This window comes from Ranitomeya variabilis, chromosome 4 (assembly GCF_051348905.1).
Source record: "Ranitomeya variabilis isolate aRanVar5 chromosome 4, aRanVar5.hap1, whole genome shotgun sequence".
Lineage (NCBI taxonomy): Eukaryota > Metazoa > Chordata > Amphibia > Anura > Dendrobatidae > Ranitomeya > Ranitomeya variabilis.
In genome coordinates, this window is record NC_135235.1 from 73,986,859 (window position 1) to 74,047,806 (window position 60,948).

Here is a 60,948-nt window from a genome sequence, read left to right on the forward strand (position 1 = left end):
GCAAGTAAAAATTGTTATTTCGTTCTTACGGGGCGACCCTCAGGATTGGGCTTTTTCGCTGGCGCCAGGAGATCCGGCATTGGCTGATCTTGATGCGTTTTTTCTGGCGCTCGGTTTACTTTATGAGGAACCCAATCTTGAGATTCAGGCAGAAAAGGCCTTGCTGTCTATGTCTCAGGGGCAGGACGAGGCTGAAGTGTATTGCCAAAAATTTCGGAAATGGTCCGTGCTGACACATTGGAACGAGTGTGCACTGGCCGCTAATTTTAGAAATGGCCTTTCTGAAGCCATTAAGAATGTTATGGTGGGTTTTCCCATTCCCACAGGTCTGAATGATACTATGGCACTGGCTATTCAAATTGACCGGCGGTTGCGGGAGCGCAAAACCGCAAATTCCCTCATGGTGTTGTCTGAACAGACACCTAATTCGGTGCAATGTGATAGAAAAACCGCAAATTCCCTCATGGTGTTGTCTGAACAGACACCTGATTTAATGCAATGTGATAGAATCCTGACTAGAAATGAGCGGAAAATTCATAGACGCCGGAATGGCTTGTGCTACTACTGTGGTGATTCTACACATGTTATCTCAGCATGCTCTAAACGTATAGCTAAGGTTGTTAGTCCTGTCACCGTTGGTAATTTGCAACCTAAATTTATTCTGTCTGTAACTTTGATTTGCTCACTGTCATCTTATCCTGTCATGGCGTTTGTAGATTCAGGTGCTGCCCTGAGTCTCATGGATCTCTCATTTGCTAAGCGCTGTGGATTTACTCTTGAACCATTAGAAAATCCTATTCCTCTTAGGGGTATTGATGCTACACCATTGGCAGCAAATAAACCGCAGTATTGGACTCAGGTTACCATGTGCATGACTCCTGAACACCGCGAGGTGATACGTTTCCTGGTTTTACATAAAATGCATGATTTGGTCGTTTTAGGGCTGCCATGGTTACAGACCCATAATCCAGTCCTGGACTGGAAGGCTATGTCAGTCTCAAGTTGGGGCTGTCGTGGTATTCATGAGGATTCCCTGCCTGTGTCTATTGCTTCTTCTACGCCTTCGGAAGTTCCGGAGTATTTGTCTGATTATCAGGATGTCTTCAGTGAGTCTGAGTCCAGTGCACTGCCTCCTCATAGGGACTGTGACTGTGCTATAGATTTGATCCCAGGCAGTAAATTTCCTAAGGGAAGACTGTTTAATCTGTCGGTACCTGAACATACCGCTATGCGTTCATATATCAAGGAGTCTCTGGAAAAAGGACATATTCGTCCGTCTTCTTCCCCTCTTGGTGCGGGATTCTTTTTTGTGGCAAAAAAGGACGGATCTTTGAGACCTTGTATTGATTATCGGCTTTTAAATAAGATCACTGTCAAATTTCAGTATCCTTTACCGCTGTTGTCTGACTTGTTTGCCCGGATTAAGGGTGCCAAGTGGTTCACCAAGATAGACCTTCGTGGTGCGTACAACCTTGTGCGCATTAAGCAAGGTGATGAATGGAAAACCGCATTCAATACGCCCGAAGGTCATTTTGAGTACTTGGTGATGCCTTTTGGGCTCTCCAATGCGCCTTCAGTTTTTCAGTCCTTTATGCATGACATTTTCCGGAAGTATCTGGATAAATTTTTGATTGTTTATCTGGATGATATTTTGGTTTTTTCTGATAATTGGGATTCGCATGTGGAGCAGGTCAGGTTGGTCTTTAAAATTTTGCGTGAAAATTCTTTGTTTGTCAAGGGCTCAAAGTGTCTCTTTGGTGTACAGAAGGTTCCCTTTTTGGGGTTCATTTTTTCCCCTTCTGCTGTGGAGATGGACCCAGTCAAGGTCCGAGCTATTCTTGATTGGACTCAGCCCTCGTCAGTTAAGAGTCTTCAGAAGTTCTTGGGCTTCGCTAACTTCTACCGTCGTTTTATCGCTAATTTTTCTAGCATTGTGAAACCTTTGACGGATATGACCAAGAAGGGCTCCGATGTAGCTAACTGGGCTCCTGCTGCCGTGGAGGCTTTCCAGGAGTTGAAACGCCGGTTTACTTCGGCGCCTGTTTTGTGCCAGCCTGACGTCTCACTTCCCTTTCAGGTTGAGGTGGATGCTTCGGAAATTGGGGCAGGGGCCGTTTTGTCGCAGAGAGGCCCTGGTTGCTCTGTTATGAAACCTTGTGCCTTTTTCTCTAGGAAGTTTTCGCCTGCCGAGCGAAATTATGATGTGGGCAATCGGGAGTTGTTGGCCATGAAATGGGCATTTGAGGAGTGGCGTCATTGGCTCGAGGGTGCTAAGCATCGTGTGGTGGTCTTGACTGATCACAAAAATCTGATGTATCTCGAGTCTGCTAAACGCCTTAATCCGAGACAGGCCCGCTGGTCATTGTTTTTCTCCCGCTTTGATTTTGTTGTCTCGTATTTACCAGGTTCAAAGAATGTGAAGGCCGATGCTCTTTCTAGGAGCTTTGTGCCTGATGCTCCTGGAGTCGCTGATCCTGTTGGTATTCTTAAAGATGGAGTTATCTTGTCAGCCTTTTCTCCGGATCTGCGACGTGTGTTGCAGAGATTTCAGGCTGATAGGCCTGAGTCTTGTCCACCTGACAGACTGTTTGTCCCGGATAAGTGGACCAGCAGAGTCATTTCCGAGGTTCATTCCTCGGTGTTGGCAGGTCACCCGGGAATTTTTGGCACCAGAGATCTGGTGGCCAGGTCCTTTTGGTGGCCTTCCTTGTCAAGGGATGTGCGGTCATTTGTGCAGTCCTGTGGGACTTGTGCTCGAGCTAAGCCTTGCTGTTCTCGTGCCAGCGGTTTGCTCTTGCCCTTGCCTGTCCCGAAGAGACCTTGGACACATATCTCCATGGATTTCATTTCTGATCTTCCGCTATCTCAGGGCATGTCCGTTATCTGGGTGATATGTGATCGCTTCTCCAAGATGGTCCATTTGGTTCCTTTGCCTAAGCTGCCTTCCTCTTCCGATCTGGTTCCTGTGTTTTTCCAGAACGTGGTTCGTTTGCACGGCATCCCTGAGAATATTGTGTCAGACAGAGGATCCCAGTTCGTTTCCAGGTTCTGGCGATCCTTTTGTAGTAGGATGGGCATTGATTTGTCGTTTTCGTCTGCTTTCCATCCTCAGACTAATGGACAGACGGAGCGAACCAATCAGACTTTGGAGGCTTATTTGAGGTGTTTTGTCTCTGCTGATCAGGACGATTGGGTGACATTCTTGCCGTTGGCTGAGTTTGCCCTTAATAATCGGGCTAGTTCCGCCACCTTGGTTTCGCCTTTTTTCTGCAACTCTGGTTTCCATCCTCGCTTTTCTTCGGGTCATGTGGAGCCTTCTGACTGTCCTGGGGTGGATTCTGTGGTGGATAGGTTGCAGCAGATCTGGAATCATGTGGTGGACAACTTGAAGTTGTCACAGGAGAAGGCTCAGCGCTTTGCCAACCGCCGCCGCGGTGTGGGTCCCCGACTACGCGTTGGGGATTTGGTGTGGCTTTCTTCCCGCTTTGTTCCTATGAAGGTCTCCTCTCCCAAATTTAAACCTCGTTTTATTGGGCCTTACAAGATATTGGAAATCCTTAATCCTGTATCTTTTCGTCTGGATCTTCCTGTGTCGTTTGCTATTCACAATGTATTTCATAGGTCCTTGTTGCGGCGGTACATTGTGCCTGTAGTTCCTTCTGCTGAGCCTCCTGCTCCGGTGTTGGTTGAGGGCGAGTTGGAGTACGTGGTGGAGAAGATCTTGGATTCTCGCCTCTCCAGGCGGAGGCTTCAGTACCTGGTCAAGTGGAAGGGCTATGGTCAGGAGGATAATTCCTGGGTGGTCGCCTCGGATGTTCATGCGGCCGATTTAGTTCGTGCCTTTCATGCCGCTCATCCTGATCGCCCTGGTGGTCGTGGTGAGGGTTCGGTGACCCCTCACTAAGGGGGGGGTACTGTTGTGAATTTGCTTTTTGCTCCCTCTAGTGGTTACTAGTTTTTTGACTCTGGTTTTTCTGTCATTCCTTTTATCCGCACCTGGGTCGTTAGTTAGGGGTGTTGCTATATAAGCTCCCTGGACCTTCAGTTCAATGCCTGGCAACGTAGTTATCAGAGCTAGTCTGCTGTGCTCTTGTCTACTGATCCTGGTTCCAGTTATATCAGCTAAGTCTGCCTTTTGCTTTTTGCTATTTGTTTTGGTTTTGTATTTTTGTCCAGCTTGTTGCAAATCTTTATCCTGACCTTTGCTGGAAGCTCTAGGGGGCTGGTGTTCTCCCCCCGGACCGTTAGACGGTTCGGGGGTTCTTGAATTTCCAGTGTGGATTTTGATAGGGTTTTTGTTGACCATATAAGTTACCTTTCTTTATTCTGCTATTAGTAAGCGGGCCTCTCTGTGCTAAACCTTGTTCATTTCTGTGTTTGTCATTTCCTCTTACCTCACCGTCATTATTTGTGGGGGGCTTCTATCCAGCTTTGGGGTCTCCTTCTCTGGAGGCAAGAAAGGTCTTTGTTTTCCTCTACTAGGGGTAGCTAGATTCTCCGGCTGGCGCGTGTCATCTAGAATCAACGTAGGAATGATCCCCGGCTACTTCTAGTGTTGGCGTTAGGAGTAGATATATGGTCAACCCAGTTACCACTGCCCTATGAGCTGGATTTTTGTATTCTGCAGACTTCCACGTTCCTCTGAGACCCTCGCCATTGGGGTCATAACAGTCTATGGGGCCATAAAGAACTGCATGGAGCATTATATGGGGCATTTATGGGGCCATAAAGAACTGCATGGAGCATTATATGGGGCATCTATGGGGCCATAAAGAACTGCATGGAGCATTATATGGAACATCTATGGGGCCATAAAGAACTGCATGGAGCATTATATGGGGCATTTATGGGGCCATAAAGAACTGCATGGAGCATTAATATGGGGCATCTATGGGGCCATAAAGAACTGAATAGAACATTATATGGGGCATCTTATGGGGCCATAAAGAACTGCATGGAGCAATATATGGGGCCTGTTGTGAATTCCGCTCGGGCTCCCTCCGGTGGTTTTGAGTGGAACTGCTGCTCCTTGGATTTAGCAGTCAGCAGCTGCTTCCACTGATCGTCTTTCTGGCTCGGCTATTTATCCTGGCTCTATCCTTCAGCCTGGGCCAGTTGTCAATGGTTCCTGGTTGGATTCACATCTCTGCTTGGATTTCCCTGATATTCTGACCAGTTCAGCAAAGATAAGTCCTTGCTTGTTCTTTTGCTGTCCACATATTGTGGACTTAATCGTTCAGCTCTTTCTATGTTTTTCCTTGTCCAGCTTGTCAATATGGATTTATTCAGTTAAGCTGGAAGCTCTGGGAAGCAGATTTACCCTCCACACCTTTAGTCAGGTGTGGAGATTTTTGTAAACTTTGTGGTGGATTTTTCTAGTTTTTTTTATACTGACCGCACAGTATTCTGTCCTGTTCTATCTATCTAGCTAGACTGGCCTCCTTTGCTACATTCTGATTTCATTCTGCGTATGTCATTTCCCTCTCACAGTCAATATTTGTGGGGGGCTGCCTTTCCTTTGGGGATTTTCTCTGAGGCAAGATAGCTTTCCTGTTTCCATCATTAGGGGTAGTTAGTCCTCCGGCTGTGACGAGGTGTCTAGGGAGTGACAGGAACATCCCACGGCTACTTCTAGTGTTGTGATAAGCTCAGGAACTGCGGTTAGTACAGGTACCATCTCCAGAGCTCGTCCCATGTTGCTCCTAAACCACCAGTTCATAACGGGCCATAACGAACTGCATGGAGCATTATATGGGGCATATTTGTATATGGAGCATCTTATGGGGCCATAATGAACTGTATGGAGCATTATATGAGGCCTATTTTGTATGGAGCATCTTATGGGGCCATCATAAACTTTATGGAGCATTATATGGGGCTCCTGATTCAATATGGATATTCAAAAACACTTAACCTACTGATGTCTCAATTAATTTTACTTTTATTGGTATCTATTTTTATTTTTGACATTTACCCATAGCTGCTGCATTTTCCACCCTAAGCTTATAGTCGAGTCAATAAGTTTTCCCAGCTTTTTCTTGCAAAAATAGGGGGGTCGGCTTATACTCGAGTATATACGGGTATATAGCTAGTACAGCATGGGATTGCAAATAATTCTTTCTTTGAGGTAAAACATTTTGTAAAGCAGGGAAATGCCTTATCTCACAAAAAGAGTCAGCTGGGATCTTGTGCTGTAATGTCTGTATACTCTTTTGCTTCCTCTCCTGCCCAGGAGCTGTGGTATGAAAAGACCATATCCTTGCATTGTCAGACACAGCCATTACACAGTACACAGCAGGTGCACATTTATGAGATTATCTCAGCACAGGAACATTTTTTTATACACATCCAGTTGTATAAGTTATTATTATTTCAAGATGTATTGATTAAAATCAATTTTAAAATTAATTTTGTTGTGGGAAAATCCCTTTAAGGACCAAATTCTCACCACCTGTTGTCAGCTGTAGTGTCAGCTGTAGAGTGCACAATCTGCAGGTTAAGGCTGTGTGCACACGATGCGGATTTACTGCGGATCCGCAGTGTTTTTTTTTTCCCGCGCAGAAACGCTGCAGATCTACGAATTGATTTACAGTGCAATGTAAATCAATAGGAAAAAAAAATGCTGTGCTAATGGTGCGGAAAATTGCGCATGAAAAACGCTGCGGAACAAAAGAAGTAGCATGTCACTTCTTTTGTGCGCATCTGCAGTATTTCTGCACCCTTCCATTATAGAAATCCGCAGTGATTTAAAACGCATGAAATCCGCACAAAATCCACGACAAAAACGCACAAAATCCGTATAAAAAACGCGTCAAATCTGCACCTGCATTTTCTGCCTGGAGATGCGGATTTTGTGCAGAAAATTCTGCACCCCAATCCACAACATGTGCACATAGCCTCAGCTTCAAACCCTGAATTGCCTGTGATTTATAGGTGAGAGACAGGTACATCAGTCCAATATAGCTTCTCCCCGCTAGGGCATGGTATGGACAGTTGATTGCCTCTATAACTAAGCAGAAGGTTCTGGATCTGCCCATAAGGGTGCGTGTCCACTGTCCGGATTACATCCGGATTAGCTGCGGATTGAATGCTGCGTACAACCGCAGCGTTCAATCCACAGCGTCCAGATGTTACAGCATAGTGGAGGGGATTTTATGAAATCCCGTCTCCACTATGCGTGTGTGCGAACACGCACCTGGCGGCCCTGTGATTCCAGACATGCGGCGCGTCTTTTTAGAATGCAGCATGTCTGTTTACCTTGCGGCGATGCTGCGGCGCCGCAGGGTAAATCACAGGGCCATATTAATGGGTTGTGGAGATTCCGGATGTGTGCAATTAACACATCTGGAATCACCGTGCATATAGAAGGGGGCGGCTCTTTGGGCGGAGCGAGTTTCCCGCCCCGTCCAAAGCGCCGGCAATCCAGAACGTGGAACCTTACCCTAAGGAGTGAAGAAAGAAGCCGTCCTGTTGAGAAAAAACTTCTCTGTGGTCAGAGTTGGAAATATGTAGAGGTGTGCCATGATATCTGGGTGATAGGGACAGAGCTATGGGGGCGGGCGAGGTGAACCAGACACCAGAGAGTAAGTGAGGTGTTGTTGCCAAGAATGTGATGCATGACTTCTGCTTTAAAAGCCAAAGAGCAGCTGAGCCAAATCCCCACCCAGGAGGAACGCATTACACGTGTCAAAGTGTGCCACCTCAGGAGACGACGTCCTTGGAGAATAAGGATGTCTTCTGCAATGAGTGGGAACCTAAAATAAGCTGTGACCAAATGAGAAAGTCTGTTGTCTGAAGCAAGGTGGTGAGTAGGTGAGAAGATCGAGAGGAGGTGCTGTGTCAAAAGTGAAGTTAGAAATGCCTGAGCAGCTTTAATGAGACTTCCCTCTAGAATTGTAGAATACTTATTGCAATGTTAAAGTGACTGTGTCTTGTGGATTTAAAAAAAAGGCAAATAATTTTGTCATCAGTTTTGACCATTCTTTAGCACTGTTAAACTACATGTTGCAGAGATCTTCCACAGTGGACAACATCCTTCAAGGGGTATTCCCATGAGCAAAGTACATTTTAATCTGTAGATCTTGGAATAAAAATTAGTTCTACAATTGGATGTGTTTGAAAATATGTTCCTGTGCTGAGATAATCTTGTAAATGTGTCCCTGCTGTGCACTGTGTAATGGCCGTGCAGGAACATGGTCTGCAGATACAACAGCTCATGGGCAAAGGAGGAAGCAAAAAGCATACAGGCAGGACAGCCAGGGATTGCAATTAGCAAACTATTCTTTCTTTCATGTGTTGCTTAAAAACGGGCAAGGAAATGTTTTACTCACAAAAAGAATCAGCTGTAATCCCCTGCTGTGCTGTCTGTATACTCTTTTCCTTCCGTCCCAGCCCAAGAGATGTGGTATGATCAGACCATGTTCCTGCACGGTCAGATAGGAGGAGAACTGACTTGTCTGGGGACGCTAACATACCATCTAGTATTGCGCTCATTAGCATAGCAAACGGGGACATTATAAATGCTTTTTTTAAACCTTGTTTTCACTCAATAACATTATACAGGGCTGGTTAGGTAGCGGATTTGCTCATACATAGGTGAATACTGCTGGGTTGAGGGGTAAGGGGGACCTGGCAGGGTCCCTTTAACATTATTGCTCATATTCTTTATTTGGTGCTAGGAAGGATAATACTTCCACCTAGTGTTTGACACTTGTAACACATGTGCAAATTTGTTTTTCTACAGTAAGTAACTATGGATGAGGAGACCTTTTTAAGTTCGGGTTTGGCCGAATTGTAGTTCAAAGTTCGGTCTGGTATACGAACATGAACCCAAACCCAATAGAAGTCAATGGGGACATGAAGTTTGGTGCTTTAAAATGGCTGTAAAATGGTCATAGTAAAGGCTAGGGTGCTGCAAAAACAAGCTAAATGGGGGTAAGAGCAGAATGATTGTCCTGCAAACAAATGTGGTTAGGTACAGGTGCTTCTCACAAAATTAGAATATCATCAAAAAGTTAATTTATTTCAGTTCTTTAATACAAAAAGTGAAACTCTTATATTATACTAGCTGTTTCCAGCCAGCTAACGCTCGGCACGCTCATTGCTATCTAATTAACGCTGCTAGTGATTAAACTAAAGCAAATAATGACAACATTCAATAGCGCTTACGCAGGTGGTACATTAACTTAAAATGAAGTTAATAACAATAATAATAATTAAAAATCAGAATAATACTAATACATTTTATTCACAGTGTAAAATCAAAAGCAAACTGGATTTGTATGGTAATGTGTGGGGACGCAGCCTCATGTGGTAATGTGTGAGGACGGAGCCTCGTGTAGTAATGTGTGGGGATGGAGCCTCGTGTGGTAATGTGGAGGGACGGAGCCTCGTATGGTAATGTGTGGGGACAGAGCCTCATGTGGTAATGTGTGGGGACGGAGCCTCGTGTGGTAATGTGTGGGGACGGAGCCTCGTGTGGTAATGTGTGGGGACGGAGCCTCGTGTGGTAATGTGGGGGGACGGAGCCTCGTGTGGTAATGTGTGGGGACGGAGCCTCGTGTGGTAATGTGGGGGGGGGCGGAATTATGTGTGGTAATGTGGGGAGGCGGGATTATGTGTGGCAATGTGGTGGGGGGCAGGACTATGTGTGGCAATGTGGTGGGGGGCGGGATTGTGTGGTAATGTGGTGGGGGGGCGGGATTCTGTGTGGTAATGTGGTGGGGGCGGTATTGTGTGGTAATGTGGTGGGGGGCAGGATTATGTGTGGCAATGTGGTGGGGGGCAGGATTATGTGTGGCAATGTGGTGGGGGGCGGGATTATGTGTGGCAATGTGGTGGGGGGCGGGATTATGTGTGGCAATGTGGTGGGGGGCGGGATTATGTGTGGCAATGTGGTGGGGGGCGGGATTATGTGTGGCAATGTGGTGGGGGGGCGGGATTATGTGTGGCAATGTGGTTGGGGGGCGGGATTATGTGTGGTAATGGGGAGGGGGGGCGATATTATGTGTGGCAATGTGGTGGGGGGCGGGATTATGTGTGGTAATGTGGTGGGGGGCGGGATTGTGTGTGGTAATGTGGTGGGGGGCGGGATTATGTGTGGTAATGTGGTGGGGGGGCGGGATTATGTGTGGTAATGTGAGGGGGTGGGATTGTGTGTGGTAATGTGGGGGGCGGGATTGTTTGTGGTAATGTGGTGGGGGGCGGGATTGTGTGTGGTAATGTGGTGGGGGGCGGGATTGTGTGTGGTAATGTGGTGGGGGGCGGGATTGTGTGTGGTAATGTGGTGGGGGGCGGGATTATGTGTGGCAATGTGGTGGGGGGGCGGGATTATGTGTGGCAATGTGGTTGGGGGGCGGGATTATGTGTGGTAATGGGGAGGGGGGGGCGATATTATGTGTGGTATTGGGGTGGGGGGCGGGATTGTGTGTGGTAATGTGGTGGGGGGCGGGATTGTGTGTGGTAATGTGGTGGGGGGCGGGATTGTGTGGTAATTTGGTGGGGGGCGGGATTGTGTGTGGTAATGTGGTGGGGGGCGGGATTGTGTGGTGATGTGAGGGGGTGGGATTGTGTGTGGTAATGTGGGGGGGGCGGGATTGTTTGTGGTAATGTGGTGGGGGGCGGGATTGTGTGTGGTAATGTGGTGAGGGGGCAGGATTATGTGTAGTAATGTGGTGGGGGGGCAGGATTGTGTGTGGTAATGTGGGGGCGGAATTGTGTGTGGTAATGTGGTGGGGGCGGGATTGTGTGTGGTAATGTGTGGGGGCGGAGCTACTGTGCAGGGGGCGGGATTAGCGAGTAATCACAATTCCTCTTATATATATAGATATAGTCATTACAAACAGTCATCTATTTCAAGTGTTTATTTCTGTTAATGATGATTATGGTTTACAGCCAATGAAAACCCAAAAGTCATGTACTGTGACACCACAATTCAATGCTTCTACAGAACCCCCACTCTCACCAATTATGAACTCCCTACAGTACCTCCACACACACAATATAGTGCCCCCTTCCAACCTAGAATGATGCCCCTCTACTAGACTGGTGAAAAAAAAAATACTTGTCTAACCCCTTTCCCCTTCTGAGTGGCCAGATCTCCACTCTCTGCCTCAAATGGCACAGATGGTCCTAAAATCATAGATACAGTTGAAAGCGAGACATGCCACTGACCTCCCGGGACAGCGGGACTGCTCCCCAAATCTGGAGCTGTTCAGCTGGATCTGGGTTTAGAGACATGTACTTGTAATATATATAAAAAATGGAAATAACATTTAGTTATTTTGTAATCATTCATTCCAATTTATTTGTTACTGTAAATCCCACTATATAAGCGAAGACTGGTAAGATTTCCAGTATAGACACTATGACCTTCTCAAAATTCAGCAGCTAGGACCCCATACTGATTAACTTGTGAAAATCAATAATGTGAAAATCTATTTTTCATTTCAGTACATTAGGGACTAGGGTGTAGTGTAAAACTATTGGACTCAGATGGGAAATGTGCCAAGTCCACCCGCTATGCGTCTTCTCTTATTCTGCTAATTAGAATGCACCCCCTCCATCGCAAACCAGACTTTTACCATAGTTAGCTTTGGGTACATAGGATACACTGATATATGCATTAGTTTGGTGTTTACATAATTCTTAAAAAATTGTAAGCCTATTGCTATATAGTTGACTGCTGGGCTCACAGTTGTTTTTGCAATGTGTAAGCTGCAACTACAATTACATTCCTGCAGAATTCACTAACAACTCTCATAACCATTGAAGACATTTAGATCAGATTACTGATGCTGTTGTTGCTGGACTTGTAGTTCTCAGCGTTATTTTTTCCTTCCAGAAATGCAGACTAAATATAACTAGACCATCATAAAGATATTAATCTCATATAAGAGCTTTAATGGAGAGTTGGTCTATAGAAACACAATACAAAAGTACTGTAGATATCATAATAATACTAATACGGACGATATGTGAATCATTAACACAATTCTATAAACTAGGCAAAAAAGAAAGAAGAGGTTGCAAGGATCCCCCATTTAATACCACATGATGAGAAAAATTGACGGGTAGAGAAAAGGAATTGAAGATATAAATATATTACATAGATAACAGAAAGTATGATGCAAAAATGTAGAGTGGCCAATATTTGCCCCCCTAATGCACCCACTTTGCACCTTCTATATTATTGTATTCCATTAACATAGTGTGAATTGCCTTCTCATCTCCACTTGACAAATTCTTGCATCCCTGCTTTCATTCTTGCTTTACGAGTACCTGTCACTTTCTCAAAAAAATTACTGAAAAATCCCTACTCTGCCATGATTCTGAATCTTTTCTTCACTCCATTGCAGAAATATTCACATTTGTTACCCGTAGAGTGGAGTATGTGAAATCTCTGCTTGAATTGCAACCAGGCGTTTTTCTGGGGGAGTGCACTTACATCCCTCCTTCTTTCCCAGACACTGTCGGACGCTGATCTAGCAGTTTCAGACACTGCTGAGATGTAATTGACAGAATCTGGGAAGGAGGGGTGAAAGCACACGACCCCAGAGAAGAGTGTGAAGTAACGCCCAGTTGGACTGCAAGCAAAGATTTCAAATACTGTGCTCCAAAAAAACCTTTTAATTTAATTTAAAAAACTGTGAATTTATCTGCAATGGTGTGACTTTGTTTCTTTTGATACACGTTGGTGTGTTGTAAGAGGTTTCAATCTCGTGTGTGTTTGATCTAATAAAATTGAATATATTTTAGCATCATACTTTTAGTTATCTACATTACATTTTTACATATTTACTTCCTTTTCTCTGGCTGTAAATTTGTCTCATAATGTGGTATAATATGGAGACTCCATGCATATAAGACACAACCTTTTTTACTTCTCTCTGTGATACAGAAATCGCAGCAACGAGCATGCTCGCGTGCTAATGCCTTCGGCGTGCTCCAAAAAATATGTTCGAGTCCCCTTGGCTGCATGTCTCATGTCTGTTCGGCAGCCGCAGCACATGCATAGATTGGCTGTTTGTTAGGCAATATCTGCATGTGTTGAGGCTGTTGAACAGCCAATAGACACGCAGCTGCAGTGACTCAAACATATTTTTCGAGCATGCCGAATACACTCTGTTAGCACCTGAGCATGCTCAGATAACACCTTATCCAAGCACGTTCACTCATCGCTAATACCAACCCATCTGTGCCTTGAGATGACAGCACAGGGGTATTGCTGGGCACATAGAATTACATATCTCCATGCTGACATGCTGTCAATATTGACATTTAACAGGTTAACAGACTACATCACACCATGATGAAAATGTTTGCGACCAGTGACACACTTTCACGGGTCTCAAGATTTCTGGCAACTTTTCATTACGGTGTGATGTGGCAGTAATCTTTGGCCAACGTTGACATACCGTATGTCATGGCCACAGTCTTTGTGGAGTCCCAACATTATACACAAGTGCTGGTTATGTTAGATGCAGAATTTCACCAATGTCTTCCATAGCTCCTATATTATATTCTGTTTAAAAAACAGATTGAATTAATGAAAATTCATCTTAATGTTCACATTGAAGACATGGAATCTATGAGTCTTAGAATAATCTTTGCATATTGTTATATTGTACGAGTATTTCTTTCTCCTTTTTCCTGACGCCACATATGATTTTATCTTCTATATATCAGTGAGGATTTTAGATATTACATATATTTTGTATGATTAGTACTTTTCAGGTAGAGCAGCTCCTTATTGGTGTAATGTCCCATCACTGTACGAGGGGTTTCAGATTTTATTTAAAAAAATCTTCTTTTCTTTGTGAAAAGCCAGGATAGTGCATGACATACTTAATGTCTCATAGACGCAGGGCTATTGTCCTATACGTGGTATCGGTTACACATAGGCATTCTTGTCAAAATGTCTTGGTATTCCTCTCTGTCCATTGCGGTTATTGTTCTGATCTTGGTGGCTTGTATGGGCAGATCTCATTGACTTTGCTCCATTGTAAGGATAATTCAATCTGAAAAATAAGACAAAAATGTCTTAAAATTAATGGAAATGAAAACTAAGCAAAATATATGAAGATTTGACCGGCAGTTCGTAGCAATGAGATATGTCAAGTCAGTAAGAATGATGAGGAGCAGCTCAGCCTTTCCCATCATTATCGACAGTCATGGAGACCTGAGGTGGTACAGGAGAGCTCTGGGTTATCAGATGGTAGACGTAGCCTTGTGAACGGTATTATGGATGACTTTGCTTGCTCTGTATGTGGCGCCCCAGGGTCCTGGTCGTCACAGTGGCATTGCTTTCCTCACGGGGAGAGTGATGCTACATTTGGAGGCAAGAAGGGATAACTGGCACCAGGTAAACACAAGCATGCAACACATTCACACTCCAGGCCACCAAGGGGAGGTTTTGATCCTATTCACTAGGTGACTCCCCATATATATGGTAGTCTGTAGGGAAAGTCAGTCAGTTCTTGCCAGAAAGCAGACTGGACCAGTCTGAGGCAGAAGAGCTGCGTAGCCACAGTGCTGCAGCTCCTGGAAAGAGACATTCAGAAAACTGAATATATTGCAGTGAGCGTGCAGGAGAGCGAAGCACAGGAGAGGAACACCAGTGGGAGACCAGCCACGAGCAGGCTGCCTCCTCCTGAGGCGCAGAGACTGGTAGCCGGACCACAGAGGTTGTAAGGACTTCTACGACTTACGTCAGAGATCGGCAGGACAGCTGAACTCCAAGTTACCTGTCCGCCTTAATACCCAGGAGGCACGGTGACACCCTTAGAGCCGGGGCGTGCTAGAGTCCCTATAAACAGGCTCAAGTCACCAGTCATACGGGTTGTGTCCTATCCTATATGGGGGACAGAAAGAGAACATCTGTGAGGACCTTATGTGAAGCCATAGGCAGTAAGGGACTACAACACCACGGCGCTAGAGGAAGGCTTTGAATTCCACCAGGATAAGGGGACTCCTGACTTGCCTCCAAGCCGTCCGGACCCTGCCTGCCCTGTGATCTGGTGCTCTGGACTGTGGCTGCTGAAGTCTTCAGTAAATAAGGTAAAGAGACTGCAAACCTGTGTCCTCGTTCTTCACTGCACTTCTCACCATCTTCCATCTACACACCGGGAGCCCTGGGGATATACTTCACCTGTGGGAAGGTATACCATCTAGCTGCCATAACATCACCCCAGAGGACCCCTTAAAGCAGCGTCGGTCCCCACTGACCGAATACCACAGGTGGCGTCACGAACATAAACTTTACATAGTTACATAGTTACATAGTTATTAAGGTTGAAGGAAGACTGTAAGTCCATCTAGTTCAACCCATAGCCTAACCTAACATGCCCTAACATGTTGATCCAGGGGAAGGCAAAAAAACCCCATGTGGCAAAGAGTAACTCCACCATGGGGAAAAAAATTCCTTCCCGACTCCACATACGGCAATCAGACTAGTTCCCTGGATCAACGCCTTATCAAGGAATCTAGTGTATATACCCTGTAACATTATACTTTTCCAGAAAGGTATCCAGTCCCCTCTTAAATTTAATTAATGAATCACTCATTACAACATCATACGGCAGAGAGTTCCATAGTCTCACTGCTCTTACAGTAAAGAATCCGCGTCTGTTATTATGCTTAAACCTTCTTTCCTCCAGACGTAGAGGATGCCCCCTTGTCCCTGTCACCGGTCTATGATTAAAAAGATCATCAGAAAGGTCTTTGTACTGTCCCCTCATATATTTATACATTAACGTAAAATCACCCCTTAGCCTTCGTTTTTCCAAACTAAATAGCCCCAAGTGTAATAACCTATCTTGGTATTGCAGACCCCCCAGTCCTGTAATAACCTTGGTCGATCTTCTCTGCACCCGCTCTAGTTCAGCTATGTCTTTCTTATACACCGGAGACCAGAACTGTGCACAGTATTCTAAGTGTGGTCGAACTAGTGACTTGTATAGAGGTAAAATTATGTTCTCCTCATGAGCATCTATGCCTCTTTTAATACATCCCATTATTTTATTTGCCTTTGTAGCAGCTGCCTGACACTGGCCACTGAATATGAGTTTGTCATCCACCCATACACCCAGGTCTTTTTCATTGACGGTTTTGCCCAGAGTTTTAGAATTAAGCACATAGTTATACATCTTATTACTTCTACCCAAGTGCATGACCTTACATTTATCCCCATTAAAGCTCATTTGCCATTTATCAGCCCAAGCTTCTAGTTTACATAAATCATCCTGTAATATAAAATTGTCCTCCCCTGTATTGATTACCCTGCAGAGTTTAGTGTCATCTGCAAATATTGAAATTCTACTCTGAATGCCCCCTACAAGGTCATTAATAAATATGTTAAAAAGAAGAGGGCCCAATACTGACCCCTGTGGTACCCCACTGCTAACCGTGACCCAGTCTGAGTGTGCTCCATTAATAACCACCCTTTGTTTCCTATCCCTGAGCCAGCTCTCAACCCACTTACACATATTTTCCCCTATCCCCATTACTCTCATTTTATGTAACAACCTTTTGTGTGGCACCGTATCAAAAGCTTTGGAAAAGTCCATATATACTACGTCCACTGGGTTCCCTTGGTCCAGTCCGGAACTTACCTCTTCATAGAAGCTGATCAAATTAGTCTGACATGAACGGTCCCTAGTAAACCCGTGCTGATACTGGGTCATGAGGTTATTCCTCTTCAGATACTCCAGCATAGCATCCCTTAGAATGCCCTCCAGGATTTTACCCACAGTAGAGGTTAAACTTACTGGCCTATAATTACCGAGTTCAGTTTTTGCCCCTTTTTTGAATATTGGCACCACATTTGCTATACGCCAGTCCTGTGGTACAGACCCTGTTATTATGGAGTCTTTAAAGATTAAAAATAATGGTCTATCAATGACTGTACTTAGTTCCTGCAGTACTCGGGGGTGTATCCCATCCGGGCCCGGAGATTTGTCAATTTTAGTTATTTTTAGACGCCGCTGTACTTCCTGCTGGGTTAAGCAGGTGACATTTAATGGGGAATTTTTATCACTAGTCATTTTGTCTGCCATGGGATTTTCTTTTGTAAATACTGATGAAAAAAAGTCATTTAGCATATTGGCTTTTTCCTCATCCTCATCCACCATTTCACCCAGACTATTTTTAAGGGGGCCAACACTGTCATTTTTTAGTTTCTTACTATTTATATAGTTAAAGAATATTTTGGGATTATTTTTACTCTCTCTGGCAATGAGTCTCTCTGTCTCAATCTTTGCTGCCTTGATTTGCTTTTTACAGAATTTATTTAATTTTCTGTATTTATTTAATGCCTCCTCACTACCTACTTCCTTTAATTCTCTAAATGCTTTCTTTTTGTCCCTTATTGCGCCCCTTACAGCTCTATTTAGCCATATTGGTTTCCTCCTATTTCTAGTATGTTTATTCCCATACGGTATATACTGTGCACAGGTCCTATCCAGGATGCTAATAAATGTCTCCCATTTTCTTTGTGTACTTTTATGTCTCAGGATATCGTCCCAGTTAATTGCACCAAGATCCTCTCTCATCCGTTGGAAATTTGCCCTCCTGAAGTTTAGTGTCCTTGTCACCCCCCTACTACCCATCTTATTAAAGGTTACATGAAAACTTATTATTTTATGATCACTATTCCCCAAGTGACCCCCAACCCTTATATTTGATATGCGGTCTGGCCTGTTGGTTAATATTAGGTCTAGCAGTGCCCCCCTCCTTGTTGGGTCCTGAACCAGTTGTGAAAGGTAATTGTCTCTCATAGTTGTCAAAAACCGATTACCTTTGCTGGAACTGCAGGTTTCTGTTCCCCAATCTATTTCAGGGTAGTTGAAGTCCCCCATAATAATGACTTCTCCTTGAGTCGCAGCTGCATCTATTTGCTTTACGAGGATATTCTCCATTGCTTCCATTAGTTTTGGAGATTTATAACAAACCCCTATCAGTAATTTATTATTTTTTCCCCCTCCCCTTATCTCCACCCACAGAGACTCTACATTTTCATTAGATTCACCTATATTATCACGCAGGATGGGTTTTAAGGTCGATTTTACATACAGACACACCCCTCCCCCTTGCTTATCTGTACGGTCATTTCTGAACAGGCTATAGCCCTGCAAGTTAACAGCCCAGTCATGGCTCTCATCCAGCCACGTCTCAGATATCCCCACCATGTCATAATTATGCTCCAACAACATTAGTTCTAATTCATCCATTTTGTTGGCGAGGCTTCTGGCATTAGTATACATGCACTTGATGTTACTCTCTGTACCTCTATTCTTTCTTAAATTACTAACTGTTCTAACCCCACCCCCCATGCCACCGCCACCCCCAACTTCCTTATTTGTGCCCAGGTCTCTATCTGCACTATCTTCCCCTCCTATAAAATGAATACCCTCCCCCCCAATCCCTAGTTTAAACACTCCTCCAACCTTCTAACCATTTTCTCCCCCAGCACAGCTGCACCTTCCCCATTGAGGTGCAGCCCGTCCCTAGCGTAGAGCCTGTAGCCAACTGAGAAGTCGGCCCAGTTCTGCAGGAACCCAAACCCCTCCTTCCTACACCAATTCTTGAGCCACTTATTAACCTCCCTAATCTCCCGTTGCCTCTCTGGCGTGGCACGTGGTACAGGCAGTATTTCGGAAAATACCACGTTGGAGGTCCTTGCTTTCAGCTTGCAGCCTAATTCCCTGAAATCATCTTTAAGGACCTTCCACCTACCTCTAACTTTGTCATTTGTGCCAATGTGCACCATGACCGCTGGGTCCTCACCAGCCCCTCCCAGTAATCTGTCCACCCGATCAGCGATGTGTCGGACTCGAGCGCCAGGTAGGCAGCACACCGTCCGACGATCCCTGTCTTTGTGACAGATTGCCCTATCTGTTCCCCTAATAATTGAGTCCCCCACTACCAGCACCTGTCTGGCCTGCCCTGCTCTCCTTTTTCCCTCCTTACTGGAGCAGTCACTCCTCCGGCTTTCAGAGGACATGCCTGGCTGCAGCAGTGCTACCCCTGTACTGGCACCCCCCTCATCTGCCAACTTAGCAAACTTATTGGGGTGTGCCAGATCAGGACTAGCCTCCCTGGCACTCTTCCCTCTACCCCGCCTTCTATCTGTCACCCAGCTAACTGCCACACTGTCCTGCAGCTCCATCCTACCATCCCCCTCCTCATCTATCCCATTGAGCGTCTGCTCTGTGAGCAGAAGACTCCTCTCCATATTGTCTATGGATCTCAGTGTTGCCAGCTGCACATTTAGATCCAAAATCTGGGCTTCCAAATGCACAATGTGCTCACATCTCGCACAGCAGTATGCACCCTCGACCGGCTGGTCAAGGACTGCATACATGTGGCAAGATGTGCACTGGATGGCATTAACAATTGTGGAGCACATTTCCTAATGGGGATTGCACCACACAGAAACGTTAATTAAAAATAAATACAAAGTATTAATTAAACCAAAAAAAAAAACAAAAAAAAAAAAACAGAAGCAATTCCTCCCTTGGAAACTCCCTGATTCCAAAGTCACTGAATCACAAGTCACACACTTACCGCCGTTCACACTTACGCTCAGGTCACACTCAGCTCGCTCACACTCGCTGTGCTGAAGATTTATAGATTTTTTTTTTTTCTCTCTATCTCCCCTCAACAGCAATCCACCTTGCTGTTCAGATGCACTTCCAAAAAGGACTTGAGCCCCAAACAGCTGCCCCTTATATCCCCTTAATTATGAGCCCCCACCCTAAGTTAACTCCTTATGAATATAGCTACTCCCAATTCAGCAACTCACTCCAATTCACACAGGTATTTGTTAAAGGCCTTCCAAATACCTCTTCACTGAATCACAAGTCACACACTTACCGCCGTTCACACTTACGCTCAGGTCACACTCAGCTCGCTCACACTCGCTGTGCTGAAGATTTATAGATTTTTTTTTTTTCTCTCTATCTCCCCTCAACAGCAATCCACCTTGCTGTTCAGATGCACTTCCAAAAAGGACTTGAGCCCCAAACAGCTGCCCCTTATATCCCCTTAATTATGAGCCCCCACCCTAAGTTAACTCCTTATGAATATAGCTACTCCCAATTCAGCAACTCACTCCAATTCACACAGGTATTTGTTAAAGGCCTTCCAAATACCTCTTCACTGAATCACAAGTCACACACTTACCGCCGTTCACACTTACGCTCAGGTCACACTCAGCTCGCTCACACTCGCTGTGCTGAAGATTTATAGATTTTTTTTTTTTCTCTCTATCTCCCCTCAACAGCAATCCACCTTGCTGTTCAGATGCACTTCCAAAAAGGACTTGAGCCCCAAACAGCTGCCCCTTATATCCCCTTAATTATGAGCCCCCACCCTAAGTTAACTCCTTATGAATATAGCTACTCCCAATTCAGCAACTCACTCCAATTCACACAGGTATTTGTTAAAGGCCTTCCAAATACCTCTTCACTGAATCACAAGTCACACACTTACCGCCGTTCACACTTACGCTCAGGTCACACTCAGCTCGCTCACACTCGCTGTGCTGAAGATTTATAGATTTTTTTTTTTTCTCTCTATCTCCCCTCAACAGCAATCCACCTTGCTGTTCAGATGCACTTCCAAAAAGGACTTGAGCCCCAAACAGCTGCCCCTTATATCCCCTTAATTATGAGCCCCCACCCTAAGTTAACTCCTTATGAATATAGCTACTCCCAATTCAGCAACTCACTCCAATTCACACAGGTATTTGTTAAAGGCCTTCCAAATACCTCTTCACTGAATCACAAGTCACACACTTACCGCCGTTCACACTTACGCTCAGGTCACACTCAGCTCGCTCACACTCGCTGTGCTGAAGATTTATAGATTTTTTTTTTTTCTCTCTATCTCCCCTCAACAGCAATCCACCTTGCTGTTCAGATGCACTTCCAAAAAGGACTTGAGCCCCAAACAGCTGCCCCTTATATCCCCTTAATTATGAGCCCCCACCCTAAGTTAACTCCTTATGAATATAGCTACTCCCAATTCAGCAACTCACTCCAATTCACACAGGTATTTGTTAAAGGCCTTCCAAATACCTCTTCACTGAATCACAAGTCACACACTTACCGCCGTTCACACTTACGCTCAGGTCACACTCAGCTCGCTCACACTCGCTGTGCTGAAGATTTATAGATTTTTTTTTTTTCTCTCTATCTCCCCTCAACAGCAATCCACCTTGCTGTTCAGATGCACTTCCAAAAAGGACTTGAGCCCCAAACAGCTGCCCCTTATATCCCCTTAATTATGAGCCCCCACCCTAAGTTAACTCCTTATGAATATAGCTACTCCCAATTCAGCAACTCACTCCAATTCACACAGGTATTTGTTAAAGGCCTTCCAAATACCTCTTCACTGAATCACAAGTCACACACTTACCGCCGTTCACACTTACGCTCAGGTCACACTCAGCTCGCTCACACTCGCTGTGCTGAAGATTTATAGATTTTTTTTTTTTCTCTCTATCTCCCCTCAACAGCAATCCACCTTGCTGTTCAGATGCACTTCCAAAAAGGACTTGAGCCCCAAACAGCTGCCCCTTATATCCCCTTAATTATGAGCCCCCACCCTAAGTTAACTCCTTATGAATATAGCTACTCCCAATTCAGCAACTCACTCCAATTCACACAGGTATTTGTTAAAGGCCTTCCAAATACCTCTTCACTGAATCACAAGTCACACACTTACCGCCGTTCACACTTACGCTCAGGTCACACTCAGCTCGCTCACACTCGCTGTGCTGAAGATTTATAGATTTTTTTTTTTTCTCTCTATCTCCCCTCAACAGCAATCCACCTTGCTGTTCAGATGCACTTCCAAAAAGGACTTGAGCCCCAAACAGCTGCCCCTTATATCCCCTTAATTATGAGCCCCCACCCTAAGTTAACTCCTTATGAATATAGCTACTCCCAATTCAGCAACTCACTCCAATTCACACAGGTATTTGTTAAAGGCCTTCCAAATACCTCTTCACTGAATCACAAGTCACACACTTACCGCCGTTCACACTTACGCTCAGGTCACACTCAGCTCGCTCACACTCGCTGTGCTGAAGATTTATAGATTTTTTTTTTTTCTCTCTATCTCCCCTCAACAGCAATCCACCTTGCTGTTCAGATGCACTTCCAAAAAGGACTTGAGCCCCAAACAGCTGCCCCTTATATCCCCTTAATTATGAGCCCCCACCCTAAGTTAACTCCTTATGAATATAGCTACTCCCAATTCAGCAACTCACTCCAATTCACACAGGTATTTGTTAAAGGCCTTCCAAATACCTCTTCACTGAATCACAAGTCACACACTTACCGCCGTTCACACTTACGCTCAGGTCACACTCAGCTCGCTCACACTCGCTGTGCTGAAGATTTATAGATTTTTTTTTTTTCTCTCTATCTCCCCTCAACAGCAATCCACCTTGCTGTTCAGATGCACTTCCAAAAAGGACTTGAGCCCCAAACAGCTGCCCCTTATATCCCCTTAATTATGAGCCCCCACCCTAAGTTAACTCCTTATGAATATAGCTACTCCCAATTCAGCAACTCACTCCAATTCACACAGGTATTTGTTAAAGGCCTTCCAAATACCTCTTCACTGAATCACAAGTCACACACTTACCGCCGTTCACACTTACGCTCAGGTCACACTCAGCTCGCTCACACTCGCTGTGCTGAAGATTTATAGATTTTTTTTTTTTCTCTCTATCTCCCCTCAACAGCAATCCACCTTGCTGTTCAGATGCACTTCCAAAAAGGACTTGAGCCCCAAACAGCTGCCCCTTATATCCCCTTAATTATGAGCCCCCACCCTAAGTTAACTCCTTATGAATATAGCTACTCCCAATTCAGCAACTCACTCCAATTCACACAGGTATTTGTTAAAGGCCTTCCAAATACCTCTTCACTGAATCACAAGTCACACACTTACCGCCGTTCACACTTACGCTCAGGTCACACTCAGCTCGCTCACACTCGCTGTGCTGAAGATTTATAGATTTTTTTTTTTCTCTCTATCTCCCCTCAACAGCAATCCACCTTGCTGTTCAGATGCACTTCCAAAAAGGACTTGAGCCCCAAACAGCTGCCCCTTATATCCCCTTAATTATGAGCCCCCACCCTAAGTTAACTCCTTATGAATATAGCTACTCCCAATTCAGCAACTCACTCCAATTCACACAGGTATTTGTTAAAGGCCTTCCAAATACCTCTTCACTGAATCACAAGTCACACACTTACCGCCGTTCACACTTACGCTCAGGTCACACTCAGCTCGCTCACACTCGCTGTGCTGAAGATTTATAGATTTTTTTTTTTTCTCTCTATCTCCCCTCAACAGCAATCCACCTTGCTGTTCAGATGCACTTCCAAAAAGGACTTGAGCCCCAAACAGCTGCCCCTTATATCCCCTTAATTATGAGCCCCCACCCTAAGTTAACTCCTTATGAATATAGCTACTCCCAATTCAGCAACTCACTCCAATTCACACAGGTATTTGTTAAAGGCCTTCCAAATACCTCTTCACTGAATCACAAGTCACACACTTACGCTCAGGTCACACTCAGCTCGCTCACACTCGCTGTGCTGAAGATTTATAGATTTTTTTTTTTTCTCTCTATCTCCCCTCAACAGCAATCCACCTTGCTGTTCAGATGCACTTCCAAAAAGGACTTGAGCCCCAAACAGCTGCCCCTTATATCCCCTTAATTATGAGCCCCCACCCTAAGTTAACTCCTTATGAATATAGCTACTCCCAATTCAGCAACTCACTCCAATTCACACAGGTATTTGTTAAAGGCCTTCCAAATACCTCTTCACTGAATCACAAGTCACACACTTACCGCCGTTCACACTTACGCTCAGGTCACACTCAGCTCGCTCACACTCGCTGTGCTGAAGATTTATAGATTTTTTTTTTTTCTCTCTATCTCCCCTCAACAGCAATCCACCTTGCTGTTCAGATGCACTTCCAAAAAGGACTTGAGCCCCAAACAGCTGCCCCTTATATCCCCTTAATTATGAGCCCCCACCCTAAGTTAACTCCTTATGAATATAGCTACTCCCAATTCAGCAACTCACTCCAATTCACACAGGTATTTGTTAAAGGCCTTCCAAATACCTCTTCACTGAATCACAAGTCACACACTTACCGCCGTTCACACTTACGCTCAGGTCACACTCAGCTCGCTCACACTCGCTGTGCTGAAGATTTATAGATTTTTTTTTTTTCTCTCTATCTCCCCTCAACAGCAATCCACCTTGCTGTTCAGATGCACTTCCAAAAAGGACTTGAGCCCCAAACAGCTGCCCCTTATATCCCCTTAATTATGAGCCCCCACCCTAAGTTAACTCCTTATGAATATAGCTACTCCCAATTCAGCAACTCACTCCAATTCACACAGGTATTTGTTAAAGGCCTTCCAAATACCTCTTCACTGAATCACAAGTCACACACTTACCGCCGTTCACACTTACGCTCAGGTCACACTCAGCTCGCTCACACTCGCTGTGCTGAAGATTTATAGATTTTTTTTTTTTCTCTCTATCTCCCCTCAACAGCAATCCACCTTGCTGTTCAGATGCACTTCCAAAAAGGACTTGAGCCCCAAACAGCTGCCCCTTATATCCCCTTAATTATGAGCCCCCACCCTAAGTTAACTCCTTATGAATATAGCTACTCCCAATTCAGCAACTCACTCCAATTCACACAGGTATTTGTTAAAGGCCTTCCAAATACCTCTTCACTGAATCACAAGTCACACACTTACCGCCGTTCACACTTACGCTCAGGTCACACTCAGCTCGCTCACACTCGCTGTGCTGAAGATTTATAGATTTTTTTTTTTTCTCTCTATCTCCCCTCAACAGCAATCCACCTTGCTGTTCAGATGCACTTCCAAAAAGGACTTGAGCCCCAAACAGCTGCCCCTTATATCCCCTTAATTATGAGCCCCCACCCTAAGTTAACTCCTTATGAATATAGCTACTCCCAATTCAGCAACTCACTCCAATTCACACAGGTATTTGTTAAAGGCCTTCCAAATACCTCTTCACTGAATCACAAGTCACACACTTACCGCCGTTCACACTTACGCTCAGGTCACACTCAGCTCGCTCACACTCGCTGTGCTGAAGATTTATAGATTTTTTTTTTTTCTCTCTATCTCCCCTCAACAGCAATCCACCTTGCTGTTCAGATGCACTTCCAAAAAGGACTTGAGCCCCAAACAGCTGCCCCTTATATCCCCTTAATTATGAGCCCCCACCCTAAGTTAACTCCTTATGAATATAGCTACTCCCAATTCAGCAACTCACTCCAATTCACACAGGTATTTGTTAAAGGCCTTCCAAATACCTCTTCACTGAATCACAAGTCACACACTTACCGCCGTTCACACTTACGCTCAGGTCACACTCAGCTCGCTCACACTCGCTGTGCTGAAGATTTATAGATTTTTTTTTTTCTCTCTATCTCCCCTCAACAGCAATCCACCTTGCTGTTCAGATGCACTTCCAAAAAGGACTTGAGCCCCAAACAGCTGCCCCTTATATCCCCTTAATTATGAGCCCCCACCCTAAGTTAACTCCTTATGAATATAGCTACTCCCAATTCAGCAACTCACTCCAATTCACACAGGTATTTGTTAAAGGCCTTCCAAATACCTCTTCACTGAATCACAAGTCACACACTTACCGCCGTTCACACTTACGCTCAGGTCACACTCAGCTCGCTCACACTCGCTGTGCTGAAGATTTATAGATTTTTTTTTTTTCTCTCTATCTCCCCTCAACAGCAATCCACCTTGCTGTTCAGATGCACTTCCAAAAAGGACTTGAGCCCCAAACAGCTGCCCCTTATATCCCCTTAATTATGAGCCCCCACCCTAAGTTAACTCCTTATGAATATAGCTACTCCCAATTCAGCAACTCACTCCAATTCACACAGGTATTTGTTAAAGGCCTTCCAAATACCTCTTCACTGAATCACAAGTCACACACTTACCGCCGTTCACACTTACGCTCAGGTCACACTCAGCTCGCTCACACTCGCTGTGCTGAAGATTTATAGATTTTTTTTTTTTCTCTCTATCTCCCCTCAACAGCAATCCACCTTGCTGTTCAGATGCACTTCCAAAAAGGACTTGAGCCCCAAACAGCTGCCCCTTATATCCCCTTAATTATGAGCCCCCACCCTAAGTTAACTCCTTATGAATATAGCTACTCCCAATTCAGCAACTCACTCCAATTCACACAGGTATTTGTTAAAGGCCTTCCAAATACCTCTTCACTGAATCACAAGTCACACACTTACCGCCGTTCACACTTACGCTCAGGTCACACTCAGCTCGCTCACACTCGCTGTGCTGAAGATTTATAGATTTTTTTTTTTTCTCTCTATCTCCCCTCAACAGCAATCCACCTTGCTGTTCAGATGCACTTCCAAAAAGGACTTGAGCCCCAAACAGCTGCCCCTTATATCCCCTTAATTATGAGCCCCCACCCTAAGTTAACTCCTTATGAATATAGCTACTCCCAATTCAGCAACTCACTCCAATTCACACAGGTATTTGTTAAAGGCCTTCCAAATACCTCTTCACTGAATCACAAGTCACACACTTACCGCCGTTCACACTTACGCTCAGGTCACACTCAGCTCGCTCACACTCGCTGTGCTGAAGATTTATAGATTTTTTTTTTTTCTCTCTATCTCCCCTCAACAGCAATCCACCTTGCTGTTCAGATGCACTTCCAAAAAGGACTTGAGCCCCAAACAGCTGCCCCTTATATCCCCTTAATTATGAGCCCCCACCCTAAGTTAACTCCTTATGAATATAGCTACTCCCAATTCAGCAACTCACTCCAATTCACACAGGTATTTGTTAAAGGCCTTCCAAATACCTCTTCACTGAATCACAAGTCACACACTTACCGCCGTTCACACTTACGCTCAGGTCACACTCAGCTCGCTCACACTCGCTGTGCTGAAGATTTATAGATTTTTTTTTTTTCTCTCTATCTCCCCTCAACAGCAATCCACCTTGCTGTTCAGATGCACTTCCAAAAAGGACTTGAGCCCCAAACAGCTGCCCCTTATATCCCCTTAATTATGAGCCCCCACCCTAAGTTAACTCCTTATGAATATAGCTACTCCCAATTCAGCAACTCACTCCAATTCACACAGGTATTTGTTAAAGGCCTTCCAAATACCTCTTCACTGAATCACAAGTCACACACTTACCGCCGTTCACACTTACGCTCAGGTCACACTCAGCTCGCTCACACTCGCTGTGCTGAAGATTTATAGATTTTTTTTTTTTCTCTCTATCTCCCCTCAACAGCAATCCACCTTGCTGTTCAGATGCACTTCCAAAAAGGACTTGAGCCCCAAACAGCTGCCCCTTATATCCCCTTAATTATGAGCCCCCACCCTAAGTTAACTCCTTATGAATATAGCTACTCCCAATTCAGCAACTCACTCCAATTCACACAGGTATTTGTTAAAGGCCTTCCAAATACCTCTTCACTGAATCACAAGTCACACACTTACCGCCGTTCACACTTACGCTCAGGTCACACTCAGCTCGCTCACACTCGCTGTGCTGAAGATTTATAGATTTTTTTTTTTTCTCTCTATCTCCCCTCAACAGCAATCCACCTTGCTGTTCAGATGCACTTCCAAAAAGGACTTGAGCCCCAAACAGCTGCCCCTTATATCCCCTTAATTATGAGCCCCCACCCTAAGTTAACTCCTTATGAATATAGCTACTCCCAATTCAGCAACTCACTCCAATTCACACAGGTATTTGTTAAAGGCCTTCCAAATACCTCTTCACTGAATCACAAGTCACACACTTACCGCCGTTCACACTTACGCTCAGGTCACACTCAGCTCGCTCACACTCGCTGTGCTGAAGATTTATAGATTTTTTTTTTTTCTCTCTATCTCCCCTCAACAGCAATCCACCTTGCTGTTCAGATGCACTTCCAAAAAGGACTTGAGCCCCAAACAGCTGCCCCTTATATCCCCTTAATTATGAGCCCCCACCCTAAGTTAACTCCTTATGAATATAGCTACTCCCAATTCAGCAACTCACTCCAATTCACACAGGTATTTGTTAAAGGCCTTCCAAATACCTCTTCACTGAATCACAAGTCACACACTTACCGCCGTTCACACTTACGCTCAGGTCACACTCAGCTCGCTCACACTCGCTGTGCTGAAGATTTATAGATTTTTTTTTTTTCTCTCTATCTCCCCTCAACAGCAATCCACCTTGCTGTTCAGATGCACTTCCAAAAAGGACTTGAGCCCCAAACAGCTGCCCCTTATATCCCCTTAATTATGAGCCCCCACCCTAAGTTAACTCCTTATGAATATAGCTACTCCCAATTCAGCAACTCACTCCAATTCACACAGGTATTTGTTAAAGGCCTTCCAAATACCTCTTCACTGAATCACAAGTCACACACTTACCGCCGTTCACACTTACGCTCAGGTCACACTCAGCTCGCTCACACTCGCTGTGCTGAAGATTTATAGATTTTTTTTTTTTCTCTCTATCTCCCCTCAACAGCAATCCACCTTGCTGTTCAGATGCACTTCCAAAAAGGACTTGAGCCCCAAACAGCTGCCCCTTATATCCCCTTAATTATGAGCCCCCACCCTAAGTTAACTCCTTATGAATATAGCTACTCCCAATTCAGCAACTCACTCCAATTCACACAGGTATTTGTTAAAGGCCTTCCAAATACCTCTTCACTGAATCACAAGTCACACACTTACCGCCGTTCACACTTACGCTCAGGTCACACTCAGCTCGCTCACACTCGCTGTGCTGAAGATTTATAGATTTTTTTTTTTTCTCTCTATCTCCCCTCAACAGCAATCCACCTTGCTGTTCAGATGCACTTCCAAAAAGGACTTGAGCCCCAAACAGCTGCCCCTTATATCCCCTTAATTATGAGCCCCCACCCTAAGTTAACTCCTTATGAATATAGCTACTCCCAATTCAGCAACTCACTCCAATTCACACAGGTATTTGTTAAAGGCCTTCCAAATACCTCTTCACTGAATCACAAGTCACACACTTACCGCCGTTCACACTTACGCTCAGGTCACACTCAGCTCGCTCACACTCGCTGTGCTGAAGATTTATAGATTTTTTTTTTTTCTCTCTATCTCCCCTCAACAGCAATCCACCTTGCTGTTCAGATGCACTTCCAAAAAGGACTTGAGCCCCAAACAGCTGCCCCTTATATCCCCTTAATTATGAGCCCCCACCCTAAGTTAACTCCTTATGAATATAGCTACTCCCAATTCAGCAACTCACTCCAATTCACACAGGTATTTGTTAAAGGCCTTCCAAATACCTCTTCACTGAATCACAAGTCACACACTTACCGCCGTTCACACTTACGCTCAGGTCACACTCAGCTCGCTCACACTCGCTGTGCTGAAGATTTATAGATTTTTTTTTTTTCTCTCTATCTCCCCTCAACAGCAATCCACCTTGCTGTTCAGATGCACTTCCAAAAAGGACTTGAGCCCCAAACAGCTGCCCCTTATATCCCCTTAATTATGAGCCCCCACCCTAAGTTAACTCCTTATGAATATAGCTACTCCCAATTCAGCAACTCACTCCAATTCACACAGGTATTTGTTAAAGGCCTTCCAAATACCTCTTCACTGAATCACAAGTCACACACTTACCGCCGTTCACACTTACGCTCAGGTCACACTCAGCTCGCTCACACTCGCTGTGCTGAAGATTTATAGATTTTTTTTTTTTCTCTCTATCTCCCCTCAACAGCAATCCACCTTGCTGTTCAGATGCACTTCCAAAAAGGACTTGAGCCCCAAACAGCTGCCCCTTATATCCCCTTAATTATGAGCCCCCACCCTAAGTTAACTCCTTATGAATATAGCTACTCCCAATTCAGCAACTCACTCCAATTCACACAGGTATTTGTTAAAGGCCTTCCAAATACCTCTTCACTGAATCACAAGTCACACACTTACCGCCGTTCACACTTACGCTCAGGTCACACTCAGCTCGCTCACACTCGCTGTGCTGAAGATTTATAGATTTTTTTTTTTTCTCTCTATCTCCCCTCAACAGCAATCCACCTTGCTGTTCAGATGCACTTCCAAAAAGGACTTGAGCCCCAAACAGCTGCCCCTTATATCCCCTTAATTATGAGCCCCCACCCTAAGTTAACTCCTTATGAATATAGCTACTCCCAATTCAGCAACTCACTCCAATTCACACAGGTATTTGTTAAAGGCCTTCCAAATACCTCTTCACTGAATCACAAGTCACACACTTACCGCCGTTCACACTTACGCTCAGGTCACACTCAGCTCGCTCACACTCGCTGTGCTGAAGATTTATAGATTTTTTTTTTTTCTCTCTATCTCCCCTCAACAGCAATCCACCTTGCTGTTCAGATGCACTTCCAAAAAGGACTTGAGCCCCAAACAGCTGCCCCTTATATCCCCTTAATTATGAGCCCCCACCCTAAGTTAACTCCTTATGAATATAGCTACTCCCAATTCAGCAACTCACTCCAATTCACACAGGTATTTGTTAAAGGCCTTCCAAATACCTCTTCACTGAATCACAAGTCACACACTTACCGCCGTTCACACTTACGCTCAGGTCACACTCAGCTCGCTCACACTCGCTGTGCTGAAGATTTATAGATTTTTTTTTTTTCTCTCTATCTCCCCTCAACAGCAATCCACCTTGCTGTTCAGATGCACTTCCAAAAAGGACTTGAGCCCCAAACAGCTGCCCCTTATATCCCCTTAATTATGAGCCCCCACCCTAAGTTAACTCCTTATGAATATAGCTACTCCCAATTCAGCAACTCACTCCAATTCACACAGGTATTTGTTAAAGGCCTTCCAAATACCTCTTCACTGAATCACAAGTCACACACTTACCGCCGTTCACACTTACGCTCAGGTCACACTCAGCTCGCTCACACTCGCTGTGCTGAAGATTTATAGATTTTTTTTTTTCTCTCTATCTCCCCTCAACAGCAATCCACCTTGCTGTTCAGATGCACTTCCAAAAAGGACTTGAGCCCCAAACAGCTGCCCCTTATATCCCCTTAATTATGAGCCCCCACCCTAAGTTAACTCCTTATGAATATAGCTACTCCCAATTCAGCAACTCACTCCAATTCACACAGGTATTTGTTAAAGGCCTTCCAAATACCTCTTCACTGAATCACAAGTCACACACTTACCGCCGTTCACACTTACGCTCAGGTCACACTCAGCTCGCTCACACTCGCTGTGCTGAAGATTTATAGATTTTTTTTTTTTCTCTCTATCTCCCCTCAACAGCAATCCACCTTGCTGTTCAGATGCACTTCCAAAAAAAGTTTATTCCCTTTAAAGACCTTCCCCTTTTACATGGGTGCCCAGGGCCACGGACCAGGTCACCACCGTGACATCCCCCTGTGAACGCAGGACCCGGTACCGAGTACCCCACGCCCTGGCAGGCGACTCATGTACATCTCTCCTTATGGCTTCAGAATCTAAAGCATAAGAAGTTTAGAGATTTTCGGAGGTGAGTTAGAAGACTCCTTGTAGTTGTACAATGAGATTTCCATTTTTTGACAAAAGAAAAAAACATAACCTAATTCATTATTGCTGGTCAGATGTGCATACATGTGGTTTGCATAAGGCAATGGTAAAAAAAAAATCATATTGGACTTCAAAATTCCTGATCATCCTTCCCTCCCCGACATCAGCTGTCAGAGGCATGTTTAGACACCCCTACATTCTTGGCTGGGAATCTGTCAGCAGGTTTTTGCTATTTAATCTGAGTACGGCATGAAGTAGGGGCTGAGACAGATTTCATCCCTCTGCAGAGGGTACGCCGCGGGAGCTGCAGCAGACAAGCCACCTTTACTTTCTCCATCCTAGGACCTTACACCACGTGACCGGGTTCCTACGATCATGTGGTGTCTCACCGCTTGGCATCCCTGACACGCTGAGACTGCCCCGGACACCACCAGCTCTCATCTGTTCCTTGGTCCGGACAGGTTGGTTCCACGTCCCGGGATTGCCTTCCATTGCATCCACGAACAATCCAACTCTCTTTCGGCTCACCTCCATGCTTTGCAACGAAGGTATGCTTGCTAAGCATAACCTCCACTAGTGAGTAGATCCTTGACCGCCTTATTTGCCCATATCCTGCTGGTACCGTTCATGTGTGTTCCCCTTTCCTTTCGTTCTTAAGATTTCAGCAATGTGTCACTTATGAGGCTTTGTGCTGTTGTTTCCATACAAAGAACTACTTCCTTCCTACTCACCTATTCAAGTCTATGGGTGCGCAATAAAAAAAATCTGATCCCATACGGAACATCCACATTGCATCCGATTTTTACAGGTACATTGCCATTATTATCCTAGGAAACTGTATGTGATTGTGTACATTTTAAAATGGGGATGTATAATGTCACATAATACCACATGGTTGTCACATGGATGGAAAAACCGGGCACACAGATGCCACACGGATGCCAATATGGGTGAAAATCGGCCGAGTTTTCTTGATGACAATCGGATGATTTTTCATATGCTCATCTGACCCCAGCCTTAATGGAGCAATAAACCTTGATTGTTCAATTTATTGGTTGTTTTCTTGAGATACAGTAACAGTGTATAAGAATCATTAGGTCATTCAGATTACACGGCATTGTTTTTCATACCTCTCTTTTTTGATAGTATCATTCAAAGACAGGCAGAGAATAGCACCTCCGATGACGGTAAGAGATGATCCTGCCCATCCGATAAACAGCGCTGCCCCCAGCTCGTACCTGTCATAGAAGAGTGATTCAGACATGTCTTCCACCATGCGCCTGCCTTTTTTATGAGTTATATTATTTCCTAACTTACTTTTGCTCCACAAATGTTGGATCAAAGAATTCCGATGTTATTTTGTGCGCATAGAGGGACACTCCAGACATGGCACAAAGACCTACAACAGATATGAAAAGGAAGGTCATTTTTTGTCTATTTTGCCTCTCTATTAATCAGCAAGGCAGAATAAAAGGCTCTATTCACTGGATACATCAGTCACAAAACTGGAGAAATATTGTCATTTTAAATAAAGTATCTTAGGTGCAACTTTTAAGCCTATATTTATTCCTATTATGATTTACAGAAGAGCACTTTTAGAGTGGTCGTAACAAAAAAATCCTGAACGACTTGACTTACAGTCTGAATTGTAGACCAGAGCTGCAATCATAGTTCAGCTCTGAAATCTGCAAAATGAGAAATACAGCTCTGTTCTACTGCAATGCAAGCTGCAACACAGGAACAGAAAAAGTTAAAGAAAAGCTTTCAAACTTTTTCCCAGCAAAGGGGTCATTAGAAAATAAAGAAATAAATGTTACTTACCATTCAAATTTCCCATCACTTCAGCACCACTGCTTTGGTGGTCTCCACTTGGACTTGAATTGATGAAATCCCATTCATCAGTCAGCTGCAGGGTCAAGTGATTACCGAATGGGACAGCATCACTTTGGATCCCAGCGGAGACCACTGGATTGGCAGTTTTGCCAAAGAGGGAAGTGAATTTGTTTAAATAATAATCTTCTTGCTGAGCTAAATTTAGTCTAGAAAACCAGGATCAATCAGTCTGAGTATCCAGGTCCTGTATAGCATCCTGGATGTGTGTCTGTTTCTTCCATATCCTGTCCCATACTGCACTATATGTGCATTCTACAGTATAAAGTCATGCTTAAAGGCAACCTGTCACCATGTTTGGCAGATAAGACATATGGCATCACGTTTCAGTGCTGATATACAGCATTCTATAATGCTCCCAACCCGACCTGCAAGAGAAGAAAAATAACTTTTATTATACTCACCTGTGGGGGTGGTCCGGTCCGATGGGTGTCGCTCTTCTTGGTCTGGCGCCTCCCTTCTTCTTCCAATGCCGCCCACCTGCTTGCTTCGTGTGGATGACGCGCCTCCTCGGCACCGCCCTCCTGCGCAGGCGCACTTCTCTGCCCTGTTGTGGGCAAAGTAAAGTACTGCAGTGCGCAGGTGTCGGGAAGGGTCAAGGAGCCTCGACACATGCACACTGCAGTACTTTTCTCTTCCATCCACAGGGCAGAGAAGTACCCTTGCGCAGCAGCACTGTGCCGTGGTGACTGTGTGGATGATGCAGCGACACATCATCCACATGAAGCAAGCAGGAGGGCGGCATTGCAAACAGATGGGAGGTGCCGAACCAAGAATAGTCACACCCCTCGGACCCGGACCGCCCCGCAGCCATGTATGTATGTATGTGTGTATATATATATATATATATATATATATATATATATATATATATATATATATATATATATATATATATATATGTATATATATATATATGTGTATATATATATATATATATATATATATATATATATATATATATATATATATATATATATATATATAGTAAAGAAAAAAGGAACAGCACAACACTAGTACTTATCTTCGGGTGCAAGGCCCCAGGTAACCAGTCCAACGATTACACCAGATTCACAGGGATTCAAAAAAAGAGGCAGCACTCCATATTAAAGTGAAACATATTAAAGTGAAACATGTGGCAGGTTTAATCGACCCACATAGCCGGGCGACGTTTCAGCTCAATCTGAGCCTTTATCAAGCCTTGATAAAGGCTCAGATTGAGCTGAAACGTCGCCCGGCTATGTGGGTCGATTAAACCTGGCACATGTTTCACTTTAATATGGAGTGCTGCCTCTTTTTTTTGAATATATATATATATATAGTGGCGAAACGCTACCTGAGTGTGTTGGGGGACACTCGCTTGGCATGGGATTTAAGCACTCAGGCACGATTTCTCCACTTAAACAGTCTATTCCGGTTTATTAAACGTCATAAACCATAACACGAACAGTTCATTATACCGCCATATCAGCATATCACATACGGTTTTACATTGCCTTCAGTGGTCACACAGGTATCTCTCTCCATTACAGTTCATTACATGCATCAACGGAACATATTAAACCCCGACAGTCTGTTCCAATGGCAGATACGTCTCTGCCGTATATCACAGGTTTTTCCCATACCAGGGATTACCTCACAGGAACTTCGGCTCCACACACTGACTCCTGCCAGTGCTGGTTCACAGGGAAACTGCCTCACTGGGATCACTGTCCTTGTGACCAGGGCACCTCGGATAGTCCAGACCCACAGTAGGAACTGTAGCTTCCCCAACACAGAAACCGTCTCAGGCTCTGTAGATGCAGCCTTTCCATGCGCTTCCAGGAAGACCAATCACAGGCACTTCCAACACACAGGCCATCAGTCCATGATCTACCCAAGTGCTTACAGGACTCCAGTCCATCCGCGGACAATCCAACACTCTGACCATTCCAGGACTCATACTCTTACCAGGTGCTTGCAGGACTCCAGCCCATACCAGGACAATCCAACACCTCAAGCATTCAGTCCATAGCCTCAGCAGTGCTTCCAGGACTCCAGCCCACTTCAGGACAATCCAACACCCAGGCTATTGCAGGACTCACGGTCTCAGTGCCTCCAGGACTCCAGCCCATACCAGGACAATTCAACACTGACCGTACATCAGGTCCACGGTCTCAGGTGCTTGCAGGACTTCTCCAATACCAGGAGTCTCCAACACCGACCGTCCAGGACCTTGCACATGGACCAAACGGATCCATACACAGGAACCACACAGGCACATGTGACCCACACCCTGGTCACATTACATACCTGTAACCACTCCCCTGGGTGGGAGTGTGGGTGTGTGTGGCTAGTCTGACCCTCCCATCTCTCATAACTAGCCCTGCCAATCACCCATTAGCATTACACAACTACTTGTGGTTCTACAGGTCCCAGCACACCAACCAAACTTCAGATTGACAGCACAGAGTGTCTTCCTCTGCAACACACACACCGGCCATTAACACTCCTGCCGGACTTAGTCTCATCACATTTATGCCTCCAAGCGCATCTTGAAGCACACACACAGCGCCCCCTGGCCATAACGTGGGTCACAGCACTACAATATATACACTAACGTTCAAAAGTTTAGGGTCACTTAAAAATTTCCTTTTTTTAAAGAAAAGCACAGTTTTTTTTCCAATGAAGCTAACATTAAATGATTAAGAAATACACTCTATACATTGTTAATGTGGTAAATGACTATTTTAGCTGCAAACGTCTGGATTGTAATGCAATATCTTCATAGGTGTATAGCGGCCCATTTCCACAACCATCACTCCAGTGTTCTTATGGTGCTTTGTGTTTGCTAACTGTGTAAGAAGGCTAATGGATGGTTAGAATACCCTTGAAAACTCTTGTGCAAGTATGTTAGCACAGCTGAAAACAGTTTGGCTGATTAGAGAACATATAAACCAGAGGAGAGCACAAACAGGCTCTAACCAGAGTAGAAAGAGAAGTGGGAGGCCCCGCTGCACAACTGAGCAACAAGGCAAGTACATTAGAGTCTGTAGTTTGAGAAATTGACACCTCACAGGTCCTCAACTGGCAGCTTCATTAAGTAGTACACGCAAAACGCCAGTGTCAACATCTACAGTGAAGAGGCGACTCCGGGATGCTGGCCTTCAGGGCAGAGTGGCAAAGAAAAAGCCATATCTGAGACTGGCTAATAAAAGGAAAAGATTAATATGGGCAAAAGAACACAGACATTGGACAGAGGAAGATTGGAACAAGTGTTATGGACAGAAGAATACAAGATTGAGGTGTTTGGATTGCACAGAAGAACATTTGTGAGACAGAAAACAACTGAAAGATGCTGGAAGAGTGTCTGACACCATCTGTCAAGCATGGTGGAGGTAATGTGATGGTCTGGGGTTGCTTTGGTGCTGGTAAAGTGGGAGATTTGTACAAGGTAAAATGGATATTGAATAAGGAAGGCTATCACTCCATTTTGCAATGCCATGCCATACCCTGTGGACAGCGCTTGATTGGAGCCAATTTCATCCTACAACAAGACAATGACCCAAAGCACACCTCCAAATTATGCAATAGCTATTTAGGGATGAAGCCGGCAGCTGGTATTCTATCTGTAATGGAATGGCCAGCGCAGTCACCAGATCACAACCCCATTGAGCTGTTGTGGGAGCAGCTTGAACGTATGGTGAAAAGTGCCCATCAAGCTAAACCAACTTGTGGGAGGGGCTTCTGGGAGCATGGGGTGAAATTTCTACAGATTACCTCAGCAAATTAACTGCCTAAATGCCAAAGGTCTGCAATGCTGTAATTGCTGCACAGGGAGCATTCTTTGACGAAAGCAAAGTTTGAAGGAGAAAATTATTATTTCTAATAAAAATCTTTTTTTTCGAACATAGTCAATGTCTGGACTACATTATCCATTCATCTGGCAACTCATTTGATCAATAAAAGTGTGAGTGTTCATGGAAAACAAAAATTGTCTGGGTGACCCTAAACTTTTGAACGGTAGTGTGTGTGTGTGTGTGTGTGTGTGTGTATATATATATATATATATACATATATATGTTATTTTTCTTCTTTTACAGGTCAGGTTGGGGGCAGATATACAGCATTACAGAATGCTGAATATCAGCCCTGAAAGTTGATGGCCATATCTCATTGGTCAAACCTGGTGACAAGTTCACTTTAAATTTGGAATCTGTGTAACATGTTTTAAGTGATAGCAGGATTTGGATACAAGCACACTTACCACTCAAGATAAACAGCAAGCCAGAGAAAGTGGTGAGTTTTGCTTTTGTGTCCTCTGAGCCTCCAATCTTAGTGCACTTCATTCCAACGAGTGCAAAAATGGAGCCAAAAAATCCCAGACTAACAGCAGCTATTAGCAAACCCCGGCAAGCTTGGATGTACCCTGAAATCAAAGATTATTGGGAAACAAAGATTTTTACTGGTTAGTAATTTGAGTGAAGTGCAGAAAATATGCAAGCTACTCTTATGCATTGAAGACATTTACAAATCTAAAACTTTTCAAAGTTAAATATAATATTTGTCCATTTCTTTATAAGACAAAATAAATATAATATTTGCCCATTTCTTTATAAGACGACCCTCATTAAATTGAAGGTGACCTGGCACACAGCTGTAAAAAGAAAGTTCCACTTGAGAAAACTATTGGATTACAATTGATTTTGTCAATTGGTGATTGGAATTTTTTTTACTTATAGTATATGAGAAATATAGTGTTTCATGTTGTCTACTTAAATATCCCATCATTTAATACTTGGAATTACTTTGTTTACCACAACTAGAGATACTCTTTATTAGTGGCTCTATTCTCTGGCAAATACAGATGGGACATATAAAAAGTGGTTATAGTGAAGAAATTCTTTAAAGGGGATCTGTCAGCAGGATTTCACACTACAAGCTGTTTATATGTGCATGTAACTCTTCCATAGACAAGTGCAGCAATACATTTACGTGGCCAGAACATTCCTCAATTACTGAGAAGTAGTGTTGAGTGATACCGTCCGATACTTGAAAGTATCGGTATCGGAAAGTATCGGCCGATACCGGCAAAGTATCGGATCCAATCCGATACCGATACCCGATACCAATACAAGTCAATGGGACTCAAGTATCGGACGGTATTCCTGATGGTTCCCAGGGTCTGAAGGAGAGGAAACTCTCCTTCAGGCCCTGGGATCCATATAAATGTGTAAAAGAAAGAATTAAAATAAAAAATATCGCTATACTCACCCTCCGACGCAGCCTGGACCTCAGCGAGGGAACCGGCAGCGTTGTTTGTTTAAAATTCGCGCTTTTACTTGGTTACGTGAAGTCCCGGCTTGTGATTGGTCAGGGCGGCCATGTTGCCGGGACGCGGACCAATCACAGCAAGCCGTGACGAAATTACGTCACGGCTTGCTGTGATTGGTCCGCGTCCCGGCAACATGGCCGCCATTAACCAATCACAAGCCGTGACGTCACGGGAGGCTGGACACGCGCGCTTTTTAAAATGGGCGCGTGTCCAGCCTCCCGTGACGTCCCGGCTTGTGATTGGTTGCGCCGCGGTCAACCAATCACAAGCCGGGAGGCTGGACACGCGCGCATTTTAAAATTTTAAAATGGGCGCGTGTCCAGCCTCCCGGCTTGTGATTGGTTGACCGCGGCGCAACCAATCACAAGCCGGGACGTCACGGGAGGCTGGACACGCGCCCATTTTAAAATTTTAAAATGGGCGCGTGTCCAGCCTCCCGGCTTGTGATTGGTTGATCGCGGCGCAACCAATCACAAGCCGGGACGTCACGGGAGGCTGGACACGCGCCCATTTTAAAATGCGCGCGTGTCCAGCCTCCCGTGACGTCACGGCTTGTGATTGGTTGCGTCTCCCATGTGACTGCGACGCAACCAATCACAAAGCCGGGACGTAATTTTAAAATCCTTAAGGACCTGAAATTACGTCACGGCTTGCTGTGATTGGTTGCGTCTCCCATGTGACTGCGACGCAACCAATCACAACGCCGGAACGTAATTTTAAAATCCTGAAGGACCTGAAATTACGTCACGGCTTGCTGTGATTGGTTGCGTGCCGGTCACATGGGCGGCACGCAACCAATCACAAGCCGGGACTCACGTAAAGGAAAGAAAAGCGCGAATTTTAAACAAAGAACGCTGCCGCTTCCCTCGGTAAGGTGCAGGCTGCGTCGGAGAGGTGAGTATAGCAATATTTTTTATTTTAATTCTCTCTTTTACACATTTTTACATTAATGTTGTTTCGATACCGATACCCGATATCACAAAAATATCGGATCTCGGTATCGGAATTCCGATACAGCAAGTATCGGCCGATACCCGATACTTGCAGTATCGGAATGCTCAACACTACTGAGAAGTCTTCATTGGCATACATGTGCAAATGAGGACGTAGATCTGAAGCCTCTGTCGCTCCAGGTCTATTCCCCACCCAGCGTCGCCTCCTCTTGCTATACCGATGGCTCTTTTGCCTAAAGTCATACAACATTGGCCTCTGTCAGTAAGGCTGGAGGAGGCAACGCTGGACACAGGGTATAGAGCTGGTGTGATGGAGACTTCAGATCTACAAAAAGCTCTTCAACCTCATTTGCATATCAATTCAAATGCTGATTTCTCAGTGTGAAGAATATGGGAGATATAATTTCATGTCAATCATTTGTATCCTATCTAGCATGGGATTATTAAACCCCCTTCAGCGTGCAGCTGTATGAGAACACCTAGCTCAGCAGGGGGGGTCAAGCCTCAAAAGGCTGAGTGACAAATCTCCCACCTTGAGCCAACTAAACTCAGAGCAAAAGTCTTGTTTGTCATGTGGGTGCCATGTGGTCTAATTTCTTTGTTCCAACATCTATGATTTTAAGGGGAATATGGACGTATTGTACGTCCTGGTCTCACAGCGGTTGCATTTTTGAGATCTCTGGACTGGACTGGACCGAACGCCTTCCCGAGTTTCCATCCATTCTAGCACCACAGAGTGGGGTGGTACGTAGAATGGCTAGTAGGAACCACAAAACAAAGATATGTTTGGTTTCAACTCGTAGCAGGGGCCCGCAGGATGTTATGGTGCCAAAACCTCCTCCCTATGACCGTCTATTAAAGGAGTTATGAGCCATCTTAAGTTTGAGTTTTTAGCTGCTAGAGATAAGGGTTTAGGTTCAGCCCAGAGGTCAGGAGGGGAGTGACCCAAAGGGGATAAAGGCTAGTGAAAGGCCATGTGGTCCCTCTCTCTGTTATGCATGCGGTCCACTTCAAAAGGGGGGGGTCATGTCGAGTAACCTGCTGTTAAGGACCCATGTACAAACAAATAGTTGGGGGAGAATCCTGCTTACAGATTCCTTTTAATAAAAGTTTTAGCTTCCATATAATAGATCCGCCCACTAGACTGAAAATCTCAGAAGGGGCAGAGGTGTAAATGAATAAATCACAGGTTATAATAAATCTGTTCTCATAAAATTATAAATCAATTTACTCAGCTCCTCCTGCTCTATAACATGGTGCCTGCAGCTTAGATTGCATTTTTATTGTGACAAGTTCCCTTTAAATTTGATGGTACAATACTTTTCAACTACAATAAAAGTTATAGCTGTTGTGGTGATACGCTACCTGAGTGTGTTGGGGAACACTCGCTTAGCATGGGATTTAAGCACTCAGGCACGATTTCTCCACTTTAAACAGTCTATTCTGGTTTATTAAATGTCATAAACCATAACACAAACAGTTCATTATATATGGCTTTACAAATCCTTCAGTGGTCACACTGGTATCCCTCCAGTCACCGGGTGACAGCACAGTTCAGCAATAGTTCTTTTTCCCCATACCAGGGGTTACCTCTTAGGAACTCCTGCTCCACAGGTAGACTCCACGTCAGACCGAGGTCCACAACAGAACCGTCCAGGTCGATGGTCTCACAGTGCTTCCAGGACGACTCCACCAGCCAGGAGCCTCCAACACTGACCATACATCAGGTCCACGGTCTCAGTGCTTCCAGGACTTCAGCCCATACCAGGACAATCCAACACTGACCATCCAGGACCTTGCACAGGAACCTCCCAGGTACATGTGACCCACACCCTGGTCACATTACATACCTGTAACCACTCCCCTGGGTGGGAGTGAGGGTGTGTGTGGCTAGTTTGTCCCGCCCATCTCACACAACTAGCCCTACCAATCTCCCATTAGCATTACACAACTACATGTGGAACTACAGGTCCCAGCACCCCAACTTAACTGCAGATTGACAGCGCAGAGTGACCTCCTCTGCGACACACATACCGCCCATTTATAATCCTGCCGGACTTTCTCTCATCACCATTATGCCTCCAAGCGCATCTTGAAGTGCACACACAGCGCCCCCTGGCTGTAATGTGGGTCACTGCACCACACTGTAAATTGAACATGTTAATGCATCTACCTTTCATGGAGTAGCAAAAATTGACTAAAGTCATAATGTAACCCAGGTGTAAATAACTGGTGCAGGTATAAACCAAGGAGAGATACACATTTTTTACTTAGATGTAATTTAAACTTCCAGTTTATAGAAGAAACGTTAAAGACATATTTTTCTTTTTTTCATTTTTATTTTTAGCTTTGAAGAGATTATGGCTCCAGTATTCATGCAAAGGTTCAAACAGTAGTCAGATAAAACAAACAGGAATGAATTTAGGAGTTAGCCATTAACAAGCTCTTATACTGGCTCATTAACTTTTTAGGTCTCTAGAACACGACCATGGCTTACAGAAATTGCTTTTGCAGAATATTTGCAAGATCCCTTCAATTAACAATTCCAAATAATACCTAATGTTTGATCATGTGGTGGCTTGATCCTAAAATTTCTGTATAGATTAATTATAATTTATTTGCTTTGTCCAAATGTCAAATTGTTGTAATGAAACATTTGTTCCAAACTCAACCAAATTTAAGATGCACAGATGAAGAATGCTGATGCTTTAGTCTTTCCATGACAAATAAAATTGACCATTAGCCTCACAACTTGAATAACAAGGGTTTTGCAGCCTACGGATGGGCAAATGGTTAATCAACTGCTGTTGCTGATACATTCCCCATGACCAGCATAACATTCCATATTTAAAGAGGATGTCCAGAATTGACAAGGAAATCTGCAGTCACTCTACATGACTACAGATATATGAATCCTCACAGCATGCACTGTCAGGATTTTCCAATGTCAGTGGTGAGACCAGGAGGTCGTATGAATGCAAGTATGTAATTTGCATACTTCAAGTCACATTCCGACTAGACGTGCACGCCCTTCACTTGTATTGAGCAAGGCCGTGCATGTCTAGTGAGAATGTGGATGAGATTATGCTTCTCACTGGCGGTCAGACCACTCGCTCTCTGCGCTGACATGCTGTAAGTGACGCTATGCACCCTGTAAGCATTCTCACGCGGTAAGGATGCTTTGCACGCTGTAAGGATTCATGACTCTGCAGTGACCTAGAGTGAGTGGAGATGTTTGTGCCTAACCTGGACAACCCGTTTAATAATAGCTGTACAAAATCTTTGAGGTCACTTAGACATCTAAAAGTAGGAAAAGCAAAATTTGGCTTTTGGTCTGCACTTTGTTCCTATTTCTATATTTTATTGGAAATCTCCACTTATCATTATACGAACAAAGCACAGCTGATACATAAATATTACGCTGTAGCAGTGGAGGACACTGGGAGCCCCCTCCTAGGGATTGTAATGCGTCCAAGTGAGCGGATCCCCAATACACTGTGTTCCAAATTATTATGCAAATTGGATTTAAGTGTGATAAAGATTTAATTGTTTTGTTTTTCAAATAAACTTGTGGATGGTATTGTGTCTCAGGGCTCAATGGATCACTGAAATCAATCTTAAACACATGGGATAATTAGTTTTCCAGGTGATTCTAATTAAAGGAAAACTACTTAAAAATGATGTTCCACATTATTAACCCCTTAATCCCATATGACGTACTAGCCCGTCGAGGTGGGGTGGGCCTTAATTCCCACCGACGGGATAGTACATCATAGCGATCGGCCGCGCTCACGGGGGGAGCGCAGCCGATCGCAGCCGGGTGTCAGCTGCCTATCGCAGCTGACATCCGGCACTATGTGCCAGGAGTGGTCACGGACTGCCCCCGGCACATTAACCCCCGGCACACCGCGATCAAACATGATTGCAGTGTACCGGCGGTACAGGGAAGCATCGTGCAGGGAGGAGGCTCCCTGCGTGCTTCCCTGAGATGATCGGTACAATGCAATGTGCTCACCTTGTACCGAGCGTCTCCTCCCTGCAGTCCCCTGATCCAAAATGGCCACGGGGCTGCATCCGGGTCCTGCAGGGAGTACTTCCGGGTGCCGTGCAGGCGCTGGTAAGCCTGCACGGCTGTATGTCAGATCGCCGATCTGACAGAGTGCTGTGCAAACTGTCAGATCGGCGATCTGTGATGTCCCCCCCTGGGACAAAGTAAAAAAGTAAAAAAAAAAATGTACACATGTGTACAAAAAAAAAAAAAATCCTAAATAAAGAAGAAAAAAATATATATATTATTCCCATAAATACATTTCTTTATCAAAAAAAAAAAAAAAAAAACAGTAAAAGTACACATATTTAGTATCGCCGCGTCCGAAACGACCCAACCTATAAAACTGTCCCACTAGTTAACCCCTTCAGTGAACACCGTAAGAAAAAAAAAAAAAAAAACGAGCCAAAAAACAACGCTTTATTATCATACCGCCGAACAAAAAGTGGAATAACACGCGATCAAAAAAACGGATATAAATAACCATGGTACCGCTGAAAACGTCATCTTGTCCCACAAAAAACAAGCCACCATATAGCATCATAACAAAAAAAATAAAAAAGTTATAGTCCTCAGAATAAAGCGATGCCAAAATAATTATTTTTTCTATAAAATTGTTTTTATCGTATAAAAGCGCCAAAACATAAAAAAATGATATAAATGAGATAATCATACTGACCCGACGAATAAAACTGCTTTATCAATTTTACCAAACGTGGAACGGTATAAACGCCTCCCCCAAAAGAAATTCATGAATAGCTGGTTTTTGGACATTCTGCCTCACAAAAATCGGAATAAAAAGTGATCAAAAACTGTCACGTGTCCGAAAATGTTATCAATAAAAACGTCAACTCGTCCCGCAAAAACAAGACCTCACATGACTCTGTGGACCAAAATATGGAAAATTATAGGTCTCAAAATGTGGAGACGCAAAAACTTTTTTGCTATAAAAAGCGTCTTTTAGTGTGTGACAGCTGCCAATCATAAAAATCTGATATAAAAAAATGCTATAAAAGTAAATCAAACCCCCCTTCGTCACCCCCTTAGTTAGGGAAAAATAATAAAATTAAAAAAATGTATTTATTTCCATTTTCCCATTAGGGCTAGGGTTAGGGTTAGGGCTAGGGTTAGGGCTAGGGTTAGGGTTAGGGCTAGGGTTAGGGCTAGGTTTAGGGTTAGGGCTAGGGTTGGGCTAGGGTTAGGGTTAGGGTTGGAGCTAAAGTTAGGGTTAGGGTTGGGGCTAAAGTTAGGGTTAGGGTTGGGGCTAAAGTTAGGGTTAGGGTTTGGATTACATTTACGGTTGGGATTAGGGTTGGGATTAGAATTAGGGGTGTGTCAGGGTTAGGGGTGTGGTTAGGGTTACAGTTGGGATTAGGGTTAGGGGTGTGTTTGGATTAGGGTTTCAGGTAGAATTGGGGAGTTTCCACTGTTCAGGCACATCAGGGGTTGTCCAAACGCGACATGGCGTCCGATCTCAATTCCAGCCAATTCTGCATTGAAAAAGTAAAACAGTGCTCCTTCACTTCCGAGCTCTCCCGTGCGCCCAAACAGGGGTTTACCCCAACATATGGGGTATCAGCGTACTCGGGACAAATTGGACAACTTTTGGGGTCCAAGTTCTCTTGTTATCCTTGGGAAAATAAAAATTTGGGGAGCTAAAAATCTATTTTGTGGGAAAAAAAAAGGATTTTTTATTTTCACGGCTCTGCGTTGTAAACTGTAGTGAAACACTTGGGGGTTCAAAGTTCTCACAACACATCTAGATAAGTTCCTTGGGAGGTCTAGTTTCCAATATGGGGTCACTTGTGGGGGGTTTGTACTGTTTGGGTACATCAGGGGCTCTGCAAATGCAACGTGACACCTGCAGACCAATCCATCTAAGTCTGCATTCCAAATGGCGCTCCTTCCCTTCCGAGCTCTGCCATGAGCCCAAACAGTGGTTCCCCCGCACATATGGGGTATCAGCGTACTCAGGACAAATTGCACAAAAACATTTACGGTCCAATTTATCCTGTTACCCTTGTGAAAATACAAAACTGGGGGCTAAAAAATCATTTTTGTGAAAAAAAAAAAGGAATTTTTATTTTCACGGCTCTGCGTTGTAAACTGTAGTGAAACATTTGGGGGTTCAAAGTTCTCACAACATATCTAGATAAGTTCCTTGGGAGGTCTAGTATCCAGTATGGGGTCACTTGTGGGGGGGTTTGTACTGTTTGGGTACATCAGGTGCTCTGCAAATGCAACGTGACACCTGCAGACCAATCCATCTAAGTCTGCATTCAAAATGGCGCTCCTTCCTTTCCGAGCTCTGCCATGCGCCCAAACAGTGGTCCCCCCCCCACATATGGGGCATCAGCGTACTCAGGCAAATTGGACAACAACTTTTGGGGTCCAATTTATCCTGTTACCCTTGTGAAAATACAAAACTGGGGGCTAAAAAATAATTTTTGTGAAAAAAAAAGAATTTTTATTTTCACGGCTCTGCGTTATAAACTGTAGTGAAACACTTGGGGGGGTTCAAAGCTCTCAAAACACATCTAGATAAGTTCCTTAGGGGGTCTACTTTCCAAAATGGTGTCACTTGTGGGGGGTTTTAATGTTTAGGCACATCAGGAGCTCTCCATACGCAACATGGCATCCCATCTTAATTCCAGTCAATTTTGCATTGAAAAGTAAAATGGCGCTCCTTCCCTTCTGAGCTCTGCTATGTGCCCAAACAGTGGTTTACCCCCACATATGGGGTATCGTCGTACTCAGGACAAATTGCATAACAATATTTGTCATCTAATTTCTTCTCTTACCCTTGGGAAAATAAAAAATTGGGAGCGAAAAGATCATTTTTGTGAAAAAATATGATATTTTATTTTTACGGCTCTGCATTATAAACTTCTGTGAAGCACTTGTTGGGTCAAGGTGCTCACCACACATCTAGATAAGTTCCTTAAGGGGTCTACTTTCCAAAATGGTGTCACTTGTTGGGGGTTTCAATGTTTAGGCACATCAGGGGCTCTCCAAACGAAACATGGCATCCCATCTCAATTCCAGTCAATTTTGCATTGAAAAGTTAAATGGCACTCCTTCCCTTCCGAGCTCTGCCATATGACCAAACAATGGTTTACACCCATATATTGGGTATCAGCGTACTCAGGAGAAATTGTATAACAATTTTTGAGGTCCAATTTCTTCTCTTACCCTTGGGAAAATAAAAAATTGGGGGCGAAAAGATCATTTTTGTGAAAAAATATGATTTTTTATTTTTACGGCTCTGCATTATAAACTTCTGTGAAGCACTTGGTGGGTCAAAGTGCTCACCACACATCTAGATAAGTTCCTTTGGGGGTCTACTTTCCAAAGTGGTGTCACTTGTGGGAGGTTTCAATGCTTAGGCACATCAGGGGCTCTCCAAACGCAACATGGCGTCCCATCTCAATTCCAGTCAATTTTGCATTGAAAAGTCAAATGGCGCTCCTTTCCTTCCGAGCTCTGCCATGCGCCCAAACAGTGGTTTACCCCCACATATGGGGTATCAGCGTACTCAGGACAAATTGTACAACAACATTTGGGGTCCATTTTCTCCTGTTACCCTTGGTAAAATAAAACAAATTGGAGCTGAAATAAATTTTGTGTGAAAAAAAGTTAAATGTTCATTTTTATTTAAACATTCCAAAAATTCCTGTGAAACACCTGAAGGGTTAATAAACTTCTTGAATGTGGTTTTGAGCACCTTGAGGAGAGCAGTTTTTAGAATGATGTCACACTTGGGTATTTTCTATCATGTAGATCCCTCAAAATGACTTCAAATGAGATGTGGTCCCTAAAAAAAAATGGTGTTGTAAAAATGAGAAATTTCTGGTCAACTTTTAACCCTTTTAACTCCCTAAAAAAAAAATTTTGGTTCCAAAATTGTGCTGATGTAAAGTAGACATGTGGGAAATGTTACTTATTAAGTATTTTGCGTGACATATCTCTGTGATTTCAGGGCATAAAAATTCAAAGTTGGAAAATTGCGAAATTTTCCTAATTTTTGCCAAATTTCCGTTTTTTTCACAAATAAACGCAAGTTATATTGAATAAATTTTACCACTAACATGAAGTACAATATCTCACGAGAAAACAATGTCTGAATTGCCAAGATCCGTTAAAGCGTTCCAGAGTTATAACCTCATAAAGGGACAGTGGTCAGAATTGTAAAAATTGGCCCGGTCATTAACGTGCAAACCACCCTCGGGGCTTAAGGGGTTAAGCAGGTCACAGTTTTCAAGTAACATGGGAAAGAAAAAGGATCTCTCTGCTGCTTAAAAGCATCAAATAGTGCAATGCCTTGGTGAAGGGATGAAAACATTAGAAATTTCCCGAAAACTTAAGCGTGATCATCGTACTGTTAAGAGATTTGTGGCTGTATCTGAGCACAGATGTGTTTGTGCTGATAAAGGCATAATGAGGAAGATTTCTGCCAGGCAATTTCATCGGATTAAGAAAGCAGCTGCTAAAAAGCCATTACAAAGCAGCAGACAGATATTTGAAGCTGCTGGTGCCTCTGGAGTACCTCGAACCTCAAGGTGTAGGCTCCTTCAAAGGCTTGCTGTGGTGCATAAACCTACTATTCGGCCACCCTTAAACAGTGTTCACAAGCAGAAATGGTTGCATTGGGCCCACACATACATGAAGACTAATTTCCAAACATTCTTTTTTACTGATAAGTGTTGAGCAACCCTGGATGGTCCAGATGGATGGAGTAGTGGATGATTGGTGGATGGCCACCATGTCCCAACAAGGCTGCAACAACAGCAAGGACGTGGAGGAGTCATGTTTTGGGCCGGAGTCATGGAGAAACAGCTGGTAGGGCCCTTTAAGGTTCCTGAAGGTGTGAAAATGACCTCTGCAAAGTATATAGAGTTTCTGACTGACAACTTTCCTCCATGGTATAAAAAGCAGAAATGTGCCTTCAGGAGCAAAATCATCTTCATGCTGACAATGCCCCATCTCATGCTGCAAAGAAAACCTCTGAGTCATTGGCTGCTATGGGCATAAAAGGAGATAAACTCATGGTGTGGCCACCATCTTCCCCTGACCTCAACCCTATAGAGAACCTTTGGAGTATCATCAAGCAAAAGATCTATGAGGGTGGAAGGCAGTTCACATCAAAACAGCAGCTCTGGGAGGCTATTCTGACTTCATGCAAAGAAATACAAGCAGAAACTCTCCAAAAACTCACAAGTTCAATGGATGCAAGAATTGTGAAGGTGATGTCAAAGAAGGGTCCTATGTTAACATGTAACTTGGCCTTTTAGGATGTTTTGGAGTTAAATAGCTTTTTTGTTCAGTGAATGTGACCTCCTAATGCTGCAAATTCCACAAATGAGCATTTTCAGTTCTTTAAAACATATCAAATGTTTAGAAATTCTACTGTGCCTAATAATTTGGAACAGTGCATTTTAAGTTTTTATTCATTTTGGAGATTATACTGTTATCATTGGGAGGTTTCTTCAATAAAATTCGATGTATACTCTAACGGGTGATTACTTTTATTAGACTGACTGTCATTTGCACCGACCATTTAGGAAAATCAGAGAAAAATGTAATTTGCATAATAATTTGGAACATAGTGTAATCAAGAAGTTATCCCTTTGTCAAACACTTTAACATCCTGAGATCATAAGTTCCCTAGCTCATTGGAAAGAGCGCCCTCCTCCCTTGGCCGCTGTGCAGCTGCACCATTTGTCCGCCTCTGCTGAAGCTCTGTAGCAGTGACTGGAAGTGGTTATATTTGGCAGAGAAACCTATCGTATTTAAAGGGAACCTGTCACCAGAAAAAAAAAACACTATTAACCTGCAGGTATGGGTTTAATCTGCAGGTCAATAACGTTACTAACCTGCCCAGCGCCCGCATGTAGCCAAATGCTGGGGGTAGAAAATGAACTTTATTCTCTCTGGCAGCATTCAATTTCAGTTACTGGTGCGGCGTGGGTTCAGTCATCCCTCTGAGAATACAGAGCGATGGCTGTAACCGCATCCTTAGCAGTGATTGACAGCCGGCCCCAAAGAAGAGCAAGTGTCAGCCAGGGTCGGGAGTGAAGTTACAGCCACCACTCTCTACACTCAGAATGGTGACAGAACCAGCACCGGTGCCGCCCCATGGCTAAAACCTAAATGCTGCCAGAAGGAATAAAATTAATTTTTTCCTTGCAGTGTTCAGCTAAATGCCGGCACCAGGCATGTTAATAATGCTATTAATCTGCAAATTTTCCCCATACCTGCAGATTAATAGCATTTTTTCTGGTGACGGGTTCCCTTTAATACTACAACTAGGATGTTACTTCTGGCATGAAAATCTACTCTGTTTTTTTCTGGTTTTGTAGAAAGAGGTTTTCCACTAATATGGACGTGTTTAAACAATCCTATCCCTGAATAATATTTCTGAATTTGCTACATTTTCACTCCGCTGATGTCCCCATTGATGCCACTCGCTTCCAGTTCACAACTTAATGACCACCAATACGTCTTTTAACTGACCTGAGATATTTGAGAATATCCTCCCCATACAGGTGACAATCCAGCAGCTGTCGGCTGTACACTATAGCTGACAACTTGCTGTATAAGCCAGGATCAGTGTTTGCGCCGTCCAAATCTGTTTAACCCCTTAGATGCTGCTGTCAATAGTGACTACATCATTATAAATGGTTAACAGAGTGTGGGGGCCTCCTTTTTATCCCAGTCGGTGCCCTCAGATCATGATTTTGTGGTCCTTATGTTTGTCATGGCAATTCATGACCAAATAGCGGCCCTAGAGTATGATGGCTGTAGTAATCTGTTCAGAAGTTAGAGGCATTTAGGTGGTAAAAATACACATTTTCATTTTTGTCATGCCACTTTGCATTAATTACTGAAAAGCACCTGAAGGGTTAATAAACTACCTGATTGCAGTTTTCAATATGTCAGGGGGTGCTGTATCTAAAATGGTATCACTTTTGGGGGTTTCCCAATATATGGGACCCCTAAAGTCACTTCAAACATGGATAAGTCCGTAAAAAATAAATTTTTTAAAATTTCCTTGAAAAATGAAAAATTACTGCTACATTTTTAAACCCCCTAAAATGCTAACAAAATAAAAGAACATTTTATAAATGGTGCTGATGTAAAGCTGACATGTGGGAAATGTTATTTATTAATTTTTTGCTATGGTATGACTATCTGGATTAAAAGGATAATCATTCAAAGTTTGAAAATTGCTAATTTTTTTACATTTTTCTCAAATTTCTGATATTTTTTATGAATAAACACAAAACATATCGACCTAAATTTACCATTATCATAAAGTATAATGTGTTATGGAAAAACAATCTCAAAATCACTGGGATTTGTTGAAGCGTTCCAGAGTTATTACCACATAAATTGACACGGGTCAGATTTCAAAAATTTGGCTCCGTCACTAAGGGGTTTACTTTGTGGTGCTCCTCAAAGTGAGTCCTGTCCTCCAATTTCCCAGGGCATACTCATCTGATGGTGGCATGTCAGCCAAACAGTCAGGATAAATGCTGTCCACCAGGGAAAGATCGCATATCATAGAATTAGCAAAGACAAGGTCAATACAGCTGCCTGTGCATGATCACTGGAGATGCCATTGATTATACTCAACCATAGACATCAATTTGATATAATGATCTGCTTATGCAGGTTAAATATTAACAGGCAAACTGTGTGTAATAAAAAACCAAACACATTACAGACAGTGGCATGCTGTTAGCTTTGGCACAGTGCTCGGCTGCTATGGAACCCTCGTCAAAGCTCAGGCGAAACGCGCGTCGGGCAGGTGCGGGTTATCACTGGACTACATACACGGTCAGTATTCCACCATATTGTATAGTTTTCATTATCAGTCTGGCGTATGAACGTTAGGTGTTTACATTGCGTTACCATGTCATTTGATATGTAAGGTTCTCACTGAATTTTTACACTGTGTTGTGATTTATATTATTTTTGTTAGACCATACTGAATCTGTGACATAGTGTCCCCCCTTCTTCAGTTCTGATAGGTACTATAAAACACTCTGTGGATGCTAATATTGGATATTCTGTGATGTTTATTGGGTACATACCCTTATTCCCATCTGACTTTAGGAGTCAGAGTGGATAGTAATATTAGTCCTCCGTGATATCCCGCACTCTCTTTCCTCCTGGTTTTGTTTTCCCTTTTGTATATGTCATGTATTTTCTCTTTTAATATTAATAAAATTATGTTGATTATGATTTTCTGAGTTGTGCATTATGTTGTAGGTTTAGTATGGAACCCATGAGTAAGGGGAACCTACTGCCGACAACACTACATTCTTTTGCGTGTGTAGAGTGATCATCATATTGTGTGTTTAGTGGGTATAGTAGGGGAATACACTGTGGCGGTATCAAATTGTATTTATGTGGGGGTCCTTTTGGGGTGAATAATCATACTCCATGGGGGCAATGAAAAGGGTTTCGTAGTGGGCAAGAACTAAAGGACTTCAGTAGGTGTACAATCATTGTGTTTCTTCTATGATTGCACCTATGCACCAACACTCCACCTACTCCACCAAATATATATTTTTTAGGGGGAAGGGGAGGTGCAGCGCCCCAGAGTCCTGGTCGTTGCAGTACTGTGGCTCCGCCACTATGGGGAGCTATGGTGCGTCCGATGGCACTGAAGGAGTTCATCTGACCAGGTATCACAGACACCAATACATTTCACAGCTGGGCCTCCAGGGGGAGCTAAGGGTGCTATTCATTAGGCCACTCCCCACCATAGTGGGTAAACTGGGGGTCAGGCAGGAAGTTAGAGGAGAAAGCTGACTGGATTGGACGAAGCAACACCTAGTGGCAGAGAGTGTTGTGGAGGAAGAGACAGTAGGGTCTCTGTCAGGGGTGGGATCCTGACAGAGGCTTGGCATTGAAAAGAACGTAACGGGTCCGCGCCAGCTCCGGGAAGCGGCGGGACCCAAGAAAGGACTAGAAGCGAGATAGATTGTGCTGAGTGAGAAACGGGATCACGCAAAAAGGAGAAATACCAGTAGGAGTCGTGCTGTAAGATCGAAGCAACATCCTACTGAGGCGCACTACCGGTGGCCGGAACGCCGAGGGAGTAGAATAACATTCAGCTTCAAGCAATACTCCAAACAGCGGCAGGGCAGTCAGTCTCAGGCGGGCTGTCTAACTCAAATCACCTATGAAGTCTTGGGAGGCAATTGCGGGAGAGGGGCGTCTCTAGGGTCCCGGAAGAACTCCAGGCCTATCCGACAAACGGGTGCCGTTCTAACTGTAACATCAGGAAGGGACGGAAGATTAGCAGAACATCATCTAATCGAGTTGTGAGGGAACATCAGAAACAGACACAACAGTTGTGGGGTACTTTCCGTAAGCACAGCAGGGAAGGACTACAACACATAGCGCTAGGGGGAAGGCACAGATTTCCTCCTGTGAAGAGAACTCTGGAAGTGCCATTGGACCGGCCGGACTTGCGCAGCCTGGTGAACCGTATTCTGGACTGAGGACTCAGAGATCTTCAGTAAAGAGGTAAAGAGACTGCAACCTGGTGTCCTCGTTATTTACCGCGACCTGCACCCCACAACTGCACCGCACCACCACCACCATTCACATCTATTACTGTACGCCCCTCAGCAGGGTCACGGACCGGGTCTAGCCACCGTGACAACCCCAGAGCAGAGACTCAGAGGCCCGCTACTGGGTACCCCTCGGCCCTGCGGCAGTGGGGGCGCTACAAACTTGGCGTCACAAACAGGATCTACTTAAGCCTGAAGAATCAGGTCATGTGTGCCTTGGAACTGTGATTTGTTGTGCTTGGACTGTAACTTTATTGAGAGACTGTGTGCTGCCATTACTACAAGGATTGCCGCCAAAACCGCCGCCATCGCAGCGCTGAGGAGAAGCGCGGGAGAAGAAGAGGGGCGTGGAGTAGGCGTAGACAGACTGGAGAGCGCGAACAACAATGACCGCCCAGTCCAAATACTTCTGTGTCCTGAGGACGTGTCCGTCAGCGGCTGAAGTCCGCCTCCTGATCCTGTTTGGAGGGTGGAGACCATGGAGACGGAGCCGCCCACGAAAGAGACCGCGGGAAGAGGACACTGGAGAAGAGGCCAAGATGGCGACACCAGGAGCACCGCGTGGGGCTGACCCGATCCGGCTTGAGGCTGCGCAACCCGACACAGCCCCAGAAACGCCAGCGCTGCGGGGTCTGACCCTTGCGGAGCCACCGATGGGCCGACCCCCCTTGCCGTTGTCTGAGGAGTGTGCGGCTGCAGCCGAGGCCCGACAGCTAGCACGCCGACTGGAGGATGATGCCCGCGTGCTTACTCGGCTGGGCCAACCAACGGAGATCCACTTGTCCCCAGTGTCCCCTGCTCCTTCCCACCTGGCCGCGGCTGAAGGTACGCTACAGACGCCGGGCCTGAAGATCATGCCGGACGCCGAACATCTACGGTGTCTGATGGCAACGTGGCGGAGCCGGCCCCAGCCTGCAGAGCAGATCGATTTAATTAGTGCTCCAGAGGTCCCGCCGTCACATTGGGGTGTAGTGGTGGCCTTTAACCCCCAGTATGGAAGAGGAGTAATCCAGGAGATCGGGGAGCCACTACAAGTCCGCGTGGACCGGGAGGAGGTGGAGCCCTGCAGCGGGAGGTTCGCTCGTGATCTGGAGCCAGGTGATGCCGTGACCTACACGAGGTGGAGGAGGGACGCTGGCGAGACGGGCTGGGTCGCCCGAGGCGTCCAGCGGTGCATCGCCCTCCAGGCTGCTGCCGGAACACCGGAAGATGATGCTCCTGTGGACAAAGCTGCAGAGCCCGGCCCCGCGGAACCTCGAAAGGCCCGACCTCGCCGTGCCCCGGAGGGACGTGTGCGCCTACCCGTGAGAAGGGCCTCCCGGCGAGGGATCTTATCGTTGCTGGGACCGGAACCGCTTCCTGGCCCACCGGTGCGATCTGTCGGCCTGGTGAGGCCAGAGATGAGACCATCTTCTGATTCACCACAGTAAGATTTGACTGTTTTCTTATATGTACATAGTTTAACTGTTTGTTTTTCTGCTTTTACTGCTGCTAAACCCGTCTAGGGTTAACTTTAAAGGGATCCCTGTGTTGACCCGGGATCCCAATTGTTGGTTTGTTTTTTCCACTTTTGTTTCCTGTTATCAAGAACTACCGCAATCATGGACCGTGCATGATACAAACTTTTTGTATATAGTTAGCACCTTATTAAAGGCGCTTCCTACTGGTTTTACTTAAAGACTCTTTGTGAAGATACCACACTGGAACCTTTGCTCAGTAAAGACTGGTAGCTAGAGAAGAAGTGCTACCTCGTGGAGACTTGGTCCCCTCTTAGAGGGGATGTTCACGTGTTGCACTTAAAGAAATGGTATTGCTTTAAGACTGATAGATAGCAATGATGTTTGATAAGAGAAAATGATGATACTTACATGTAAAAGTTATATGTATCTAATTGGTTAACTGTAAAGAAATGCTGATAATGTTCCTTAGAAGAAAGATTGAGAGACAGAAGGAAGGTGCAGTAGGCCCCTAGGGGTAGACAGAGTGTCCTGCATAGTCGGAAGTAAGAAAGTATTAATGAAGGTTGATGATATAAGGAAATAGTTAATAATGTTGATAAGAAATGGGGATAGAAGGTAAACCCTGAGTCCTCCATAGAAAGTTAAGAAAGAGTTAGTAATGTGTTATTAAGGACAGAAAGTGAACCCGTAAGGGTTAGTGGGTGGGTCCTTATAGGAGCCAAGTAGAGCCGGCTCAGTGTTCTCAAACTGAAAGAAAAGTTATGTTCTATACTGTGTATGGTAGTTGAAAAGGCAGTAGGCCCTGGCTGAACGGGGCGGTCCTGTAACAGAAAGGAGAGGCAGTAGGTCTGGTGCCGATAGGACAGGCGGTCCTGCAGACTCAAAGAAGGAGAATGAAAAAGTTAACTTACCTTATAATGTGATTATAGGAAGGCCTTTGGTGGATACAGAGTGTATGTCCTTAAGGGCAATGTTAAAGTATTGTTCAGCAATTTTTGCACTTAGTAGAATACCCGGTTGGGTAACAGGAGTTATTTATAGCCTGTAATTTATAATGTTTAACCATGTTTTGTAACGTTCAAGTGTCCTAACCTCCCATAAAGGGAAGCCTGTTCAAGTATACGTATCGTTATTTGCACTCAACAAAATTGTATGACTTTTTGCTAAACTTGTATTGTTGTTTTCTTCCCAGTCCCGGAGTACTGTGTTTAACCAGGGGGGAGTGCAGCGCCCCAGAGTCCTGGTCGTTGCAGTACTGTGGCTCCGCCACTATGGGGAGCTATGGTGCGTCCGATGGCACTGAAGGAGTTCATCTGACCAGGTATCACAGACACCAATACATTTCACAGCCGGGCCTCCGGGGGGAGCTAAGGGTGCTATTCATTAGGCCACTCCCCACCATAGTGGGTAAACTGGGGGTCAGGCAGGAAGTTAGAGGAGAAAGCTGACTGGATTGGACGAAGCAACACCTAGTGGCAGAGGGTGTTGTGGAGGAAGAGACAGTAGGGTCTCTGTCAGGGGTGGGATCCTGACAGAGGCTTGGCATTGAAAAGAACGTAACGGGTCCGCGCCAGCTCCGGGAAGCGGCGGGACCCAAGAAAGGACTAGAAGCGAGATAGATTGTGCTGAGTGAGAAACGGGATCACGCAAAAAGGAGAAATACCAGTAGGAGTCGTGCTGTAAGATCGAAGCAACATCCTACTGAGGCGCACTACCGGTGGCCAGAACGCCGAGGGAGTAGAATAACATTCAGCTTCAAGCAATACTCCAAACAGCGGCAGGGCAGTCAGTCTCAGGCGGGCTGTCTAACTCAAATCACCTATGAAGTCTTGGGAGGCAATTGCGGGAGAGGGGCGTCTCTAGGGTCCCGGAAGAACTCCAGGCCTATCCGACAAACGGGTGCCGTTCTAACTGTAACATCAGGAAGGGACGGAAGATTAGCAGAACATCATCTAATCGAGTTGTGAGGGAACATCAGAAACAGACACAACAGTTGTGGGGTACTTTCCGTAAGCACAGCAGGGAAGGACTACAACACATAGCGCTAGGGGGAAGGCACAGATTTCCTCCTGTGAAGAGAACTCTGGAAGTGCCATTGGACCGGCCGGACTTGCGCAGCCTGGTGAACCGTATTCTGGACTGAGGACTCAGAGATCTTCAGTAAAGAGGTAAAGAGACTGCAACCTGGTGTCCTCGTTATTTACCGCGACCTGCACCCCACAACTGCACCGCACCACCACCACCATTCACATCTATTACTGTACGCCCCTCAGCAGGGTCACGGACCGGGTCTAGCCACCGTGACAACCCCAGAGCAGAGACTCAGAGGCCTGGTACCGGGTACCCCTCGGCCCTGCGGCAGTGGGGGCGCTACAGAGGCAGGACAGAGGGTGTAGGTGGCTGGCCCCATTAGGGATTTTGCTACAGGGCCCCACGATTTCTATGTCGAACCCATCTACTCCACAAAGTTTTTTTCTTGTGGGAGGTGGTGTGTGGGTACAGGAGAGAGGCTGTAGATAGTTGGCCCAATTAGGACTTTTTCTACAGGGCTCCATGATTTCTATGTATGCCCCTGATTACAGATAGCATTGTTTGGTAAATTATTTCTTAAAAACTAAATCAACTTAACTGTTTAGCATTAACTTAACCCCTATAAATTCTGGGGTTTGTTACATACAGAATGAAATAAAAAAGGATTCATAACATGAGACAATAAAAGCAATAAGTAAAGTACACAGTGTAATGAGAGAGTGGAGAGCGCACTGTTCTAAGGGCTTACAGTCTACCATTGTATGTAGCCTCCATGAATAATAATACTGTATAATCTTTATTTTTATATAGCGCTAACATATTCTGCAGCGCTTTACAGTTTGCACACATTATCATCGCTGTCCCCGATGGGGCTCACAATCTAAATTCCCTATCAGTATGTCTTTGGAATGTGAGAGGAAACCAGGGTGCCCGGAGGAAACCCATGCAGACACGGGGAGAACATAGAAACTCCTTGTAGATGTTAATCCTTGGTAGGATTTGAACCCAGGACTCCAGTGCTGCAAGGCTGCAGTGCTAACCACTGAGCCACCGTGCTGCCCCTATGTGGATGTTGACAGAAGTAGGTCCATGTACAAGAACAGCACATTAGTACGTTGCTCATCTTGGCTGTTTAGGACATTTTTAAATACTTTTAACCCTTGCGAATATCATATCAAAGAAATTTTTCTAAGTAGCAGAATTTGCTAATATGTTCCCACATGCTCTCGTTAGTCCTGTATTATGTAGGTGGTAGAAACATCACCTTATAGGACAGAGAGCCTGTTACAGATTTTTCCTGGGGGCCCAGAATCAAACACAGAGCAAGGACATGGGAGGAATCAGACTATAATTACTCGCTTGATCTCTGCAGGTGACATTTAGACCTCAAACATTTTTCTTATGCCAGTTCTTTGTCTACTAGAACAAAAAGAGGCCAACTGGTTGAACAATACCTTATAAGAATCTAATGTAAAGTGGCTTCATCTTCTGTAACCTACTGAATGGTATACATTTGATTTAAAGCGACACTTCAGGGGTTATGAAATCTCTTGAGAAAGAGTTTTTCTGAGCACACTCGGCCACTGTTACAGATTACTATGCAACCAATGCATTCACAGTGTAAAGTCTGTCAATATGATCACAGATTTAAACTATCTTTGCTGATATGGGGCGTGCTACACATAAATTGATATTATTTTTTAAACCACTTTAACATTGCCACTTGGAAAGATCTGTAAGGACAATCTCCAGCAACAGTAAAAAAAAAAAGGAAAAGTTAAAACATAACTTTTACTGGAAAAATATAAAAACAACATTTTGGAGTTCATGTGATTAAAAATTAAGATCCATCATCTTCCGAGCTTTGGGTTATTGAACCCTTATTCGTAGCGTATAGTGCAAAGCTTATTCACTACAACTATTAAAGGGAGGGAACCTGTCATGTCCCCAAACACTATTAACCTGTAGATATAGGGTTAATCTGCAAGTTAATAGCGTTTTAAAGCTGACCATCCCCGCACTGATTGCCATGCTACCGGGACAAAATGAACTTTATTGCTTCTGATAGCCTCAAGCTCTCAGTCATAGAGGTGTGGCCGGCCCATCTACAGGTACCGGCTGTCAGTCAGTTTGCCAGGGTGTGCTTATAGATCCTGCTCACGGTATACTGATGCCAGTATGCCTTTATGATTTAAAACCGGTGGCTGCCGGGAGGAATGAAGTTAATTTCCTCCGGGTAGTTGTGCTGTCAGTTGAGTGGCTGGGCAGCTTTAGAACACTATTAACCTTCAGATTAACACTATATCTGCAGAGTAATAGTGTTTGGGGCCATGACAGGTTCTCTTGAAGGGCAATGATAGCCCCCATTTTCAGCTATTGAAATTAATGAAGTTAAGAGACAAGTTACTCTTACTATATTTGCTAAAGCACACAGTTATATTAGTGTTTCATAATGTTAGACAAAGCCATTACAGCACTGCTAGAAAATTATGGGACCATCCTGTTCCTTTGTAATCATCCAATATGGATTTCTTTACCAAATAATAAAGACAAAAAATTACATAGAGGCACTTTATGGTTGAACTCATCTCCATGGTCATAGATACATGCCAGAACCACCACTCAAACTACCACTGGTATCCAGAATTAAAAATCTGTAGAGTACTCAGACACCTTTTCCATTACTTTAAAATTTATTTTACTGCAAATAGGACACAACATACAGAAAAAGACCATTAAAATCAATAGCCAATACCAATGACGTCAGTGAGCCAATGTGATAACACTACAAGCATTATGTCAATCAAGAAAACCATGAGACAAAGTACCGTAATTAAACAGCCCCAGTAAAATGTACATTTATTAAACTATAATTTTTGAATTTCTTGACTCTGGCTTTTTCCTTACCTTCTAAGGCCAACATAGAAGGAAAGTCTTTGCAGTTGGACACCCCAGTTGAGTCAGTAACGCATGTCTTCCAAAGGTTTGACCAAAAGGTTGCAGTGGTGATAACTGTGCCATCAATACTAGACACCTTCCAGTAATCGGTGGGTAGCGTGGAACTAACTAAAACCCAGCCAGACACGGCCAGTACAAAGGCAATAACCTCAGAAGCCATGTGAGGCATCTTCTGACTAGATAAAAGCTTTCAATGGTAGAGAAAGATGTAACCAATGAAAATGGTAATCAAAGCTATAAAATTCTTGTGTTAAAAGAATAAAGATGACTGCACACAGTTTGGAACCACACAGCAAGACGAAACCAAGAGAATGTCATCGAAACTTCTGGAAATGGTGTCTTATGAGTTTTATGGTCAGGAAAATCCAACCCTGTTCCCTACCAGTCCCTCCCTAATTAATTCAGGTTCATTCCATCTCCTAAGTAAAGCATTCATGCCACTTCATTCCTATGTGGGACTAATGCTTGTGCTTAATGCATCTCACACCTTTCTTGTTTTAACAAGTACTCATGAATCTCGAATGTGACGTGTGAAACGACGGGTCTTGGACGAAAAGGCACAATTAATTAAATTTGTGCTGGAGATTTGTCAGTCACATATCTATTCAACCATATCACTAAAAGAATCAAATCTATTAAACTTGGTATTTTTTTTGTTATTGCAAGGTTAAGAGTTAAAAAATGTTGATGAAAAGTACATCAGTCAATGGAGATTTGATAGTTATCCCTTATGGCATAAACTTTGCTATGGAAGTTACAGAAATACGTTGTAATTTAAATATATTCTCCAGAACACCACTTGATTGCCCTAAAGCAATGATTTTTTTTTACACATTTTTATGTAATGTTCCTTGAAACCATAAGTATTTATATTTTATTTTGTTATTTTTATGGGTTAATAACATTTTTTAGTACGGAGCATAAATATTTTAAGACTTTCCCATATTGTGTCATATTTTCTATTGCAGCTGGAAATTTCATGTTTGATACTTTTCCAGACACTACAACTAGAGTTGGTTTCATGTTAAGACCCTCGACAAGTTTTGGCATATAAATCATTTTTATGGATTCCGGTCGA

At 44.3% G+C, this 60,948-nt stretch overlaps 1 protein-coding gene across 1 annotated transcript; it reads right to left on the bottom strand.

Moving 5' to 3' along the window:
* Positions 1-13,830: 13,830 nt before the first annotated feature.
* Positions 13,831-60,087, bottom strand: LOC143769825 (claudin-10-like). The gene is made up of 5 exons (XM_077258754.1): positions 59,820-60,087; positions 37,766-37,927; positions 32,947-33,028; positions 32,760-32,867; positions 13,831-14,018 (listed from the first exon to the last, which is right to left on the bottom strand). The coding sequence occupies exons 1-5, from the start codon at positions 60,037-60,039 to the stop codon at positions 13,892-13,894; spliced, it is 699 nt and encodes a 232-aa protein (XP_077114869.1). The 5' UTR covers positions 60,040-60,087; the 3' UTR covers positions 13,831-13,891.
* Between the last annotated feature and the right edge of the window lie 861 nt (positions 60,088-60,948).

Bases quoted from the DNA above. Each gene is read 5' to 3' on its own strand.
- LOC143769825 (XM_077258754.1), bottom strand. From the start codon at position 60,039: ATGCCTCACATGGCTTCTGAGGTTATTGCCTTTGTACTGGCCGTGTCT. The intron at 33,029-37,765 runs GTAAGTGTGCTT...TATCTGTTGTAG, and splicing joins CTTGCTGTTTATCTTGAGTG to GTCTTTGTGCCATGTCTGGA. The intron at 32,868-32,946 runs GTAAGTTAGGAA...CTTCTATGACAG, and splicing joins CCAACATTTGTGGAGCAAAA to GTACGAGCTGGGGGCAGCGC.